This window comes from Triticum dicoccoides, chromosome 7B (genome assembly GCF_002162155.2).
Source record: "Triticum dicoccoides isolate Atlit2015 ecotype Zavitan chromosome 7B, WEW_v2.0, whole genome shotgun sequence".
Lineage (NCBI taxonomy): Eukaryota > Viridiplantae > Streptophyta > Magnoliopsida > Poales > Poaceae > Triticum > Triticum dicoccoides.
In genome coordinates, this window is record NC_041393.1 from 259,846,241 (window position 1) to 259,918,329 (window position 72,089).

Consider the following 72,089-nt stretch of genomic DNA (forward strand, 5'->3'; position numbering starts at 1 on the left):
CAACGATGGAAGGGTGATCTCTCGCTGGGTGTAGATATCCACGAGACGACACGGACTACCGGATTGGTGGATGAGGACGATCCAGTTGGCCTTCATGCCCGCCCAGTAGTGGCCGCGCATGAAGGACATGCGGACGGGTAGTGGTAACATGTTGAGGGGCACCACGGCAACCTCCGTAGGATCGTCAAGTCAGTGTTTGGGACACCTTCAAGGATCGGGCATCAGCAAGCAGGGTGTCTTGAAAAGAGCCGGCCAGTTGCAGACGAGTAGACGATACAAAGACACCGAGCATGCGGCCAAATGGACGGTGCTGAGTAGGTCCTTACGATTATAGATTTGCTCCAAGAGAACATCGGGGAGGGAATTCCAATCGCGGCTTTGTGTGTTAGTCGGTTCTGCCATTGGGGTTTTCGGTGCCTGCGAGCCAGCGGGGAAGTGGATTCGGGCGGGCGAGCGAAGAAGCTTCTCCTCGTGTGGCCGAGCAGTGAGCGGGGAGATATGGTACGCGCGAGTTACCAATGAAGATGGTGCGGGTGGGCGAGCAGTGAGAGGGGGGGGGATGGTGTGCGGCCAACGATGGGGAAGAGAGGAGGAACAAGAGTGGAAGACGGGGAAGAAAGTGCATTAAATCTCAATTCTACTAGTACTACTACCAGGATATACCGTCCTTCGGAGTGTAAATAGTTACACCGATGACATGTGGGTCTACCACAAGAGGGCCCATATGTCAGTTAATGGAGGACAGAGGTGCGTAGGCGTATTTGCGGAAGCGTGCTCTACTGGCAAACATGATGGCAGTACTGGGTAAGGCTGATTTAGTAACACCAACACGCTGGTTCAGCTTATTAATTAACTGTCCCATCTGCTCCAGCGTGTATTGTCACTTCACTGTGAAGACTAGTTGAATAGTTCTCTCTGACCGAGATGGGGAATAATGGATCGCGAAGACTTCCTTTCTATAGTATCTCTATGCCTCTACGCTCACTTCACTCATTTTGCTCCGTACATAGTCACTTGTTGAAATCTCTAGAAAGACAAATACTCCGTATTTGGGAACAGAGGGAGGCTTTTACTCCATATTTGGGAACAGAGGGAGTATCACCATATGGAGGGAACAAAGGAAGCTTGAAATATGAACATGTCAATGGGAGGGAGTAAGCCCCATGCATGCATGCAACATGCAACACTCGCACATACACATGGACGCACGCAACACTCACGCACCCATGCGGCACACAGCACACGATGCAACACACACGCTCACACTCAAGTTCTCAACCTACTCCCTACATCCGTGAAAGACTATACATTTAGAGATTTACACATTGACCAGGGCATAATTAACACCCAAAAGTAGCAGACTTATGTGTGCATGCGACCATTGAGAGAAGGAGATTAAACGAAGGTCGTTGCATGCTGTAATTAAGGATAGACATGTAGCCTATACCTAGAGCACAAGTTGGTGCATTAGTCAATCAATATCGATTTAGATTAAAGGCTAAATGCATTGGAAGTGTAGATGTACTACACTCTTTGTTTTTTAGCCGATGTACACTCTTTGTTGGAAGACCGAGGGAGTACACGTGCATGCACTCACATACACGGCCATGGTGGTTCGCGCGCATGGGTTGGACTCCTGTCGCGCCTGCGTAAAGTTTTGTTTAACTGATTTCTTTGCTCGGCCAACTAACAAGTGGGACCCAGAAACTAGGTGAAAATTTAACGAGTCAACAAAGTGCCACGTCGACTATGTGGCCGTTCAGTAGGGTGCAATATGGTGCTCTACGATGACCTAGTGATCGTATAATCATCGCAAAACTATATATAGTGACCATAAAGAGCGTATTGTTACATACGTTGATTGCCAGTGTATTTTTCTCATTTAAAATTAAGCCATATTAACCGGAAAGGACGCAATATGGACTAGTACTAGTACTACTTTGATGTGTCCCGTCAACTTGTCGAACGAGGAGAAGCTTGCTTACTACGCCTCTCCCTCGCCCATGCGCGCGGTGGCTCACAGGACGAGGAGAGGGTTTTGACTACATCACCCTCTCCCTCTCCCTCTCCCTCGCCCTCGCCCTCGCCCTCGCGGTGGACATGCAGCAGTTCAATTGGTGTCAGATTGCCAGAAGCATATTGTATTGTAGTATCATCATTGTTGGACCTTCCGAAGAGGCGAAGAGCCAAGTGCAAGGTTCACACAAGTACGAACTGTTGAACCTCCCGAAGAGGCAAATAGCCAAGCGCAAGGTTTTATAGGAGTTGTCGTCCTAGTAGGAGTGTACTACGACTATAGCGAACGATGCTACTGTATGATGCCGCCACGTCACCTATATCCAAAGTTGTGCCACCTTTTTTTCTCAAAGAGCGTGTTGGAGCCCACCAACAACCACACAAGTTGCACCTACACATAACACGTTTACTAGTAATGAATTCTAAAGGACAAATGCCAGTATGCCACACAAGTTCATCTCCAATTCATGTGATAAATTTGTGCACGACTAGTCTACATATATTCACAGCGCTACCATTCACAATTTACCGTACTCCACTTACACGTTATAGATGGGCTAAATGTCCTCCTCTAGGTTCCAGTCCCAGGTGTTCTTCATGGATGGCATGATCCATAGCGATGGGCAACGGTAATCATTGTCGTAGCTTTCTAGTCCAGTTCCACACGATGGAGACTCATCCAAGCTGAAGCGGCATAAATCAGGGATAGCATGTCCCAGCATGTCATTCATCCGGCGGTGCACACTGAACACACCATGCTTCATGAACGGCAGGCCTTCCGTGTCGTGCACGGAAGGTGGCATCCGCTTCACAATGGGGTAGCTATCCCCAATGAAAAGCGAGTACTCTCCAAGAGTGTTCCTCGGCACCCACGTGGCATCACGAGAGTCGAACTCGGCGCCATTCATCTAGTACACGCGGCATCTCAGATCTGGACACATGGTGACGTACATAGTCAAGGTCCATGCATACTAATGTTGTGCTCAAATATGGCGGTCAGTAATACTGTGCAGCAAATAGAACTACTCCGGTATAGAGGAAGTAAAATAACAAGCTTATTATATATAGCAACTCTTGGCTACATGGATGAGATAGTAAGACATGGAAAAACAAAAATGGTGGTAGCTAGTGGGTTCAAGTCTTCAAGGGCCTAGCTAGCTATACGCGCCCTCCAAGGTAAAAAGTACTCCTACTAGTACTACTAAGTAGTACAATGATGAAAGAGAAGGCGAGATGGTTAAACAATGGAATACCTGGGTAGATGGTGACGGTCCGATCGTGGTAGATTGTGTGACCATGTTGCACATCAGTGGTACCATGAGTAATGACTGCTAAGATAGTTGATCCCAATATGCCAAAGTCAGCTACAAGGTTCCAGGTTAGACCAAATCGCGGATGCAAATGCACATCCAGGATCGGCGATCCTATTTTGATCGGGGGATGACTGGTCCCTGCAAAATAATGGAGTACCGTTAAGGATGCAACTGATGGTTTGTGCATTCCATTTGTAATCTCCCGTACCGTAGGATGGCAACCAGATGAAACAAGTCCCCTGGCTTGTCACCACGAAGATGCGGCCTAGATGGCGCATGGCGCCTTCGAATGTGTAGGGGTACAAATCTGCCGCCGCCAACATGCGCCAGCCTCTGCCGTTACTGCCTCTTGCATTGATGGCAATCCTTATGTCGAACACCGCGATGAGATAGTAATCGTCGTAAATGCGTCGCTTTGTCGGCGGGTCCGCAATTGCTATCTTCTTCAATCTCATGTAGGCATCATCATACGTATTCAAGCCCAGCCAGTCCGGAAGGCCGATCCCAATGGTGGAGAACGGGTCTACGGGAACGGCCGCACTGCTGTGGATGTTGTGCAAAATGATGGTGGTATCCGGCCGGAGGTATGCAAGACAATCTTCGTTGGCACCGACCCAGACCTATATATAAGACGGTGGGCAACGGAGAAATTACGGGATGGAAATGGAATAACTAAGTACTACATGATCAAACTCCATTACTGACCTGCTCATCGGACAAAATCTGACTACCTCTCAACGTCGGCAACTCTAGCGGAGTCAACGTGCAACCATGGCCAGGGAGAGGTGGACTGTTCGAAGGATTGTCACATATTAGAACCTTCTCCTCGAGGACACATGGAAGACCAACAAGCATGGCCTTTTCCCAAGCCCGTTTAAGCACTGTCTTGAAAAAGTTGCTGCAGGAAGCACCGAGTCTTTTGTAGAGCCGATAATGGAGTGAAGTCCATGCATGCAACACCACAAGCTACAGAGTAGTAGTAGAGCACTTTACGCACAGAGCCATATTGCATAGTTCCCAATGCCCCGCCAGGCTTTTCCGGCTCCTAGGGCTTAATTGGGAGGCGCTAGTTTAAATATGCTACTAGCTGATGAGGAAGCTGCAAGCGAGGTGCGGCTAGGGCGAGCACGCAAGCCACATGATGCTGGGAAGAAAAACCTGTTCACGTGGCTAGGCTATCCAGTGCACCCAGGTTGTGGTGCCGCACGTCCATTTGACTTCAAGACTCAAACTACCCATGTAAAATATTGGCTCGCAGCAAAGTTACTATTTAAAAAAAGGCCGTCGTGCGTTCGACCGAGATCGAACCCACAAAACAAGGTATACACTCCCGCGACCACTAGTAGTACTCGTTGGAGTACAACGCAACCTACAATCGCCTTTTGTCGCTAGTAGTACATTGTTCCTTACAAGAAACCCCTAATAATGCAAGAAACCACTAATAATGCCAAGAAACTACTACCACTTGCATACGTGGTAGACTTAAGATAAGACTACCTTATCAACCATTGTACATGCCCTTACCGACCAGCCCTACCAAGAAATGACTACTCTACAAAGTGTCGTTATAGGCACGTTTTAGCCCATGGCCCTGATTGGATACATAGGTTAGAGTTAGTTTGGGTTAGTTTGGACTCAACTAACCCAAAAATATCCAAACAGGGAGGGTTAGTTTGGGTTAGATGCATCTAACCCAAGCAAAAAAACTAACCCATCCAAGAGGTGCTTATTTGGGTTAGTTCTTCTCGAGACCATTAAAAAACACATTTTTCTCTCGCTCTCCCAGTAGCAGCCTCGCCCTATCCTCCTGCTCCAACCCCGTCATTTCCCCGCAGCCCGTCCGCCCGCTGGTAAGCAGTCACGGCTCCTTGCACGGCCCGTACCCGTTGCCCTCAGCCAGCGCGTCTCCTTGCGCAGGGATGGCGGATTCGACCGGCGGGCTGCACGACAGGCCAAAGCGGCTCCTTGCCGGGCGCGTCCCGGTCTGCCTCGGACAGCGCAGCTCTCGGCCAATTGATTGAGAAAGAGCATTTGTTGTCAATCTAACCCTGCAATCCAAACACCACTTTGGTTAGAGTTAGTTCAGGGTTAGTTCAGGGTTAGAATCTAACTCTAACCTCTGACTTAGAGTATCCAAATAGGGCCCATGTCACCCATTAAGTCAACGCCTTCTATTTGACTGGGCGTTATGACTTGTGGGTGTCGGATTTCGGGTTCTGGCAGACCCTCTAGGTTCGAACTCTGGGGTGCACGCGGAGATCTACCCTTCTACTGCCTGCACCTTGTCGCCTCGCTAGGATCTAAGCAATCAAAGGAAAAACACAAGAGACACAAAGTTTATACTGGTTCAGGCCACCATTGTGGTGTAATACCCTACTCCAATGTGTGGTGTGGTGGATTGCCTCTTGGGCTGATGATGAACAATACAAGGGAGAACAACCTCGCGAGGGTCTATCCTTGGCTGGTGCGATGAACTGCTGGGGGGAGTTCAGTCGCTCTCTCTACTAGTTTCCTGGTGAGGATTCCCTTGTCCCTATCTTGTGGTGGCTAGTCCTATTTATAGGCAAAGGCCCTGGGCCTCCTCCCAAATATTGAGCGGGAAGGGCGCCAACAACTGGCCATTTTGAAGGGGAACATCTAGTACACTTATCCTGACTAAAGTTGGTCCTTGCCTGCCAAAGGCTCTGGTGGTGACGTCGGTTTGGGCTCCACGATGACCTCCATCCTGCCGTTTTGCTGGTCTTGGTCCTGTTGCACTGAAATGGATGCCTTTGCTTGATGCTCTCGCCTGCGCTTGCTCCCTTTGCACCAAAGAGGAAAGAAGGACACTGCGCGGGCTGGCGCCCGCCTGGCGCCCTTGGTCGTCATGGCTTGTGTCATGGGCACCTCGTGAGGTACCCTGCCTTGATCTCTCCGACTCTCACGAGCCAGCCTGACGAGGCCGTGCCTGAGGAAGCCTCCTGTCGTCCGCCCCGCGAGGCTTGGCCCCTCGCGAGGGTCTTGAGCTCGTGCTGATGAAGATGGGCCATGCTAGGCCGCCCCTTGAGCCACGCCGCAGGCCGCAGGCAGGCAAGTCTGGGGACCCCCGTTCCCAGAACACCGACAGTAGCCCTCGGGCCCAAGGTGCCTGGACTTGGCTGAGCAGAGAGGCGAAGGGGCAAGTCGAAGCGCCGCGGGCCCTAATAGCCTGCGGCCTCGGGCGCCGCGTGGCGGTTGATTGGACATGGGTGGCCCTGCTTCCCCACGCCTCCTCATTTTGCGCCCAGCTAGGCGGACCCGTGGTTGCACACAGTCTTTCCTCTTTTCGCCGCTCGACCGTCCCCTGCTCTTCCTCCCCTCGAGCTCCAGTCTCTGCTTCCAATCCAATCTTGAATCCCCCCTCTTCCCGTCGCCATGGCTCCGACGAAGAAGGGAAAAGGGAAGAAACCGGTGCCTCCGCCTCGCTCGCCGTCACCGGCGGCCTCCGCTGTAGATCGGTCGATCATACTCAACCGAGAAGGTTTGGGAAGGGTCAGCTCTGCTCTGGCCACCATCTTCAACAAGTGCGGGAGGACGACAGCCTGGCCCGCAGCCCGCTTCTCCATCGACAGGGTGGTCACCGAGGTCCGGTACTTTGCCGACGCCCTGTGGGCGGGATTGGTTCCCCCCTTCTCTGATTTCTTCAACGCTGTGCTTTCTCATTACCAGATACATATGATGCATTTGGGTCCTGAATCCATTACTCTTCTTGCCGTCTTTGCCTTTGTCTGTGAGGCGATGATGGGCATCCCTCCTTCGGTTGCCTTGCTGCGCCACTTCTTCTCTCTGTGCTTCGTCGATCCCACCCAATGCTCAGGGTGTGTGAGCTTCATTGCCGCACCAGAAATAGCGGCTTCAGGGATTGATTTCAGCCTTCCTCCATCCTAGCCTGAGTTCCGCGAGCGGTGGCTGTACATGGATGTAGGGGTGCCCAGCCCCCTACTTTCGAAGCCAAAGTCGCCTGCTGTCCCCAATTCAGGCTGGGGCCAGGAGACGCTCACGAGCCCCCGGCGCATCTTCGTCTGGCATCGCTTCGCGTTCTTGAGGGCGCTTGGTGTGACGCGCCTAAGGTGGTGAAGGAGTTCCTGCTATGCCGCATTGCTCCTCTCCAGCGCCACTCCTACCGGATGTGGTCCTTTAGCGGGCGTGAAGATCGCATGAGGCTCTAGGAGGAGGACCTGACGCCCGAATCACTGAGGAAGGTGCTCTTGGTCTTGACTGGGGACCCTTCCCCCGGCAGCGTCCGGCATGGGGGGGCTTTGCTGTACCTTTGCTCGAATAGGGGCGACTTCGTGAAGCAGATGCCCAGCTTCGACGAATGGGGGCTGCGCCCCGCCGGCCTCAGGGGTCCTCGCGAGAACCCAGTGATGGTGACTGCCCTCCCAATCACCCACGGCGGTCCTTCCTCGAGTGGCAGAGCAGGGAGGCATGGGCCGCCGGAGGCTTAGGGGGCCCCCGCCGGAGTGAGGACGCCAGGCGGCATTCCTGAGGTGGCAGCTCCCGAGGCCCGTACTGCCGCGGCTGGAGGTGCCGAGCCGCTGCCCACGGCGTCTGTGGTTGAGGCCCCTGGGGCCCCAGCTATCCTTCTTGGTGAGGCGACTAGCGGCGTGCATCAGGATGATGCACCAGACGCTGGGCATCTTGATGCTTCTTCCTTCTCGCAGGCTGACCCCTGCGCTCAACTCTTGGGTCGCTTCTACATGGACTTCGAGGCTCTCCGGAGGAAAAGGGAGGCCTTGGGTGACGATTACCCTTACCGCATGCTGAAGCGCCAGAAGTATTTCGCCATTGATGAGTAAGCCTTCCCCTTTCCCAGCTCTTGGTCCTCCTGTTGCTTTGGCTGATTCTTGCTCTACAGGCCCCTTCCTGCCGAGCTCGCGGAGATGGCCGAGGAGCCATCCCCCCAGGCTCCGCCCTCTCCACCGCCTTCAAGCGCTCCGAGTTCTAGCAGAGCCCTCTCGGTGAGGCCGGCCGGAGAGGTGAGCCATCCTGTGGTGCATCGCGGCCCTGCTCGCCTCGTGACCCTCCTTCGCGAGCCTCCTCGGGGCATAGCCAGCCTGCCTTGGGTTTCGAGCCTAATCATGGATGGCGATTGGCTGAGGTCAGCCCTGCGCTCTTCACTTGGGGAGGGGCCGGCCCCCGGTCGGGCTTCTGGCGAGGCGTGCCCGACCATCACGAGGGCGCCAGCCCCCAGCCCCCTGCCCAGAGGGGGAGTGCTGATTCGTGGCCCCCGGCGCTTACGTGGGGCGGATGACGACACAGAAGACGCGCTCGAGCGCGCCCGGAGGCGTCGAGTTCTTCGCCAAGGGTTTCTCCGGAGGGCGGCTGACGCGGTGAGCCAGCTTGGTGAAGAGCTTGATGATGAAGGCGCGCGCCATGAGGCTGAGGGCCTGTGCCTGGCTGAAGAGAGGCGAAGCTGGAGGCGGCCATCGCCCTTGCGCGCCACCAGCGTGACCTCGACAACGAGGAGGCCGAGGCGTTGCTGCCGGCCTCTCGGGAGGCCCGTTCCCAGGCCGTCGAGGAGGCCCGAGAGGCTGACCGACGGCGCGAGGCGTCGGAGGAGCGGGCGCGGGAACTCTTGGCCCAGTGCCACTCCCTGGAGCAGCAAGTGGAGTTGCGGGAGACGGCCCTTGCGTCGATGAAGGTGCCTTCGGTCGACCAGGCAGAGCTCCTGAGGCGTGAGGAGGCACTGACGCTGGAGGCTGCTGAGCACGCACGTGATCTTGAACGTTTGGAGACAAGAGAGCGCTTGGTGACGCAAGCGGAGGATGACGTTGCTGCGCGCGAGGCCCGAGCCATAGCAGAGGTTGATCGCAGGGTGGCGACGGCCTGCTTGGACCTTGAGCGCGAGTTTGAGGAGAGCCTGGGGTTGATCCGGGTCGAGGCTGAAGGCAGGACCGCCGCCCTGAGGGCCAAGCTGGAGGAAGTGACGCGACGGGCTGACGCTTCCCGGGCCGCCCTTGACGTAGCGCAGGAGGAGCTGACTACCTCCCGTGCCGAGGCGCTTCTTCTCCGCCAGCGGGTGGACGAGGCTGAGGCTGTTGCACGGTAGAACAAGGACGAGATACTCCAGCGGCGGATTCTGGAGCACGAGCACGGCCCCATGTTCGCCGGGCTCCGGGAGAGAGCCAACACGGCCTTGGGTAACATCTGCGAGGTGGCTGTTGCCCAGCCCCACACAGTCAACTATGCTGGCAATCTTCAGTTCTTCACCAATGTGGTGACGCAGCTAGAGGCGCGCTCAGTCGGAGCCAACAAGCTAGTGGAGGAGAGGAGCCGCGCCCTGCTCGGGCGCGCCTTCTCTCGTGTCTTCAGCCACCTTCAGAACATGTTCCCCAACTTCAACTTTGACGCCGCCATCGCTCCAATACCCCAGGCCGTCCGGGGCGATCTGGCGCGCTGGGTGGAAGACAACGTGGATGCCCTTGTCAGGGCCTTCGCTTCTGATAACGACAATGCGGTTGTGGCCGCTGATGGAGGTGACGTGGTGAACGGCCCTGGCGCCGCTTCCGACGATGCGGAGGGCGATGGCGAGGCTAGTGATGCCAGCGATGATTCAGGAGGCGCCCTTGAGGATGCATTGGGGGATTTATCCGACTAACCGCGTGTTGTCCCTGCTTCCTTACCCTTTGACCCGCGTGGGCCTCGAGTCAGCCTGCGGAGGGTTGTGGTGCCTCAAGCGTCTTCTGAACGAGCCCATAAAACTTGTAATGAAAACCTCCGGAGAGGGTGCGGCGACGGCAGTCTGGGATGCACGCAAGCTAGGCCTGGCCCGGCTCGCGATGGGCTCGCGAGGGGAGGCAGCTGAGGCGAAGCAGTAACCAGAACGCGAGAGATTGCTCGATCGAGACTAAACACCCCTTCTCCGAATACACGCAAATGCTTGAGCTCAAATTCAACTTTAAATCCAACGGGGGAAAACGGCAACCAAGGGGGGAAAAGCAACGAAAGTAGAAAAAAGGCCGCGTCCGACACCTAGTCTAGTCTTGGACGTCTTCTCACCAGTGCGGAGATAAGTGCTGCCACTGGGCGTGGGAGGGAGCCCCAGGGCCTGAGGCAGCACCCCTGAGACTCCGGGGCGTATACAGCCCCACTCATTATTACGTGAGAGTGTCATGGGGCGGCGAGCTTCACAGGCACTGGGCCTTCTTCACATGTACCGGCCTTGCTTCATATCGCCAGACGAGGGCCCCGCCTTGCGCCGCACTCTAGTGCCACCGACGACGACCGGAAACCAGGACGCCGCCGATGGGGTAGAGTGGTCGCCAGCGGTTCCCCTGACGACCACAGGTCCTCTGCCAGGGGCAGGCTCTAGGGAACCTCCCCAGCAGAGGGCCTACCTCCTGAGGATGCCTTGCTCCGAACGCCGCAGTGGTGATGTTGGATCTTGGCCCCTCTCCTGCAGCCCCCGGCGCCCTCCTCCTGAGGGGTAGGAAGCTGCGGGAGTGGGGCAGCCGCCCGTTCTCGTGACCTGCACCTCCTGCGATCCATGGTTGGCGTATGCCTGCTCCTGAGGAATTAGTGGTACCTGATACTCGTTGTTTCTAGCATAGGCGACAGGGCCTCCTTGGGGCTCCTGGAAGAGTTCAGCTTCTGGCATATCGTCCCCCCAGCTTGGGCTGAGGAGCGAGCCTTGTTCGTCCTCATGTGTGTGCCCTTGGTCCATCATGTGGGGCACGTACTCTTCTGGGGTCGCCACCCCAAAGGCCGTACCGTAGCGCTTTGCGTGCCACGCAGTTCCGCTTGATGTGCCCGCCTAGGGGTGATAGCACGGCGGCCCACCGGGGCCGCGGGTTGTGGCGAGTCCTTCTTCGATGGCCGGGGGTAGAGGCAGCACCGCTGCTGGCCCGGGGCTGACAGCCTGGCCGACGTTGGGGTGGCCTTGGAGCCTGCTTGGGGCCACACGGGAGTGCACGGAGCCCCCGGGCGGGCCACCCTGGACCTGTGGTGGGAGTTGGGTGCAGAAGGGGGGAGCCCCTGAGACGGCGAAGCCTAGGAGCTCTGCCACCCGCTCTAGCAGCACGTCGCCACCGCCTTCCAGCAGCCTGCACTGCAGCAGCTCTCGGGCAATGCTGAGCGCGGCCCTCGAGTTCGCCTGCTCCCGTCGGGTGTACGGCGCCGTGGCCGTGGCGTGGTGGGAGGCCCTCGCGCTGACCGCGTCTGCCGCATCGTGAGAGCTGTCGCTGCCTGTCCGCGCCACCCGCGGCGCACAGCGCCCTGCGGACCACGAGCTGTCCGGGGCGTGGGGTTGCCCGGAGCGAGCGGTTCTGCCTGGGCGGGCCAGTCCGCCCAGGGATCAGGGTTGCATGCCTGGTCGCCGGACATGATGATGATGATGCGACGGGATGCGAAGCGACAGAAGGTGGATTCCGGTGCACCCCTACCTGGCGCGCCAAATGTCGGATTTCGGGTTCCGGCAGACCCTCTAGGTTCAAACTTTAGGGTGCGCGCGGAGATATAGCCTTCTACTGCCTACGCCTCGCCGCCTCGCTAGGATCTAAGCAATGAAAGGAACAACACAAGAGACAAAGAGTTTATATTGGTTCAGACCACCGTTGTGGTGTAATACCCTACTCCAGTGTGTGGTGTGGTGGATTGCCTCTTGGGCTGATGATGAACAATACAAGGGAGAACAGCCTCGTGAGGGTCTATCCTTGGATGGTGCGATGAACTGCTGGGGGGGAGTTCAGTTGCTCTCTCTCTACTGGTTTCCTGGTGAGGATTTCCTTGTCCCTATCATGTGGTGGCTAGTCCTACTTATAGGCAAAGGCCCTGGGCCTCCTCCCAAATATTGAGCGGGAAGGGCGCCAACAACTAGCCATTTTGAAGGGGAACATCTAGTACACTTATCCTGACTAAAGTTGGTCCTCGCCTGCCAAAGGCTCTGGTCGTGACGTCGGTTTGGGCTCCACGATGACCTCCATCCTGCCGTTCTGCTGGTCTTGGTCTTGTTGCACCGAAATGGATGCCTTTGCTTGATGCTCTCGCCTGCGCTTGCTCCCTTTGCACCAAAGAGGAAAGAAGGACACTGCGCGGGCTGGCTCCCTTGGTCGTCATGGCTTGCATCATGGGCACCTCGTGAGGTACCCCGCCTTGATCTCTCCGCCTCCTCGCGAGCCAGCCTGACGAGGCCGTGCCTGAGGAAGCCTCCTGTCATCCGCCCCGCGAGGCTTGGCCCCTCGCGAGGGTCTTGAGCTCGTGCTGATGAAGATGGGCCATGCTGGGCCGCCCCTTGAGCCACGCCGCAGGCCGCAGGCAGGCAAGTCTGGGGACCCTTGTTCCCAGAACACCGACAGTGAGACCTACATGTCAGTCTGCACAAAAATCCCCGAGTGACCTCCTACCTCCGGCCTGTCCACCTAGTCATCCTCGGCCATGGGACGTAGCTACCGCCGCCAGCAGAAGGCGAGGTCAAAACCGCCGGCGGTGTGGAGCCCATCTTGTGGCAGCCCGGATGCCAGCTCCGTCCGGTGCTCGCGGCCGCTAGCTAGCCAAGATAGCTCCGTCCAGCTGCTTGTCTGCAAGGTTTGCTAGCTAGATTGGCACAGTGGCACGGCGGCTTGCTCGCACGTGCCGCGTTAAGGCCAGCCATCTGGCTCGAGCGAAGGCCAGCGCGGCGGCTTGCTCGCTCGTGAGTCACGCTCGGGCCAGCCTACCAACTAATGACCCACAAGTGTAGGGGACCTATCGTAGTCCTTTCGATAAGTAAGAGTGTCGAACCCAACGAGGAGCAGAAGGAAATGACAAGTGGTTTTCAGTAAGGTATTCTGTGCAAGCACCGAAATTATAGGTAACAGATAGTTTTGTGATAAGATAATTTGTAACGGGTAACAAGCAATGAAAGTAAATAAGGTGCAACAAGGTGGCCCAATCCTTTTTGTAGCAAAGGACAAGCCTAGTCAAATTCTTATTTGAGAAAAGCGCTCCTGAGGACACATGGGAATTATCGTCAAGCTAGTTTTCATCACGCTCATATGATTCACGTTCGTTACTTTGATAATTTGATATGTGGGTGGACCGGTGCTTGCGTACTGCCCTTTCTTGGACAAGCATCCCACTTATGATTAACCCCTATTGCAAGCATCCGCAACTACAAAAGAAGTATTAAGGTAAAACTAACCATAGCATGAAACATATGGATCCAAATCAGCCCCTTACGAAGCAACACATAGACTAGGGTTTAAGCTTCTGTCACTCTAGCAACCCATCATCTACTTATTACTTCCCAATGCCTTCCTCTAGGCCCAAATAATGGTGAAGTGTCATGTAGTCGATGTTCATATAACACCACTAGAGGAGAGACAACATACATCTCATCAAAATATCGAACGAATACCAAATTCACATGACTACTAATAGCAAGACTTCACCCATGTCCTCAGGAACAAAAGTAACTACTCACAAAGCATATTCATGTTCATAATCAAAGTGGTATTAATATGCATTAAGGATTTGAACATATGATCTTCCACAAAATAAACCAACTAGCATCAACTACAAGGAGTAATCAACACTAATAGAAACCCACAGGTACCAATCTGAGGTTTTGGTTCAAAGATTGGATATAAGAGATGAACTAGGGTTTGAGAGGAGATGGTGCTGGTGAAGATGTTGATGGAGATTGACCCTCTCCCGTTGAGAGGATTGTTGGTGATGATGATGGTGATGATTTCCCCCTCCCGGAGGGAAGTTTCCTCGGCAGAACAGCTCTGCCGGAGCCCTCGATTGGTTCCGCCTCGTGGCGGCGGAGTTTCGTCCCGTAAGCTTTCTTATGATTTTTTCCAGGGTAAAAGACTTCATATAGCAGAAGATGGGCACCATAGGGCTGCCAGGTGGCCCACAAGGCAGGGGGCGCGCCCAGGGGGTAGGGCGCACCCCCACCGTCGTGGATGGTGGGTGGCCCCCCTCAGGTATTTCTTCCGATGAATATTTATCATTAATTCCAAAAATGACTTTCGTGGAGTTTCAGCACTTTTGGAGCTGTGTAGAATAGGTCTCCAATATTTACTCCTTTTCCAGCCCAGAATCCCAGCTGTCGGCATTCTCCCTCTTCATGTAAACCTTGTAAAATAAGAGAGAATAGCCATAAGTATTATGACATAACGTGTAATAACAACCCATAATGCAATAAATATCGATATAAAAGCATGATGCAAAATGGATGTATCACCAACCCGTGCGGAGGCCAGCATGCGTCCGGCCCGTCCGGCGGAGCGGCGGCCAACTGGCTCATCACCGGCACCACTGACGAACACGCATCAATACTGTTTGAAGTAATGTTCGGGAAAAATAATGATTTGAGGGGGAATAACAGGATAGAAGGTCAGATGTGGGTCCCTCATGTCAACGGTCAAACAAAATGTGTTGGTTTAAGGTGCCTCGTCAGCACGGACGTGTGGGCCAACCCTGTCATAAATGGGTTTAAACGAGCCAAATCGGTACTAGGTAGTAGTTTTTGGTGTGGATTAAGAAATTTTGGGTATGTTTTTGCTATTTTTTGTACAATAGGTTCTTCCTAGGGCTGGTTGAAAGTGGTAGTTTTTTGTTAAATACTCTACATATTGTAAGTAGGAGTGAAAGTTAAGCTTTGGAAGGGAATAAGCAAGGCTAGTTACATAGTGCATATGTGTACATGATTAAAAGTAAATATCAACCATGAGTGACTAATATCTTGATGGAAAACTCGAAACTATGGAAATACTAGGATTTTTTTGCATGGTTGGAAATACTAGCAATGTTCATGTGCGTTGCAATGGATCATAATTAGAATAATACTTATTCACAAACTTGATACAAAACACTCTAATTTTGATATACATATATCACTAGAAATATATTATGTTTCAATTAGAATATATTCCTTGGGCTGTTTTGGTGAGGTCAGGGAGGGATGTGGTTGGTTTTAAGATACTAATTATGGGTTTTCTGCAAATTGGTAGACAAGTGGGATGTTGGTGAGAAAAGGCAACAACTTACCTCATAATCATTAGATGTAGATCTAATGGTCAGAAACGACGGATGGCAGACACACCATCATCACCAACTTAGTCTTCTGTAGGAGTACTAGCAAGATCCATGCATTGCACGGAACATCAATATGCATTTTTTTATAAAACACTGTGATTGACCCATGCGGGAGTAATCCCATGTGTGAAAACTATTGATATCTCAAGAAATAGGAGATAAGGTGAAGAGGAGTGGGGCGTGGTGGTGATTGGTGGTCGGACTGAGCGTAGGCATGGGGATTGACAACACCAGCAGCGGCCACCAGGCCAGTTTGTTCCAGAGGCTTCCTTTCGTAATTGCTCAATAATGAGGTTGTTGGAGATAAGGATGAACGAGGGAAGGCCTTGTCTGAAAATGTGGAGAGGGGTGCGGGTATCTTTTAGTTTAATTTCCATCTGTCAGATATAGATCGGATGGTCTATATTGCAAGATAGCATGCGTACCATCATCACCAACTCGGTTTTTTATAAGAGAAGAAATATAAGTATGGAGATACAAACATATTATCGATACTTGTTTCCGTAAACTAGCATCTACATTCTATTCAACGCCTCAGCATGTGGGGCCTTAGCACAATGACTTCTCGACTATGTAAAACAAAGGTTTTCCCGTCGCCGATAAGGAGGGGGTGACGGCGACGCGCTTTTTGGCTTGCTCTAGTCCTAGTAGTCATACTAGGTGGTCTAAGCACGTGTAGATTTATTCTTTTTCACGTCTCGTGTTCGCCGTACTGCCACGACTGTTGATGAATAGACGGTAAGTTATTCACGAGGAAACCCTTGTTGAGCATGTTTGCAAGAGAGAGAGAGAGACAGTGTGTGTGTGATATGTCTAGAGACTGAGGCAATGATGACATATTTTTTGTGTCTATGTGTGTGGAGGATAGAGAGAGACATGTACATGGGGCTTTGTGTTGTGTAACATGGAGACACATATACATAATTAGAGAGTGAGTGTGTGAGATACACATGCGGACATGGGTAGAGATGAGGATCCATATAAATGGGTGTTTGTGCATGTCTGTGTGTGTTTGTGCACGCGTTTGTGTGTGAGAGGGAATATGTGTATGTGGAGTAGAGAGACCACTAATGATGTAAACCTAGTATAAGGGAAGGGGAATGGTGTGACATGTGTAGTAGCGGGATAGCATGGGTGCGGGCGGGGGGAGAAGACTATTTGGAAGAGACATCGAGTGTGTGTGGGAGAGGGGTGTGAGAGCGAGAGCGAGAGAGAGAGAGAGAGCTAGCGATGGGGAGAGAGAGAGGGGAAGAGAGGGGTCATTTGTGTCCATAAATGGCGTATAGATAGGGAGACAATGTTGATGTTGTTCGAAATTGGCCTATGTACGGAGATGCAAGGGAAGCGAGTCATCGTGTGTGTGTGATAGGGACTTCATGAGAGATCTAGAATAGATGGTGTAGAGAACAATGTGCGAGATTGAGAACGATGATACATTAGGGAGCTATGGAAAGAGTCACGACATATATGTATACAGGGAAGGAGTTGGGGCGGGTTCGCATGTGGGATAGATAGGAAGAGGAGAGTGGTGCACAAGGAGACAAAGTGTGCTTGTTTGTAGTGGGGGTGGTGTGTGAGGTGAGTGTGCGAGAACCACATAACTAGGGAGATAGACGTTTTGGGGCGACGTTTTGTGTGTATGGGAAAGATACACTCTACATAGTGTGTGTGCTTGGGAAAGAGAGATGCCGGGAGACCTAGAGAGTGGGGGAAGAGATGTGTGCATGCCCGAGAGACAAAGTGATAGAGATCTATATTGGGGTCCAGACTTTAGAAGAGAGAGGGGTGTTAATGTGCTCGTGTGTTGGTGTTTGGGGGAGAGAACGACTTTTGTATGTGTGTGTGGGGAGGCAACGAGGGGGGGGGGGTGGCTTCAGATAAAGAGTGAGGTGTCTATATTCGAGGGACTTTAGCGTAATTGAGATATACATGGTCAATAGTGTGTGCACTCATGGTTGATTAATTTCTTTCACAGTTTGGACTATGAGATAACGATACTTTTGAACATGCGTGATATACCTTGATGTACCAGAATTGCAAACCTAAGATTGGAATTTTCGAATTAGACTCCATCATTAGCTTTTGTAATTCATTTAAACGGAGGTACATTTTTTAAACCCGGATTTCGTGATTTCAAACTCATATATCAAACCTAGAGATATACACATACGGTCATTTTCAAACTTTATAATCATCCACTTTATTCATACACCTACACATTTTTGCTTTTGTCATCATATTTAGGATAAACACATTTTGAATTTCATTTGAATTGGACTGTATGATGGTATTTGCTTGTACTAGCTCAATGATCCATATTTGAATTGAATGGACAATCTAAGTTTCGAGTTGGAGACATTGATTTTCAAAACTTGCCCTTTTTTTGCGTGCAAAACAAACAAATTCTCGGCCGTGATATCATAGTCAGCCGTACAAGAGCAGAATATAATTTCAGGCACCAAAAGCTTTCAAACTTCCCGCTCACATTGAAATATCTCGCGCCCGAAAGTTTAGCCCTGCGATATTCCTGTTTTACCCCTGCCACAAGAACGGAAAAGGGTTGCTTTGGTAACTCCACTGTTTTCCCCTCTTTGCCCCCAACATTCTTCCCCAGAGCTCCTCCCCTTCCCCTCCCCGACTCCCCCAACCACGGCAAGCCGCCGAATCTAGTTCTTCGCCACAATGGTGGACCTCACACCCCGCCGGATCTACCTTCTACACCTTGGAACCCCCAACTGCCAACTCACCACTTCATCGGAGCCACTTCAGCAACTGACTTGTCCATCGCTCTAGATCTCCTTAACCGCCATCATGGTCCACCGCACCGGATCTGCTTAACCGGCGCCCTCGTCCACCACAGTGTAGGCCCTTCACTGACTCCCTCGTCCGCCCCATCGCTGGCCCTTCATACAAGCCCTCGTCCGCCGCAACAGATCCGCCTCACCGAAAGCACTGTACAACGCGCCCACTGAAGCCTTCGTCCACTGCACCGGACCCGCTCCACGGACGCCATATTCAACTCCACTGGCCCTGCTTTACCGACTCCGCAGCCTCATCAGGTTATTTCGATTTGTACTCCTTCGGTTTTTCTCTTTATCGTGCAACTATTCACTTACCACAAATGAGCTTTCTTGTATGTCAACAGGCGCTGCAACCGTAGCACCGGAGCCGCTTCAGCGACGGTGACAACCGGCCCAAACTCAACCGCAACACGAGCACCATCGACGATCCTTAGCTATCAAGTATGACAGCGATACCCATACGCCACCGAGAATCAGGTACTATTATCCAACGGCCGACGCATACGTTCACTTTGTTAGCATAAGCACCGCACCTTTGAATTTCTTCAGGGCATCATTCAATTTTTCACGAGATGTGTTATTCTGCTTGCACCTGTAGGGCCATACTTCTGGCAGTGAACGTGTTACATGTGCTAAATTACATACCAATGCACATATAGTTAATATGCTTTAGTTTTGTCCTAAGTATTACTGTACTTTCTAGATATCACTGCCTACTATTTTACTTCTTGCATGGTATATTTATGATAATGGTGTTGTTCTGATGCCACCTGTTGGTTCCATCAGACTGCTTAATGTTCTTATGCTTAATTACACATCAGCAAACTAGCATGTGGTTCCGCTGCTTTTTGTTTGTTTTACCCTACATTTTCTGATGCTAGCTATTACATCACTGCTCCGAGCCTCTATTCATTACTTGTTTGTGTGTTCTTGATCTTCCCAAATTGCATGACTAATTTGATGCTTCTATTAATTATGGAGATGCCAACCCCATCAAGAAAAATATTTGTTCTTTTGGGGCTGGCACCTCGAACAAGCATAAAAATAGAGGGAAGCAGATATATTGTCGTGTATGCACACACCCTTCTTTCATTAGTTTAGGTGAACCATTGATGATCAATTTGGACCAGTGCATGCGATCAAAATTAATTTTACCTAAATAGAGGGTGCAAAATAAACTACAACAACCACGGGATGCTGACGATATCTTCAAAGAACATTGCAACAACATCGAGGCTTCACAGCAACATATGGTAAGCCAGTCTATTTTAGTACATGTGAAATGTAATGTGAGTGGGCTGCTTTCTTGGCTTGTGCCCTCAACCTGTAATCCTACAGAATTACAAATAGTTAAGTTGTCTGCTTTGCTGTATTGCTTGATTCGAATGCTTGTTTGTTACTTGTTACACTATACCTGAGTTGGCCAATATGTCAGCAGTGCCTGCTGTACTATCGTAAAGAAATGCATGCCTAGTTCATTTGAGTCCTTGACTTTTCCTCTGAGCTTCATCACAAGACTGTCTTCGTAGTCTATTGAGGCCACACTGTTAAGTGCTTTCTCAGATTATTTCAACTGCTTAGATGCCTTGGCAACTTAAATATAGCGGTGGTACACTCCCTTTCAACTAGGGATGTCAACTGGGTCCCATTTAATCCCGATTAAAGTCCACTAGTGGTATGATAGTTCAAAAGAGTTTTTGTGTTTTCAGGAAAATGAACTAGGGACCTAGCAAAAACTAACTAGATGGGACTGGTGGATGTCGTTTATTTTCCACTTACATCCCTAGTTTCATCTTACCATTTTAATTTCTTTTCGGCTGATGCTGCTTCGAACCATTTAAATATAGCTTGCCATGCTCGGCAATAATTTGTATGTCGTTTACCATGTAAGCTTACTGCCTGGATCATGCGATAACTATCTCTTACTTATGTCCAGCGGAAACCTTTCAAGATGTCGTTCACACATAGGACACAATGTACGACCCCAGAATCTATTTGTGGAAGCAGTGCACCATCCATGTTACCAGATGGTAGCAGTTCAGAGGCAACACCGCAGGAGAGCAGTCTGAGCTCAGATATTATAGTTCTTGAGGCTCTACTAGAGGCAGAAAGAGATGGTGTGGCTGCCATGAATGAGGTAATCTTTATCTTGAGGCTGGAAATTATGGAATTAGCAGCACGCATTATGCAAGCAACCCAAGAATTGGAGGAAGTAAGAATGTTGCATTTGATGATGGAGGAGGTCCTGTTGTTTCTGCTATCTGAAGCCCAGGGTAATCCCGGTTCTACTTTAGATACCAGTTGAATTGTCATTAGATTATTGTACTTGCATGTTGTGTCATGTCTCTGAATGGATTATGTTGTAAGACCCCCTATGTTGTCCATGTGTTGTAATGACCCAAATTTTTTAGGCAAGGTAATCCTCAGTACTTGTATGATTGACATAAGGTGAACTGTTTTTCATGTGAGCATATTGTATTGGATGAAATAACTGTTTGACTCAAAGTGTATCCAACCTACTGAATTCGAAGATCACGGCATTTCTAAATCATAATCATATATAAAGGTGGAATAAATCTTTGTTGTGGTTTTGAAGAAATAAATAACAAAATGTAGAATTATCTGTGGATATTCGTAATCGAATACAAATTGGATTTGAATTTAGTTTGCTAGGGCCCAGGGCAAACGTGAATGCTAATTCTCCCAAGTTTTGAACGAAGCGGCTAAACACCCACTATAATTTGTGGGCTGCCCGAAGCAAGTGTTTGCAAGATGGAAATTATTGTCTACCCCTGACACTTGACATCCTTATCGACCGGATTTACACTGCTGTCGATAGGGGTAGACTAGTAACTTCAATCAAACGTGACACGACAACCTCTGAGCCCATCAAGACACAGTGGGCGCCAAACATGGGCGGCAAAACACATTTGATTGAAGGTCGTCCGAAAGACATGTGTCTCTCCCTCCATTTCCCCATTCATACATGGTGGGTGGCAAAACAAACTCTCCTCGTCCGAAATTGATGTAGGCTAATATTTTAAATACGGATAGATGTGTAACTTCCCTCAAACGTGACACAACCGCCCCACCTGTCAGCCCCGTTCATACACCGTGGGCAGGAAAACACCCTCTCCTCGCCCGAAATAGTTACCGGCAAATATTTGGGAGATGCGAGATTACCGTCCTATCCCCAACCGACGTGATGTCCGATATTTTAAATGGGGGATAAGTTCATAAGTTTCCCACATTTCATAGAAGCGCGTCCCAAAGTTTGAGATCCCCCCTCCCCTCCATTTCCCCATTCATACACCCTCGGCACCACGACAACCTCCCCATTGCGGCCAGCCTCCTCCGTCCGCCACCCCTACCCCGCTGTCCACTGCAAGAGATGGACGTCTCTCATCCACGGCACTGGACCAGGATCCTTTCATCTCGTCCTCTTGCTTCATCGGCGCCGTCGTCCACCTTGCTGTTGCCGCTCCTATGACCGCCTCGTCCACGGCAACAGGATTTATCCTCCGACCCGGCTGTCTGCCGTCTAAAGTCTTCTTCCCCGCCGCCGACAACCATCACACCCGCATCACCCTCAATGTATTAGCAGAGGCCTACACGGCATCGCAAGAGAGGTTGTACTCTTCCATATGTGCTTAAGTTATTGATCTCACCCGGAAAATAGATCGTAATTTGTTTACTGTACTTTTCTTGTCTGTACCAAATCGTAGAGGCTAGTTGAAAGCAAACATTGGTTGCGAAGTAGCTTTGTCCGGTTTGCACCTTCAGATCCGCCATGGCACGGGCACTATACTCGTAAAGCTTATGGTTTCTCCCCTTTATATTCACTACCATCATCTTAGGTGCTTCATGTCGTGCTAGCACTGCTCCTCAAGACCTCAACCCAAAGCTTACATGTTGAAATACGAATATGATATGATGCTCATATCACTAAAACAGAGAACGTTTAATTGGTCACCTAATGTTCCTATATTCATTTTGAAAAGCATGTGCGCCACCCACTGTCCAGCTAGTTCCACTTTCCTGATATTACTCTTGATGCTTAGGGTTTCCCCCTTTTATCCTCTCTACTATGATTTGCGTAGGTGCTTTCTGTCGTACTAGCATTAGTCCACCCTTCAAGCTAAACACCACAACACTCAAAATTCGAAAGCTTAGTTGTTCAAATATGATTGTGATATGATACTGATATTAGTTAACACACACATTTAATTGGTTAGCTAAAGGTCCCACTTGAGTTTCCAAATGCATGTCGCGACATATAGAGAGACATCAGAATTGCATTTCTTTGTCACTTGTTAACTATACTTTCTTGTCCATACCAAATCTTAGTTGTTATTTTATACGTCCATTTTGCATCATGCTTTTATATCGATATTTATTGCATTATGGGATGTTATTACACATTATGTCACAATACTTATGGCTATTCTCTCATTTTACAAGGTTTACATGAAGAGGGAGAATGCCGACAGCTGGGATTATGGGCTGGAAAAGGAGTAAATATTGGAGACCTATTCTGCAGCTCCAAAAGTCCTGAAACTCCATGAAAGTCATTTTTGGAATTAATGATACATATTCAGTGGAAGAAATACCTGAGGGGGCCACCCACTGTCCACGAGGGTGGGGGGCGCGCCCTACCCCCCTGGCCGCGCCCCCTGCCTCATTGGACACCTGGCAGCCCTCCGGTGCCCATCTTCTGCTATATGAAGTCTTTTACCCTGGAAAAAATCATAAGCAAGCTTATGGGACGAAACTCCACTGCCACGAGGCGGAACCTTGGCGGAACCAATCTAGGGCTCCGGCGGAGCTGTTCTGCTGGGGAAACTTCCCTCCAGGAGGGGGAGATCATCACGATCGTCATCACCAACGATCCTCTCATTGGGAGGGGGTCAATCTCCATCGAAATCTTCACCAGCACCATCTCCTCTCAAACCCTAGTTCATCTCTTGTATCCAATCTTTGAACCAAACAGATTGGTACCTGTGGGTTGCTAGTAGTGTTGATTACTCCTTGTAGTTGATGCTAGTTGGTTTATTTGGTGGAAGATCATATGTTCAGGTGCTTAATACATATTAATACCCCTCTGATTATGAACATGAATATGCTTTGTGAGTAGTTACGTTTGTTCCTGAGGACATGTGTGAAGTCTTGCTATTAGTAGTCATGTGAATTTGGTATTCGTTCGATATTTTGATGGGATGTATGTTGTCTCCCCTCTAGTGGTGTTATGTGAACGTCGACTACATGACACTTCACCATTATTTGGGCCTAGAGGAAGGCATTGGGAAGTAATAAGTAGATGATGGGTTGATAGAGTGACAGAAGCTTAAACCGTAGTTTATGCGTTGCTTCGTAAGGGGCTGATTTGGATCCATATGTTTCATGCTATGGTTAGGTTTACCTTAATACTTCTTTTGTAGTTGCGGATGCTTGCACTAGGGGTTAATCATAAGTGGGATGCTTGTCCAAGAAAGGGCAGTACCCAAGCACCGGTCCACTACATATCAAATTATCAAAGTGACGAACGCGAATCATATGAGCGTGATGAAAACTAGCTTAACGATAATTCCCATGTGTCCTCGGGAGCACTTTTCTCATTATAAAATTTGTCCAGGCTCGTCCTTTGCTACAAAAAGGATTGGGCCACCTTGCTGCACCTTATTTACTTTCATTGCTTGTTACCCGTTACAAATTATCTTATCACAAAACTATCTGTTACCTATAATTTCAGTGCTTGCAAAGAATACCTTACTGAAAACCGCTTGCCATTTCCTTCTGCTCCTCGTTGCGTTCGACACTCTTACTTATCGAAAGGACTACGATAGATCCCCTACACTTGTGGGTCATCAAGACTCTTTTCTGGCGCTCATGCCGGGGAGTGAAGCACCTTTGGTGAGTGGAACTTGGTAAGGAAACATTTATATAGTGTGCTAAAATTTACTGTCACTTGTTACTATGGAAACTAATCCTTTGAGGGGCTTGTTCGGGGTATCTTCACCCCGACCAATAGAGCAAGGAGTTGCTCCTCAACCTACTAAAAATGTTTACTTTGAAATTCCTTCGGGTAGGGTAGAGAAACTGCTAGCTAATCCCTTTGTAGGAGATGGAACATTGCATCCCGATTTACACCTTATCTATGTGGATGAAGTTTGGATTATTTAAGCTTGCAGGTATGCCCGATGATGTTGTCAAGAAGAAGGTCTTCCCTTTATCTTTGAAGGGAGATGCATTGACATGGTATTGGCTATGTGATGATATGGGATCTTGGGACTATAAATGATTGAAATTGGAATTTCACCAGAAGTTTTATCCTATGCATCTTGTTCATCATGATTGTAATTATATATATAATTTTTGGCCTCACGAAGGAGAAAGCATCGCTGAAGCTTGGGGGAGGCTTAAGTCAATGTTATATTTGTGCCCGCTCTAAAGAGAAATGATTATTCAAAAAATTTATGCTCAGCTTTCTCTAAATAATCGCACCATGCTCGATACTTGTGATGGTTCTTATATGATGAAGACTATTGAATTCAAGTGGGATTTATTGGAAAGAATTAAACGCAACTCTGAAGGTTGTGATTCTGACGATGGTAAGGAGTCAGGTATGACAACTAAGTTTGATTGTGTTAAATCTTTTATGGATACCGATGCTTTTCGTGGATTTAGCACTAAATATGGACTTGACTCTGAGATAGTAGCTTCCTTTTGTGAATTATTTGCTACTCATGTTGATCTCCCTATGGAGAAGTGGTTTACATGTAATCCTCCCACTGAAGTAAAAGTAGTTGCACCTGTTACAGTTGAAGAAAAGACTATCACTTATAATGATCATATTGTTCCTACTAGTTATGTGTTGAGAAACCACATTTCCCTGTTAGGATAAATGATCATGCTAAAGCTTCAACTATGGTTCGGAAGAGTAATACTAGAACATATACACCACCTGAGCAAATTAAAGTTGAACCAAGTATTGCTATGGTTAAAGATCTCTTGGCCGATAATATTGATGGGCATGTTATTTATTTCTGTGATGAAGCTGCTAGAATTGCTAGACCTGATGCTAAGAAACACAGAACTGTTGTAGGCATGCCTGTTATTTCTGGTAAAATAGGAGATCATTGTTATCATGGCTTATGTGATATGGGTGCTAGTGCCAGTGCAATACCTTTTTCCTTATATGAAGAAATTATGCATGATATTGCACCTGCTAAGGTAGAAGAAATTGATTACAATTAAGCTTGCAAATAGAGATACCATTTCACCAATTGGGATTGTTAGAGATGTTGAAGTCTTGTGTGGCAAAGTTAAATATCCTGCTAATTTTCTTGTTCTTGGTTCCCCATAAGATAGCTTTTGTCCCATTATATTTGGTAGACCCTTCTTGAATACTGTTAATTCTAAGATTGATTGCGAAAATGATGTTTTACTATTGGCTTGGGGATATGACACATGAGTTTAATTTTGCTAAATTTCGTAGACAACCAAATGATAAAGAATTGCCTAGTAAGGATGAAATTATTGGTCTTGCTTCTATTGCCGTGCCTCCTAATGATCATTTAGAACAATATTTGCTAGACCATGAAAATGATCTGTTTATGAATGAAAGAAGGGAGATAGATGAAGTATTCTTTGAACTGGGTCCTATTTTGAAACACAACTTGCCTGTTGAAATCCTAGGGGATCCTCCTCCACCCAAGGGTGATCCCATGTTTGAGCTTAAACCTTTACCTGATACTCTTAAGTATGCTTATATTGAGGAAAAGAAGATATATCCTGTTATTATTAGTGCTAACCTTTCAGAGCAAGAAGAGGAAAGATTATTGAAAACTCTGAAGAAGCACCGTGCTGCTATTGGATATACTCTTGATGATCTTAAGGACATTAGTCCCACTTTATGCCAACACAAAATAAATTTGGAGGAAGACGCCAAACCAGTTATTGATCACCAACGACGATTAAATCCTAAGATGAAAGAAGTGGTAAGAAAGGAAATACTAAAGCTCCTTGAGGAAGGTATAATTTATCCCATTGCTGATAGTCAGTGGGTAAGTCATGTCCATTGTGTCCCTAAGAAGGGAGGTATTACTGTCGTTCCTAATGACAAAGATGAATTGATCCTGCAAAGAATTATTACAGGTTATAGGATGGTAATTTATTTCCATAAATTAAATAAAGCTACTAAGAAGGATCATTACCCTTTACCTTTTATTGATCAAGTGCTAGAAAGACTATCCAAACATACACATTTTTGCTTTTTAGATGGTTACTCTGGTTTCTCTCAAATACCTATATCAGCGGATGATCAAGAAAAGACTACTTTTACTTGCCCTTTCGGTACTTTTGCTTATAGACGCATGCCTTTTGGTTTATGTAATGCACCTGCTACCTTTCAAAGATGCATGAAGGCTATATTCTCTCACTTTTGTGAAAAGATTTGTGAGGTATTCATGGATGATTTCTCCGTTTATGGATCCTCTTCTGATGATTGTTTGAGCAACCTTGAACGAGTTTTGCAGATATGCGAATATACTAGTCTTATATTGAATTGGGAGAAGTGCCACTTTATGGTTAATGAAGACATTGTCTTGGGGCATAAAATTTCTGAAAGAGGTATTGAAGTTGATAGAGCTAAAGTTGATGCTATTGAAAAGATGTCGTGTCCCAAGGACATTAGAGGTATAAGAAGTTTCCTTGGTCATGCCGGTTTTTATAGGAGGTTCATTAAGGACTTTCCTAAAATCTCTAGGCCTCTGACTAATTTATTGCAAAAAGATATTCCTTTTGTGTTCGATGATGATTGTGTAGAAGCATTTGAAATACTTAAGAATGCTTTGATTTCCGCACCTATTGTTCAGCCACCTGATTGGAATTTACCCTTTGAAATTATGTGTGATGCTAGCGATTATGCTGTAGGTGCTGTTCTAGGACAAAGAGTTGATAAGAAACTAAATGTTATTCAATATGCTAGTAAAACTGAAAGTGCGTTACGTCAACTAGAGGGGGGGGTGAATAGGCGATTTTTATGAATTCTTCACTGAGGAGTTTCAGGATGAGGAAATTCCAAAGCGAAGAACTACTTGCAGCGGAATAAGTACTCAGGTATAAGCAAAACAGAGTAACGACATAGTCATCATGATGAAATGAAAGACAAACACAGAGTACAGAAAGCGTAAACACAGGATAAGTAGGGTGAAGACAAACTGACTGAAGAAATAGGATCGAGGAATTTGAGAAAGTCTTCAGTCAAAGTCTTCAAACAATAATGATCAGGTTCATCAACACATAACTGAGGAAATGAAAGGGTTGAGGAAATAGAACCACTTGGCTTGGTGAAGACAATGATTTGGTAGACCAGTTCCAATTGCTGTGATAGTTGTACGTCTAGTTGGAGTGGCTGAGTATTTAAACTCGAGGACACACAGTCCCGGACACACAGTCCTCACCATAGTCTCCTTGAGCTAAGATCACACAGACCTCGCCCAATAGTAGTGGTAAGTCTTCACAGGTGACTTCCAAACCTTCACAGACTTGGTCTCTCGGTAATCCACAATTCCTCTTGGATGCTCAGACCATGACGCCTAACCGTCTGTAGGATACACAGTCCTCAAAGGTAACAAGCATCGGTTCCAAATAGGAACAATCTCTTCAGTGATGCTCAATCAGTTTGGGGTTTGTAGATTTGGGTTTGGGATTTGGGTTTTCCTCACTTGATGATTTTCGCTCAAAGTCCTTGGAGGATGGGATGCTCTCAAATGACAAGTGTCAGTTTCTCTCGGAGCAGCCAACCAGCTAGTGGTTGTAGGGGATGGCTATTTATAGCCTAGGGAGCAGCCCGACATGATAAGACATAAATGCCCTTGGCTGGTATGACCGTTAGGTGGTAGGATATTTTGGGATAGCTGGCGCGCGGCTCAGCAACGGTCGGATATTTGAGGTTCGAATTCCTCAAGGCTATCATGTTCCTCACTATGTAGGCAATCCGCACGGGCGAATTCCTAACTCCTCAGTTAGAACAAATTCCTCAAAGATCAGAAGATCTTCATCTCTGTCACTGAAGAAATTGACTGAACTGATATGAAATTTGCAATGGCTTCACTCGAAGGATTGGGTAGGTGTAGGATTTTGAGATGAGCAACACTTGGAAATTAGTTTCCTTAGTATTACCTCAACCCCCTTTATAGTACGGTGTTTCCTATGACTCAAGAAGAAGAAAATGAAACTACGAAAACAAAAGTCTTCATGCTTCAAATTCCTCGCATGAATACCGAAGTCTTCAGATCACACCAATTTCTTCACTTTCAAAGTCTTTAGGAGAACCAAAGTCTTCAGCCGAAGACATTCATTTTTAGGGGTCGACTTTCATTGTAAATATCAAACTCCTCATTGACTTATAGAGCCTATGTACACTCACAAACATATTAGTCCCGTAACCTATAAGTCTTCAATACACCAAAATCACTATGGGGCACTAGATGCACTTACAATCTCCCCCTTTTTGGTGATTGATGACAATATAGGTTAAGTTTTCAACGGGGATAAACATATGAATTTAAAGTACTCAATATTGAGGAATTTGATTGCAAGATATAGAAGAACTCCCCCTGAAGATGTGCATAGTGAGGAATTTTCTTTTGAAGCAATGCACATTTGAAGAGTAGAATCATGGAGATCTCCCCCTATATCTTGTAATTCATACACGGATTTAACATATGAAATGAAGAATTTGAAATGCATGATGAAATATGGTGATTAATGTAATTCAGCATGCGTGCATACCATTAATGAGGAAATATCATGCAGAAAAATAGAGCAAAAAGTATCAGGTCACCATCGGACTTAAGTTTACAACTCAATCAACAAAAGCTTCAGAAGAGCGAGAGTTGCAACTTAACAAAAAAACGCCCATATATATAGACCCACTTGAAGACTAACTCAAATTTCTCCCCCTTTGTCATCAAATGACCAAAAGGGACGAAAAGTGAGGACTAACGCCCCTGAAGAATTTCTTCACGAAGTCGATGGAGGACCGTCGGCGTTGTTGGGGTCGTTTGTTGGAGAAGGGCCTGCCACAGTGTCGTCCAGATCTTCATTTTCATCAGTATCATGGGATGAGGAATATGAATTGGGCACCAGAGGAGGAACATCAACTTTCTTGATTTTCTTTGGTGGGGGCTTAGACCAGCCGATGTCCTGCTTGAAGCCCATTTGCTTGAGATCCTCGTCACCATAGAGATGAGACAGAATCGCCCATGTGCGATCGAAAACTTCATTGAAGTAGTAATGGTTCTTCTTCACTGAATTATAGGTGGCAGTCATGTTGTGAAGAATTGAACCGAACTGACATTTTACCCATTTGTGATTGCGATCCACCTTTTGATGAAGACTGTGGAGAAGCTCACGATCAGTCATCACCCTTGGAGCTATTGCCTGAGGACTTCTCTTTGAGGCATTAGCGGCAGAATCATGAGTAGCAGAGTCATCATTGGTGGAGTATGAAGCAGCTTTGCGAAATTGTCCATCGAATGGTCGAATGCCCTCATCAGTAACAGCAGTGGCCTTGCCCTTTTCATCAGCTGAGGAAAATGTCCGTTTGTGGACTTGAATTGGGGGCAAGTAGATGCCATGGTTGAGTGTATCAGCTTTGTAGTTGAGTGAAGACCTTGATCTGAGGAATCTCATAATCCAGGGAGCATAAGGCTTCAACTCAAATGGGGACATCACAACGTTTTCCAAAGTCCTCATGAAGAAATCATGATAGTTCACGGGAATACCGTGCATGTTGTTGAAAAGAAGATTCTTCATGATGCCAATGACTTCTTCATCATTTGAGTCGTGGCCTTTGATTGGACTCAATGTCTTCGTCAGAATCCGATAGACTATCCTTGGCACATATTGCAATTCCTTCATAAGGAGTTTGATCCTTGCGGCTTGTCCAGGCTTCAATGGCTTCATCAGCACTTGCATGAAATGATCTAACAGCTCAGTTTCAGAGTAGATGAGACGTGCACCTTCTGGGGGAGGACTGACAGGCATGGCACGAAGCAATTCAGTGGCTGGTGCCTTATAGTGTGTGTTCTCTGTCATCCAGTCCAACACCCATGAGTTCACATCTTCAGCATTGCCGGTGATGTGCAACATCACATAGAATTGAAGAATGAGTTCTTCATTCCAATCGCAAATGTCAGTGCAGAAATTGAGTAGGCCAGCATCATGAATGGCAGCGAGGACTGGCGTGAAGCAAGGCAGTGATTCCATATCCAAGTGAGGAATATGCTCATGGTCGAAGACTTATCCTTGTTGAATAGCACTAAAGAATAGAAATTAGCTTGACTAGCTGTCCAGAAGCGCTTCCTCCTCAGACGAGCAGAATCATATGGATTGTAATCAGTGAAGAATACATGCTCATTGAAGAAGGCATCAACCTTGAACTTCCGAGTTTTGGAGAATGGATTCTTCAGCTGTGGCTGAGAGTGTCAGTGGTTTGAAGAATAACTTCTGGAATGTCACTTTCTGGAGCCGCAGGCTGAGGAATATCAGCTTCTGCTTCAGTAGCAGCCTGGGCCTCCATTTCTTCAGCAGCATTTTCATCAGCACTGGTGGCTGGAATTTCTTCATGAATGGAAGGGGCAGTGTGTATTTCTTCAGAGCCCATCTGAACTTCTGTTGGTGCTGGGGACTGAGGAATTTGCTGTAGTGGAGTGAACAGAGGAGAGTTGGGGTGTTGACTATCCCAAAAATCATCGTTCATCATTGGAGTGGTGCAGCCAATGTCCACATCCTCATCCACTTCCATTTCTTCAACGCCGACCTCTTTAGCAGTAAACTGAGGCATTGGTGATGATACCCGAGGAGTTGAAGTGAAAGTCTCAACTTCAATTTCTTCATCCATCTGCTCTGTGGAAGCAGCAGAGGGATCTTCTTCAGCAGATTCTTCACGATTCTGATATTCTTCACGAATCTGATATTCTTCACCATAAGGAACAAGTTCCTTTGATGGCATGCTTGCAAGAGGAACAACATCAATGGAGTTGTCCATTGAACCTGTCAAAATCTTCGCCTTCTTGGGGCCGAAGATTCTGTGGCAGCCGATGCTTTCCTCTTCTTTAGAGCAGCACGCTCCGCAGCTTTGGTTTTCTTCACTTCTAGAGCAGAAGGAAGAACTGGGCTTGGTGTTGGTGTAGGCGGAGCAGTGGGAGTTGGATCAATTTCTTCAGGCCCAACTGATGCAGTTGGCCTGTGATAGCTCCATTTTGCATCATGCTATTATATCGATATTTATTGCATTATGGGCTGTTATTACACATTATGTCACAATACTTATGGCTATTCTCTCTTATTTTACAAGGTTTATCAAGAAGAGGGAGAATGTCGGCAACTAGGATTCTGGCTGGAAAAGGAGCAAATATTGGAAACCAATTCTGCACAGCTCCAAAAATCCTGAAACTCCACGGAAGTTACTTTTGGAATTAATAAGAATTATTGAGCGAAGAAAATACCAGAGGGGGCCCACACCCTGGCCAGGAGGGTGGGGGCATGCCCACCCCTACTGGGCGCGCCCCCTGTCTCCTGGGCCCCCTGTTGGCCCTCCGGTGCCCCTCTTCTGCTATATGAAGCCTCTTACCCTGAAAAATGATAAGCAAGCTTACGGGACGAAACTCAGCCGCCACGCGGCGGAACCTTGGCAGAACCAATCTAGGGCTCCGACGGAGCTGTTTTGCCGAGGAAACTTCCCTCTAGGAGGGAGAAATCATCACCATCGTCATCACCAACGATCCTCTCATCGGGAGGGGGTCAATCTCCATCAACATCATCACCAGCACTTGTCAGATTTCGGGTTCCGATAGACCCTCAAGGTTTGAACTCTGGGGTGCACCCGGAGATCACACCTCCTGCCTACCCACGTCTCGTCGCCTCGCAAGGATCTAAAACTACACGAAGAACAACACAAAGGACATGAGATTTATAATGGTTCAGGCCACCATTGTGGTGTAATACCCTACTCTAGTTTGTGGTGTGGTGGATTGCCTCAGGGGCTGATGATGAACAGTACAAGGAAGAACAACCTCGCGAGGGGCTGTTCTTGGCTGGTGCGATGAACTGCTTGGGTGAGTTCAGTCGCTTCTCTTTCTCTCTAGTCTACCCAAAATCTCTCTTCCCAGTCTACCTCCCAAAATCCCCTCCTTACTCTGCGGTGGCTAGCTCTATTTATAGAGGGAGGCCCTTGGCCTCTTCCCAAATATTGAGCGGGAAGGCTGCTAACAATGGCCATTTTGAAGGGGAACATCTAGTACACTTATCCTGACTAATGTCGGTCCTCGCCTGCCAAAGACCCTGACGGTGACGCCGGCTTGGGCTCCGCGATGACCTCCATCCTGCCGTCCTGCTGGTCTTGGTCTTGTTGCACCGAAATGGTTGCCTTTGCTTGACACTCCTACCTGCGCTTGCCCCCTTTGCACCAAAGAGGAAACAAGGACTCTGCAGAGGCTAGCGCCCGCCTGGCGCCCGCCTGGCCTCGGTCGTCATGGCTTGCATCATGGGCATCTCGTGAGGTAGCCCACCTTGATCTCTCTGCCTCCTCGCGAGCCAGCCTGACGAGGCTGTGCCCGAGGAAGCCTCCTGTCGTCCGCCCCGCGAGGCTTCGCCCCTCGCGAGGGTCTTGAGCATGTGTTGATGAAGATGGGCCATACTGGGCCACTCCCTGAGCCACGCCGCAGGCCGCAGGTAGGCAAGTCTGGGCACCCCCGTTCCCAGAATGCCGACAGTAGCCCCCGGGCCCAAGGCGCGCCCGGACTTGGCTTAGCAGAGAGGCGAAGGGGAAAGTGTGAAGCGCCGCAGGCCCCATCAGCCTGCGGCCTTGGACGCTGCGTGGTGGTTGATTGGACATGGGCGCCCTGGCTCCCCCATGACGCCTCGTCAACTGCACGAATTTACAAGTCCCTGCATGCAAAACGGGTCATGATTACCTGTGATCATGGAGGCCGGCGGTTGGCGTCCCCCGGCTATATGTACGGGATGGCGCGGGCCCTTCTAGTCCATCTCTTCCTGCTACTCTCCGTCTTCTTCTTTGTCCTCGCTCCACCCTATGCCAATGGCACCGATCCGTCGGTTTTCTGCCGAAGAGAAGGGAAAGGCCCCCCTGAGAGGGTCTTGTCCTGCTTCCTCCAAAGAAATGGCTCGTCTCTTGCCGCGGAGAAGGGGGTGCTTGGCAAGAGGTGTCGAGGCCGTGGTTTGAGCGGTCGCCGCCTGGATTCCCATTGCCCTTGTACACCCGGATTGAGAGTCCTGAAGGCACAGGCGCCGAGCGGCACCGCTAGAGGCGCTGTCGCCGCCGGCGGATCACGGCGGTGCGCGTCGTTCCTCCTGGAGTTCACGCTGAGGGCTCCTCTCGTGAGCTCGTGCTTCACGCCGCCATGCCTCCTCGGTCTTGGATTCGCCTCCCTCCTTCCTTCGCCTTCGAGATCCCGCTGAGGGGGCCTATCGAGCTTTGGCTGCAGCATGCTGACTGTAGTACCCCTGCGACCGGAGCGGAGGTCGAGGTCGTCGCTCCGGGCAAGGTCTACATGACCTGTGGCTGGGGCGAGATCGCCCGGGTCTGCAGGACGGGTGGCACCTTCGTAATCCACCTTGAGTACGATGGCGCCTCCCTGATGTTCTTCAAGGTCTTCGACGCGGAGGGACACTGGCTGGAGTGCTGCCCTAAGAAAGGTGGTCGGGGCCCTGCCGTGGCAAGGACTAGGCTCGCCAATCGCTCCTCCAGCGGATCCTCAGGCGACAACGGAGGTGCCAGAGGATCCAGCGACTCCGCCGAGCTCATCACGACTCCGAAGACGAGCGACGACAGCTACGAGCCCCCGAGCTTGCGTCGCTCTCGGAGCAGGGCGGGCTCGTCAGGCCGCCGTCGCCACAGATCTGTATGGGGTTGGCGCCAGTGCCTGACGACCCACTGTTGATGATGGCGTCTCTTGCGGAGGCGCGTGTGGTTAGCACTCTTTAGGATTTGCTCCTTTTGTTTCCTGTGAGGAATCGAAGAACGCACCCCATGGGGGTTTGTAAGGTGCATGCGGTTCCATTTGTTAATATGATCCTTATCGTGAAGCGGTGCGAGATGCCCACCCCGTCTTAGCTTAGTTCCTGCTTTCGAACCTCGCGAGGACTTGATGCTCTGCGCTGACAGGTCCCGGTCCCAAGGCAGGCTTCAGCCATCGCTGGTATGCAAGGTCGCGATGTCGTGGTCAAGTCCAGGAGGTGAGTGGCCCGGGGTCCAGTAAGAGCCCCTGAGTCACGATGCTCAGGAGGTCCCCTTTAGCGCTCAAGCAGCCATCGTTCGGTGAGAAAGGAGCACGACGTTGCCAAACGGGATTGGGTCAGGTGCGAGGTCGGTGCTGCGATAGCTAGTATTTCCGGAGGATGACTTATCTCGGGGGTCAGAAGCCACTCCTTGGCGCGGTGCCGGGCCCGCGCATTGGCAGCTAAGGAGTTGCTTGGCGAGGTCCCCACGTGCCTCTTCTCTCTCGCCTTTGCTCCCCTTCGTGCTCTACGTCCTCAGGTTCCGGCCCTCGAGCGAGCTCAGCCGTCGCTAGTATGCCAGGTCGCGATGCCGTGGACAAGGCCAGGAGGTGAGGGCTGGAGAGCCAGTAAGAGTCCATGAGTCGCGATGCTCAGGTACCCCCTTTAACGTGCAAGCGGTTCGCGTGGACGAGAGCGAAGGAGACGCTGCGAAGGCCTCGCCCGACGCTGCTCCTTAAAGTGATCCTGCGAGTTCATCACGAGAAAAGCAAGAGTTTGCTGTTACAATTGCCGGCCAGCTGTTGGTTGCTCTGGGAGGGTGACGAGGCACTGAAGGCTTGGTGGGGTGGCGCCTTGCGGGGTTGCCGCGGCCACAGCTCAGCCATTCAGGTTTGTCGACGTTGCAGGGACAAACCCATGCGCAAGCATCGTGCCGTTAGGGAGCAGCTCCATCAGTTGGTGTTAATCGAGCAGGTGATTAAGTCAAGCACATTAATCATGAAGGAGCGAATCCATTTAGATAGGCGTAGAAAAAGGCGAACACCGTTGGGTCGGGCCCGAGCAACTTGGGGATGACGCAGCCCGAGGGGCGCCCCCAGTAAAGTAAGCTAAAACATGAACCAAAGGAATACATGCCACAGGGACGGACCCACGCGGCCTGGGAATGGTGCAGCCCTGGGGGGCGCTCCCAGCTGAAAATGAAACTCGAAGGATGTCACCTAATGATGTTGAAGATGGAGGGATGCTGAAGTAGCGGACGGCGTGCACTGCGGAAGCCGATCTTCACGAGCCCCCGGGCCCAGGAGCCTCGGGAGACTCCGGAGGCGCTGGCAGCTCCTCGCGGACCATCTCCATCTCCGCCAGGACTATGGAATGCCTGGCCGCTTGAGCCTCCAAGATGCTCCTCATGAGGCGCTGAAGCACAACAGCCACGTTCTGCAGGTCGTAAGTCATGCAAGCTGTGGAGTGGACCTTCGCAGCGTCCCACGCGTGAGGGCCATAGGCGCTCCTGAGAGGCGGCTCGGTTGAGTCCTGGTATGTCGATGCAGACATGCAGCCCACCATCCTTGCCTGGATGGGGAGCTACGGCGGGTAAGCGACGGCTGCCACTCATGACTCTTGACTCCTGCAGCTCCTGAATGATCTCGCTAATGAACTCCCGAGGGTTTGGCCCTCCTTGCCTTGCCCCTTCCTGAGGGAAACGTGCGTTGAAGCACGCCTCCAAGTGGTGCCCGAGCGCCTCCCTCGTGATCCTAGCAAAGTCGATGGCCCTCCAGGAGAGAGCACCCGAGCCTTGATCGAAGAGGGCGCCGGGCGTGCCTTCCTATGCGACAGAAGGAGGCTCCCCCTGAACAGGCGCGGACCCTAAGGGGCCTGCCTCCTGAGGGGTCGGACCAGGCGATGTCTTCTTCTTCTTAGGGGCAGCCTCGGGAAGCCTCCCGCTCCTATGATCCGGGTCTTCAATTGACGCGGCTTGGAAAGCACGTTCCAGAGAACACACAATGTCTCTCTCTTCACAAGGCACCGTGATGACTCCACCGCTTCCTGGCATCTCGAGGACATTGTAGCCGTGATGAGTCATGACCATGAACTTGGCCAGGGCTGGGTACCCGAGGATGGCATTGTACGGCAGGCGAATGTGAGCGACGTCGAAGTCAATGAGCTCGGTGCGGTAGTTGTAGCGCTTCCCGAAGGTAACAGGAAGGCGGACCTGCCCCATCGGAACCGTGGAACCATCAGTGACTCCTGAGAAAGGCTTGGTTAGCTGCAGCTGATTGTAGGGCACTTGGAGATTGTTGAACGTCTCGACGGATAGGACATTGAGCCCTGCTCCACCATCGATGAGGGTCCTGGTGACTTGCACATTGCTGATGATTGGGGAACAAAGCATCTGGAGGACTCCGGCTGTGGCTGCGCACTTGAGCTGATCCGCTGAGCTGAACGTGATAGCGCATGCTGACCACCTGAGAGGGCGTGTGGCCTCAAGCTTGGGGAGGACTGCATTCACTTCGCGATCAAACTGCTTGAAGATGCACTGAGAGGCCGGGGCTTGAGCGCTGCCCAAGATGCAAGTGATTGCGCGCGGCTCCTAGAGGCCTCCAGCCCCCTCGTCCTGATGATGGTCTTCATTTCTCCTCGGCTGTGGTGGCAGTGGAGGGAGGCCCGCGTTGCCTTGTGGGCGATCCTCACGAGGCTGATCCCTCCAACCTCCCTCACGAGGCGGGCCCCTCCAACCTCCCTCACGAGGCTGGTCCTGCCGGCGGTCCTCGTGAGGTCGGTCACGCCACCCTTGGCGAGGGCCACGTTCTTCCCATCGTCCTCCACCTCTTCCTCCTCCTCGGCCATAGCCCCAGTCGCTGCGCTTGGGGCGTCGGCCAGCACGCACGTCCCGCACGGCCCTAAGCTCTTGGCATTCTTTGGTGTTGCGGGTGTGGAGGTCGTGGTACACGCAGTACCGGCTGCCCTTGGATGACTCGGGCTGATCCCTGCCTCGCTTGGTGTCCGGCTCTGCCGCAAGCATGGCAGCCCCCTTGCGCTTCACGTCCTTGACCTTGGGCTTCCTCTCTTCTTGGTCGGCAGCTGGCAGCTCAAGGAGGGAAAGGCGCCCTTCCTCAGCCCTAGTGCACTTGGTCGCCAAATTGAACAGCTCCAGGGAGGTGCACAGGTCCTCATGAATCGCAAGCTCCTCCTTCATCTTGACGTCACACACGCTATTGGAGAAGACTGAGATGATGGCCTCCTCAGACACCCTGGGGATCTTCAGGCGAGCGCTGTTGAAACGCTGGATGAACTCCTGCAGGGTCTCTCCCGGTTGCTGCTTGATGTGGCGCAAGTTGCTCATCGCCGGGGGCCGGTCGCGTGTGCCTTGGAAGTTGGTGATGAATTGGGTGAGCATCTCATCCCAGGAGGAGATGGTGCTAGGAGCCAGGTTCAGGAGCCAGGTGCGGGCACCGTCCTTGAGCGCCATGGGGAACCAGTTCGCCATGACCTTCTCGTCCCCATTGGCGGCTTCAATGCCCAGCTCATAGAGCTGGAGGAACTCCGCGGGGTCAGTCGTGCCATCGTAGCGCGGGGGCAGATCTGGCTTGAACTTGCCCGGCCAGGCCACGCTGCGCATCTCGGCGGTGAAGGCACGGCAGCCTGCAGTGGCCGCGGGAGGCCTTTGGTCATGGAGAGCTTGATCTTGGAAGTCTCTATGAGCTGCCGCCAAGAGCAGCACGGGGTCTTGACGTGCTAGAGCAGGAGCGTGTTCGTGCCGGGCCGGTGCGGGGAGCACGCGGGCAGCTTCTTGGGGGCGAGGGATCTCTAGGCAACTCTTCTCTTGCTGTGCTGGCGCCAGACGGAGTGGGTTCCGCCCAGGGGCCACGCGCCTTGGGGCCAAGGCGCTTTCTTGAGGGGGAGGCGGCTGAGGTGCCCTCGGAGCTTCATTGCCCGCGCAGGGCGGGGCGCGGTGCAGTGAGAGGGATGGCGCAGGGGAGCCCCCAACAGCGCTGACGAGCTCGGTGATGCGGGCGAGCCACTCATCATAGAGGTCATCGACGGGACGGTAGTGCAGGAGCTCCCGTGCCAGGAGCAGCGCGGCGTGCGTGTCCGCAGGACCGCGACGGGCATGGGACGAGGAACCGTCTAGAGTCAGCGATGGGGTGGCGGTGCGGCCTTCTCACCGCACCGAAGGGTGCAGGGACGACGCCTGTTGCTTGTTCCCCGCCGGGCCGGTGGCGGCATTGACGGCAGGCGACAGGGAACGGTGGGGGCGCCTGCCGACGGGGGCCGTCTGGGTGACGCGAGTGGCGAGAGCGGCCCGGCGCTCGGCGCGGGCTCGACGAGCGTCTGACATGGATGCGATAGGCGGCAAAAGACGAGGCGACGGAAGGCGGATTCCGGCGCACCCCTACCTGGCACGCCAAATGTCGGATTTCGGGTTCCGGCAGACCCTCAAGGTTTGAACTCTGGGGTGCATGCGGAGATCATACCTCCTGCCTACCCACGTCTCGTCGCCTCGCAAGGATCTAAAACTACAGAAGAACATCACAAGGGACACGAGATTTATACTGGTTCAGGCCACCATTGTGGTGTAATACCCTACTCCAGTTTGTGGTGTGGTGGATTGCCTCAGGGGCTGATGATGAACAGTACAAGGAAGAACAGCCTCACGAGGGGCTGTTCTTGGCTGGTGCGATGAACTGCTTGGGTGAGGTCAGTCGCTTCTCTTTCTCTCTAGTCTACCCGAAATCTCTGTTCCCAGTCTACCTCCCAAAATCCCCTCCTTACTCTGCGGTGGCTAGCTCTATTTATAGAGGGAGGCCCTGGGCCTCTTACCAAATATTGAGCGGGAAGGGCGCCAACAATTGGCCATTTTGAAGGGGGACATCTAGTACACTTATCCTGACTAAAGTCGGTCCTGGCCTGCCAAAGACCTTGACGGTGATGCCGGCTTGGGCTCCACGATGACCTCCATCCTGCCGTCCTGCTGGTCTTGGTCTTGTTGCACCGAAATGGTTGCCTTTGCTTGACACTCCTGCCTGCGATTGCCCCCTTTGCACCAAAGAGGAAACAAGGACTCTATGCAGGCTAGCGCCCGTCTGGCGCCCGCCTGGCCTCGGTTGTCATGGCTTGCGTCATGGGCACCTTGTGAGGTACCCCGCCTTGATCTCTCCGCCTCCTCGCGAGCCAGCTTGACGAGGCTGTGCCCGAGGAAGCCTCCTGTCATCCACCCCACGAGGCTTGGCCCCTCGTGAGGGTCTTGATCATGTGTTGATGAAGATGGGCCGTATTGGGCCACTCCCTGAGCCACGCCACAGGCCGCAAGCAGGAAAGTCTGGGCACCCCCATTCCCAGAACGCCGACAGCACCATCTCCTCTCAAAATGCTAGTTCATCTCTTGTATCCAATCTTGTATCAAAACCACAAATTGGTACCTGTGGGTTGCTAGTAGTTTTGATTACTCCTTGTAGTTGATGCTAATTGGTTTACTTGGTGGAATATCATATGTTCAGATCCTTAATGCATATTAATACCCCTCTACTTATGAACATGAATATGCTTTGTGAGTAGTTACGTTTGTTCCTGAGGACATGGGTGAAGTCTTGCTATTAATAGTCATGTGAATTTGGTATTCGTTCGATATTTTGATGAGACGCATGTTGTCTCTCCTCTAGTGGTGTTATGTGAACATCGACTACATGGCACTTCACCATTATTTGGGCCTAGAGGAAGGCATTGGGAAGTAATAAGTAGATGATGGGTTGCTAGAGTGACAGAAGCTTAAACCCTAGTTTATGCGTTGCTTTGTAAGGGGCTGATTTGGATCCATATGTTTCATGCTATGGTTAGGTTTACCTTAATACTTCTTTTGTAGTTGCGGATGCTTGCAATAGGGGTTAATCATAAGTGGGATTCTTGTCCAATAAAGGGCAGTACCCAAGCACCGGTCCACGCACATATCAAATTATCAAAGTACCGAACGCGAATCATTTGAGCGTGATGAAAACTAGCTTGACGATAATTCCCATGTGCCCTCGGGAGCGCTTTTCTCATTATAAAAAATTGTCCAGGCTTGTCCTTTGCTACAAATAGGATTGGGCCACCTTGCTGCACTTTGTTTACTTTCATTGCTTGTCACCCATTACAAATTATCTTATCACAAAACTATCTATTACCTACAATTTCAGTGCTTGCAAAGAATACCTTACTGGAAACCGCTTGTCATTTCCTTCTGCTCCTCATTGGGTTCGACACTCTTACTTATCGAAAGGACTACGATAGATCCCCTATACTTGTGGGTCATCAAGACTCTTTTCTGGCGCCGTTGCCGGGGAGTGAAGCGCCTTTGGTGAGTGGAACTTGGTAAGAAAACATTTATATAGTGTGCTGAAATTTTCTGTCACTTGTTACTATGGAAACTAATCCTTTGAGGGGCTTGTTTGGGGTATCTTCGCCCCGACCAGTAGCAAAGAGTTGCTCCTCAACCTACTGAACCTACTGAAAATGTTTACTTTGAGATTCCTTTGGGTATGATAGAGAAACTGCTAGCTAATCCCATTGCGGGAGATGGAACATTGCATCCCTATTTACACCTTATCTTTGTGGATTATTTAAGCTTGCAGGTATTCCCGATGATGTTGTCAAAAGGAAGGTCTTCCCTTTATCTTTTAAGGGAGATTCATTGACATGGTATAGGCTATGTGATGATACGGGATCTTGGAACTATAAATGATTGAAGTTGGAATTTCACCAGAAGTTCTATCCTATGCATCTTGTTCATCATGATCGTAATTACATATATAATTTCTGGCCTCACGAAGGAGAAAACATATCTCAAGCTTGGGGAGGCTTAAGTCAATGTTATATTCTAGCCCCAGTCATGAGCTCTCAAGAGAAATGATTATTCAAAAAAAATATGCTTGGCTTTCTTTGAATGATCGCACCATGCTTGATACTTCCTGTGTTGGTTCTTATATGTTGAAGACTACTGAATTCAAGTGGGGCTTATTGGAAAGAATTAAACGCAACTCTGAAGATTGGGGTTCCGACGATGGTAAGGAGTCAGGTATTACACCTAAGTTTGATTGTGTTAAATCTTTTATGGATAGTGATGCTTTTCGTGGATTTAGCGCTAAATATGGACTTGACTCTGAGATAGTAGCTGCTTTTTGTGAATCTTTTGCTACTCACATTGATATCCCTAAGGAGAAGTGGTTTAAATATAATCCTCCCACTGAAGTAAAAGTAGTTGCACCTATTACAGTTGAAGAAAAGACTATCACTTATAATGATCCTATTGTTCCTACTACTTATGTTGTGAAACCACCTTTTCCTGTTAGGATAAAGGATCATGCTAAAACTTCAACTGTTGTTCGTAAGAGTAATACTAGAACTTATACACCCCCTAAGCAAATTAAAGTCGAACCTAGTATTGCTATGTTTAAAGATCTCTTGGATGATAATTTAGATGGGCATGTTATTTATTTCTGTGGTGAAACTGCTAATATTGCTAAACCAGATGCTAAGATACATAGACCTGTCGTAGACAACTCCGTGATAAAGAATCGCATAGTAAGGATGAGATTATTGGTATTGCTTCTATTGTCGTGCCTCCTACTGATCCGTTAGAACAATATTTGCTAGACCATGAAAATGATATGTTTATGAATGAAAGAAGGTAAATAGATGAAGTATTCCTTCAACAGGGTCCTATTGTGAAACACAACTTACCTGTTGAAATCCTAGGGGATCCCGCTCAACCCAAGGGTGATCCCGTGTTTGAGCTCAAACCTTTACCTGATAATCTTAAATATGCTTATCTTGATGAAAATAAGATATATCATGTTATTATTAGTGCTAACCTTTCAGAGAAAGAAGAGGAAAGATTATTGACAACTCTAAAGTAGCACCGTGCTGCTATTGGATATACTCTGGATGATCTTAAGGGCATTAGTCCCACTCTATGCCAACACAAAATAAATGTGGAGAAAGACGCCAAACCAGTTAGAGATCCTCAACGACGGTTAAATCCTAAGATGAAAGAAGTGGTAAGAAAGGAGATACTAAAGCTCCTTGAGGCAGGTATAATTTATCCCGTTGTTGATAGTGATTGGGTAAGTCCTGTCCATTGCATTCCTAAGAAGGGAGGTATTATTATCGTTCCTAACGATAAAGATGAAGTGATCCTGCAAAGAATTATTACATGTTATAGGATGGTAATTGATTTCTGTAAATTAAATAAAGCTACTAAGAAAGATCATTACCCTTTACCTTTTATTGATCAAGTGCTAGAAAGACTATCGAAACATACACATTTCTACTTTCTAGATGGTTATTCTGGTTTCTCTCAAATACCTGTGTTAGCGGAGGATCAATCAAAAACTACTTTTACTTGCCCTTTCGGTACTTTTGCTTATAGATGTATGCCTTTTGGTTTATGTAATGCACCTCCTACCTTTCAAAGATGCATGATGGCTTTATTCTCTGACTTTTGTGAAATGATTTGTGAGGTATTCATGGATGATTTCTCCGTTTATGGATCCTCTTTTGATGATTGCTTGAGAAACCTTGACCGAGTTTTGCAGAGATGTGAAGACACTAGTCTCGTCTTGAATTGGGAAAAGTGCCACTTTATGGTTAATGAAGGTATTGTCTTGGGGCATAAGTTTTCTGCGAAAGGTATTGAAGTTGATAGAGCTAAAGTTGATGCTATTGAAAAGATGCCATGTCCCAAGGACATAAAAGGCATAAGAAGTTTCCTTGGTCATGCCGGTTTTTATAGGAGGTTCATTAAGGACTTTTCTAAAATCTCTAGGCCTCTGGCTAATTATTGCAAAAAGATATTCCTTTTGTCTTTGATGATGATTGTGTAGAAGCATTTGAAATACTTAAGAAAGCTTTGATCACTTCACCTATTGTTCAGCCTCCTGATTGGAATTTACCTTTTGAAATTATGTGTGATGCTATCGATTATGCTGTAGGTGCTGTTCTAGGGCAAAGAGTTGATAAGAAATTAAATGTTATCCAGTATCCTAGTAAAACTCTTGATACTGCCCAGAGAAATTATGCTACTACTGAAAAAGAGTTCTTAGCCGTTGTGTTTGCATGTGATAAGTTTAGACCTTATATTGTTGGTTCTAAAGTTACTATTCACACTGATCATGCTGCTATTAAATATCTTATGGAAAATAAAGATGCTAAGCTTAGACTTATTAGATGGGTTCTCTTGCTACAATAATTTGATTTGCATATTATTGATAGAAAGGGAGCTGAGAACCCCGTTGCAGACAACTTGTCTAGGTTAGAGAATGTTATTGATGACCCACTACCTATTGATAATAGCTTTCCTGATGAACAATTAGCGGTCGTTAATGCTTCTTGTACTGCTCCATGGTATGCTGATTATGCTAATTACATTGTTGCTAAATTTATACCACCTAGTTTCACATACCAGCAAAAGAAAAAGTTTTTCTATGATTTAAGACATTACTTCTGGGATGACCCACACATTTATAAAGAAGGAGTAGATGGTGTTATTAGACGTTGTGTACCTGAGCATGAACATGAACAGATCCTATGCAAGTGTCACTCCGAACCATATGGAGGAAACCACGCTGGAGATAGAACTGCACATAAGGTATTGCAATCCGGTTTTTATTGGCCTACTCTCTTCAAAGATGCTCGTAAGTTTGTCTTGTCTTGTGATGAATGTCAAAGAATTGGTAATATTAGTAGACGTCAAGAAATGCCTATGAATTATTCTCTTGTTATTGAACCATTTGATGTTTGGGGCTTTGATTATATGGGACCTTTTCCTGCCTCTAATGGATATACACATATTTTAGTTGTTGGTGATTACGTTACTAAGTGGGTAGAAGCTATTCAAACTAGTAGTGCTGATCATAACACCTCTATTAAGATGCTTAAAGATGTTATTTTTCCGAGGTTTGGAGTCCCTAGATATCTCATGACTGATGGTGGTTCACATTTTATTCATGGTGTTTTTCGTAAAATGCTTGCTAAGTATGATGTTAATCATAGAATTGCATCTCCATATCACCCACAGTCTAGTGGTCAGGTAGAATTGAGTAATAGAGAGCTCAAATTAATTTTGCAAAAGACTGTTAATAGATCTAGAAATAATTGGTCCAAGAAACTTGATGATGCATTATGGGCTTATAGAAATGCATATAAAAATCCTATGGGTATGTCTCCATATAAGATGGTTTATGGAAAAGCATGTCACTTACCTTTCGAACTAGAACATAAGGCATATTGGGCTATTAAAGAGCTCAATTATGATTTCAAACTTGCCGGTGAGAAGAGGTTATTTGATATTAGCTCACTTGATGAATGGAGAACCCAAGCATATGTGAATGCCAAGTTGTTTAAAGAAAAAGTTAAAAGATGGCATGACAAAAGGATACAAAAGCGTGAGTTTAACATAGGTGATTATGTGTTGCTATTCAACTCTCGTTTAAGATTTTTTGCAGGAAAACTTCTCTCTAAATGGGAAGGCCCTTACGTTATCGAGGAGGTCTATCATTCCGATGCCATAAAAATCAACAACTTCGAAGGCACAAATCTGAAGGTGGTGAATAGTCAAAGAATCAAACATTTCTCAGGTAACCCTATAAATGTTGAAAGTAATGTTATTGAAACCGTAAACCCGGAGGAATACATAAGGGACACTTTCCAGAATGTTTCAGACTCCGAAAAGGAATAGGTATGGGGTACGGTAAGTAAACCGACTCCAAAACAATTCTAATAGCAATTTTCCTCCATTTTGGAATATTTAAGAAAATAGGAAAATAAGAAGTAGTCCAGGAAGGACACGAGGCATCCACGAGGGTGGAGGGCGCACCCTACCCTACTGGGTGCCCCCTGGCTCATGGGTACCACGTGTGCTCTCTGGACTCCGTTTTCTTGCACGATACTTCTTTTGGTCGGTAAAAATTCATTATATAATCTCCCAAAGGTTTTGACCACCGTATCAGGCAAATATCTTCTGTCTTTGCTTCGAGCTGTTTTTCTGACAGATCTAGAGCACCATGACATCTTCAAGCGCCCCCAAAGAGAAGTTTTTCGAGAGAGTCATGAACCCCTACCTCGCGGAGGTGCTACATCACCCTCAAACCATTGAGATGCATGAGGGGGTGCTGCACATCCGCTGTGTGGAGGGACCAAGGAGTACCGGAAGCGTGGAGGCAAAGCTCGAAGCAATGGAACAACAAGTTTTCAAGTGCCAAGGGATGGTGGAGCACGGGCTCAACGCCAACTAGATGATGATCGTGGAGTTCACCAACAACCACAAGCTGGACGCCAAGAACATTGGAGAGACCATCTTCAAGCTTCATGAGAAAATCGAGCACCTTCAAGCCCAGATCTATGACCTGCAAAACCAAAACTGTGAGTATGAATATAGATTCAAGAGGATGAGTTTGGCTGCAGATTTGAGGATCCCGGAGACTCGATCATCCTTCTATGATGGTGAGCCTATGCCTTGAAAGACGGACGACAAGTCTACATCATCAACAACTCCATCATCACCACCTCCGAGGACATAATCACATGGGTATGGGCACTCCCCTTGGCAACTGCCAAGCTTGGGGGAGGTGCCCCGGTATCATATCACCATGACACTCCTATCTTTACCGTTTTTCTTAGTTCGATCCTTTTGGTAATATCTAGCTCTAGTAGAATAAACTTTTGGTATGAATTAGTTTTGAGTTTTGCCTTATCATCCCTCTATGTAATCGAGTCCTTGAGCTATATATAATAAAGATTAGTGTTGAGTCAAGGGCTTTGCTGTTGCTATGATCTTGAGAAAATAGAAAGAATAAAAAGAAATCAAGAGACCATATTGATCTTATGGATAGTAATGACTTCACACATAAAGAGCATGAGGCATAAAAGTTGTTGAGAGTTGGCAAACACAGTTTTGGTCATCGTTGCAATTAATACAAAGTAATAAACAAAGCGAGGTTCTCACATATAAATATACTATCTTGGACATCTTTTATGATTGTGAGCACTCATTAAAGTATGACATGCTAAAGAGTTGATGTTGGACAAGGAAGACAACATAATGGGTTATGTTTTCTCACATCTCCGTTAAAGTATAAATCCATGGATCGTCCAACATGTTGAGCTTGCCTTTCCCCCTCATGCTAGCCAAATTCCTTGCACCAAGTAGAGATACTACTTGTGCTTCCAAACATCCTTAAACCCAGTTTTGCCATGAGAGTCCACTATATCTACCTATGGATTTAGTAAGATCCTTCAAGTAAGTTGTCATGTTCCAAGCAATAAAATTGCTCTCTAAATATGTATGACTTATTAGTGCGGAGAAAATAAGCTTTATACGATCTTGTGATATGGAAGTAATAAAAGCGACAGACTGCATAATAAAGGTTCATATCATAAGTGGCAATATAAAGTGACGTTCTTTTGCATTAAGATCTCATGCATCCAACCCTAAAAGCACATGACAACCTCTGCTTCCCTCTGCGAAGGGCCTATCTTTTAGTTATGCAAGAGTCAAGGTGATCTTCACCTTTCCCTTTTTCATTTTATCTTTTGGCAAGCACCTCGTGTTGGAAAGATCCTGATATATATATATCCAATTAGATGTAAGTTAGCATGAACTATTATTGTTGACATTACCCTTGAGGTAAAACATTGGGAGGCAACACTATAAGCCCATATCTTTCTTTGTGTCCGATTAAAACTCCATAACCATAAGTATTGTGTGAGTGTTAGCAATTGTGAAAGACTAAATGATAGTTGAGTATGTGGACTTGCTCAAAAGCTCTTATGTTGACTCTTTCGTATGTTATGATAAATTGCAATTGCTTCAATGACTGAGATTATAGTTTGTTAGTTCTCAATGAAGTTTATGATTCATACTTGACATTGTGAATAGATTGTTACTTAAGCACAAGAAAGCATATGACAAAATATATATATCTTGTTGTTATAAGAATGATCATGATGCCCTTGTGTCCGTATTTTATTTTTATCGACACCTCTATCTATAAAAATGTGGACATATTTTTCGATATCAGCTTCCGCTTGAGGACAAGCGAGGTCTAAGCTTGGGGGAGTTGATACGTCCATTTTGCATCGTGCTTTTATATCGATATTTATTGCATTATGGGCTGTTATTACACGTTATGTCACAATACTTATGGCTATTCTCTCTTATTTTACAAGGTTTACATGAAGAGGGAGAATGCCGGCAGCTGGGATTCTGGGCTGGAAAAGGAGTAAATATTGGAGACCTATTCTGCACAGCTCCAAAAGTCCTGAAACTCCACAAAAGTCATTTTTGAATTAATGATAAATATTCAGCGGAAGAAATACCTGAGGGGGGCCACCCACCGACCATGAGGGTGGGGGCGTGCCCTACCCCCCTGGGCGCGCCCCCTGCCTCGTGGGCACCTGGAGCCCTCCGGTGCCCATCTTCTGCTATATGAAGTATTTTACCCTGGAAAAAATCATAAGCAACTTACGGGAGGAAACTCCGACGCCACGAGGCGGAACCTTGGCGGAACCAATCTAGGGCTCCGGCGGAGCTGTTCTGCTAGGGAAACTTCCCTCCGGGAGGGGGAAATCATCACCATCGTCATCACCAACGATCCTCTCATCAGGAGGGGGTCAATCTCCATCAACATATTCACCAGCACCATCTCCTCTCAAACCCTAGTTCATCTCCTGAATCCAATCTTTGAACCAAAACTTCAGATTGGTACCTGTGGGTTGCTAGTAGTGTTGATTACTCCTTGTAGTTGATGCTAGTTGGTTTATTAGGTGGAAGATCATATGTTCAGATCCTTAATGCATATTAATACCCCTCTACTTATGAACATGAATATGCTTTCTGAGTAGTTACGTTTGTTCCTGAGGACATGGGTGAAGTCTTGCTATTAATAGTCATGTGAATTTGGTATTCGTTCGATATTTTGATGAGATGTATGTTATCTCTCCTCTAGTGGTGTTATGTGAACGTCGACTACATGACACTTCACCATTATTTGGGCCTAGAGGAAGGCATTGGGAAGTAATAAGTAGATGATGGGTTGCTAGAGTGACAGAAGCTTAAACCCTAGTTTATGCGTTGCTTTGTAAGGGGCTGATTTGGATCCATATGTTTCATGCTATGGTTAGGTTTACCTTAATAATTCTTTTGTAGTTGCGGATGCTTGCAATAGGGGTTAATCATAAGTGGGATTCTTGTCCAAGAAAGGGCAGTACCCAAGCACCGGTCCACCCACATATCAAATTATCAAAGTGACGAACGCGAATCATATGAGCGTGATGAAAACTAGCTTGACGATAATTCCCATGTGTCCTTGGGAGCGCTTTTCTCATTATAAGAATTTGTCCAGGCTTGTCCTTTGCTACAAAAAGGATTGGGCCACCTTGCTGCACCTTATTTACTTTCATTGCTTGTTACCCGTTACAAATTATCTCATCACAAAACTATATGTTACCTATAATTTCAGTGCTTGCAGAGAATACCTTACTGAAATCCGCTTATCATTTCCTTCTGCTCCTCGTTGGGTTCGACACTCTTACTTATCAAAAGGACTACGATAGATCCCCTACACTTGTGGGTTATCATTATTTCAAAGCAAACATCGGTTGCTAACTACCCTTTGCGAGGTTTGCAGCTTCAGATCTGCCATCCCACTGCCACGGTCAACACTATACTCATCATGCTTACGGTTTCCCCATTTTATGATGACCACGATTAGCCTACGTGGTTCGTGTCGTAATAGCACCGCTCCACCCATCGAGCTAAACAAGCTTAGTTGTACAAATTCATATCTGATATTATGCTGATATTAGTAAAACTGAGAGATGTTTAATTGGTCAGCTAAATGTTCCTACTTTAGTTTCGAAATGCATGTGAGCCACATATGGTGAGACCGGAAAGAATAGTATTTCTCTGTGCGCTCTGGTTCATCCACTACAAAAAAATACACTTCCGTGATGATACGTGTTTGTCACAGTAGGTCGCATTTTTCGTCATGCATGTACATCCATGACAAAAATTTATGACAGAATCAAGATAGTCATACCTGTGCTGTCATAGAAGTGTTCCATGACATTACCAAAATTATCATCACGGAAGTGTCCACTTCCATGACAATAAATCGCGCGTCATAGAAGTGCTTTCGTCAAGGGTGACCGACACGTGGCATCCAGCATAACGGAACGCCGTTAAGCTATCGGGTCGGGTTTTGAATCCGATAACCCGTTAACAGCCCCGACCAATGGGGATTTTCAACGTGTAAAATCATCATTGGCTGGAGGAAACACGTGTCGGCTCATCGTTGGGACAGATGTCATCCACTCATTGGATGGAAGGCGCCTATGATACGTCGACACGTGGCACGGACCAATAGAGGCCCATTCCTGTGAAAAGGCCGGCCCAGTAAAAATTAGTAGGCCAGCCCATATAAGGCCTACTTGTGTCAGGTCCATTTTAGCCCACGGCCCATACGAGATGTGCCAATTCGGCCCATCAACGGCCCATTAAAGATTTGACACCATTGTAGCCCATCATCAGTTCGAGCCCGTTAACAGCCCACTATATATTTGGGCTCAATATCGGCCCGATGAGATTTCGGCCTGTTAATGGCCCATTTAATGGACGGGCCAATTTTCAGGATGTACATCTTTCGGCCTTTTAGCGACCCATTTAAATGTTGGGCTAATTTCCGGCACGGTGTGTCTTTCAGCCCAGTAACCGCCCATAAATCTGATGGGACATTTGTTGTCGGACCTGAGTTTCGGCCTTTTAGCGGCCCATTTAAGTGTTGGGCCAATTTCTGGCCTGGTGTCACTTTCAGCCTGTTGACGGCCCATAAATCAGTTGTGCCATTTGTAGTCGGACCTGAGTTTTGGCCTTTTAGCGACCCATTTAAGTGTTGGGCCAATTCCTGGCCCTGTGTGCCTTTCGGCCTGTTAACGGACCATAAATGAGTTGGGCCATTTGTAGTTGGACCTTAGTTTTGGCCTTTTAACAGCCCATGCCCTTCATGGTCCAATACCAGCCCGGTTTCTCTTTCGGCCGGCTAAAGGCCCACAACACAGTTGGGCCATTTACAATATCACCTGACTTTCGGCCTCTTAGCGGCCCATGGTCTTCATGGTCCAGCACAAGCCCGCTGTCTCTTTCGGCCTGCTAAAGGCCTACAGTATAGTTGGGCCATATGTAGCCCAAACTTAGTAACAGCCTGTTAACGGCTCATGAAATAAATTGGGGCCACCTGTTGCCCGCTTCGATGTCGGCCTGTTAACGACCCGGGAGGTAAGAGGGCCGACCATTAACTTTCGGCCTAGTAACGACCCATTAACTTAATGGGCCCACTAAAGTTCGTACATGTCTTTAGGCCAAATTAGATAATTTGAGCCCATTACGACGAGCAATTATGCACAGGACCAAAACCGATCAAGCAAAGGTACGGCATACAGGGAATAACGTTGCACATCCAGCATATATTACAGGAAATTACATCCACTGGGCAATCAAAGATTGATGCCAGTGCAAATAAATGAGAAGAACCTAACCATCTACAACGTCACAATCTACAACCTCAGCACAGATGACGCCCATAAGCATGTGGGCAAGTTCTTTCTGCTTTGCTACACTGTCTCTGAAAACATTGATCAGTTGTTGTGTCGCACGACTCTGCACCTCTGATTCATCCACCATTTCCATCATTGCTTCAGCCATAATTGGTTCACAAACATACATTTATTCCTTTGCATTCGAGATAGAGGATACTGAACAGGTTCAGATGGCGATTTTGGCAGGCTTGTATTATTGATAGTGGAGAGTGTTTCGACCATTGCATCATAACATAAATTAGGACGGGAACCAAACAAATTAATCATGAGTTATTGCCAAATTACCTGACCTAGATTTACTGGAAAGAAACAATGGGGTTGCCTTGCTATTTTCAGAGTTTGTCTTCTTATCTTCAGCAGCCTGCACAAAATTAACACACTAGCATTGCTATCATTGGCCAAGTCAGATAATAGGAAAGCAACAATGACACAATGAACGTTTGGGAAACTAGCCTACACCAAATTAACACAATATGGCACAGCTATAATCAGCCAGGTAAGGTAGTACGAAAGCAACATTGACACAATGAATGAATGGGCAACCAGAGAAGCACTTCAATTCAGTAATGTGCGTGATATGAGATAGTACATTCATGCATCTCAGTATGCAAAACTACCAGGCAGTTTTCCTTACAAAAATCAACATTGGCGCCTTTAACATTTTGCTACAACTAATTTTAGATCAGATAAAGGTTAGATTCACGCCTATTAACAAAATACATGTTGATGTAAAAATATAGTGATATACAACAGGTACTTACATCAGCATTGGAGCACAGAGAATTCCGGCAAGATATTTTCCTTGAATACGATCCCAATGGAGGAAGTCTTCTATCGTTTAACCTTATTTTCTAAAAGATAGATGGGTAAGAAACATGTAGAAAATATGATCAGAATGCTATAAAATTTCATGATGCAAGGATACGCACATGCTTCTTAGAATGGAGTTGGCATTCTTTTGCTGGACTAGAGCGGACTAGTTCTTTGGCCACCGGAATCTGCTTATTATCAGTGGGAGTTGGGTTTCTCTGTGCTGGAGCAGTATCTATGAAAAATGGAGTTGGTTTATTATCTCCTGGCGTTTGGATCTTTTGCAAAGACCTGATTTGTAACCCTTCAGATTCTAACATAGCCGTCTTCCCCTTGCATGCCTTATATAGAAGAATGGTGATTCAGTTATAAAACATGCTACAACAGAGATGGAATAGGTACTGAAGAATAGAAAGGCATGACATATTGACATGTATTCCCTCCATCCGGAAATAAATGGACGGGTCTAGGCGTATTTCAGTTCTAGATACATCCAGTTTTATCCATTTCTGCGACATTTAATCTGGACGGAGGGAGTATGATGTAAGAGCTAGGGATACGACAGGACAACACAGTAAAAAAACAATGAAAAACCCACTGTAGAACCAAAGTATTCAAACCCACTGATATGAGATAGTACACTCATGCAGCTCGGGATGCAAAACTACCAGGAAGTTTTCCTTACAAAAATCAACACTGTGGCCTTTAATCATACATTTTGCTACAACTAAATTTAGATCAGATAAAGGTTGGATTCACGCCGATTAACAAAATACATGATGATGTAAAAATATAGTGATATACAACAGGTACTTACATCTACATTGGAGCATAGAGAATTCCTGCAAGAATCTTTCCTCATAAACGATACCATTGCAGAAATTCTTCTATCTGTTAAGCTTATTTTCTAAAAGAGAGATGGGTAAGAAACATGTAGAAAATATGATCAGCATGCTATAAAATTTCATGATGCAAGGATACACACACGCTTCTTATAATTGAGTTGACATATTTTTGCTGGACTGGAGCAGACTAGTTGTTTGGCCACTGGAATCTGCTTATTATTAGTAGGAGTTTGGTTTCTCTGTGCTGGAGCAGTATCTATAAAAACTAGAGTTGGTTTATTATCTCCTAGCATTTGGATCCTCTGCAAAGGCCTTGTTTGTAACCCTTCAGATTCTAACATAGTCGTATTCCCCTTGCATGCCTTGTATAGAAGAATGGTGCTTTAATTATAAAACATGAGACAACAGAGAGATGGAATACGTACTGAAGAATAGAAAGGCATGACATATTAACATGTATTCCCTCCATCCGTAAAAAAATGGATGGGTCTAGGCGTATTTCAGTTCTAGATACATCCTTTTTATCCATTTCGGAAACATGTAATCCGGACGGAGGGAGTATGGTGTAAGAGCTAGGGATACGACAGGACAACGCAGCAAAAAAACACTAGTTGAATGTAAAACTATATGCTAGCGGAATACGTACAGAAATAACTAAGGCAACATACACGTGTATGATTGGGAAAATAAGATGGCATTGCAACAAAGCATTAGAACAACACTTCAATGTAAAAAAAACATGGTATGGCAGACAGATGAAGTACATACTGATGAATAACAATGCATATGATATTCAGAAGCATGATGTCCAAATTAAGCAAATGGCATTGCGATAGAGTAGAATGATAGTACTTGAATTTGGAAACATGTTATCATGAATGGAATAGGTACTGAAAAACAGGAAGGCATGACATATTTACATGCATGATCAGCATGCTAAGCACATGGCGTTGCAACAGAGTAGATACACTCCAGGACATTATATGCATGTTGTACCCATATCACAAACCAAGTTAGAGCAAGGACCTTGTGGGGTGAAGAAGATTCATCATCTTTCCGCAAGTCTTCTGAAGAACCGCCTTTACATGTTCCATCATATTGGGTATCATTGACATCAAGTTTATTGGCCTTTACATTGCTTCGTGATGTTCTTGTGGATATATCTGTGTGTGCAATTATATCTGACATGCATGGAAGACAACTAGTAGTTAGATTTATTTAAATAAGTGCCTGTAGGAGACGACATAAATAGTAGGACTGGGGTTAACTAGCAACAACAGGTCTCATAAACTAAAGGGAGAACACAGATGAAAGCTACATAATATGTATCGTTTGTACTTGAGATTAACTAGATGGCACACAAAAGTATTAAAGAACAACATAGGTAATACTAGAAGTGGTATAATACTATAATCACCAGCCTGTGGGATAGCATTGGCTGATGGTTGATAACTATGGAATAGCGTTACCTAAAGAACAAGTATCTTAGCTGAACTATGGAACAGCGTGAACTCCTGAACAAGACCCGTAAGAGATCAGCATGAATATACAGTGAAATGTGATGATCTATTTTCCGTGCTTAGATGAATAACAAAGCCATAAATGTTGCACACAAGTAAGATGAGGGTACAACCTATCTGGCTGCCATCCATAGGAGTGAGCATCATGTGCTGACTTGTCAATGGCCCTGAAGTTGTTGTGGCTGTCCATGTCGGGCACATGCATTCGATGCAGGGAACTGTTGACTGGGGACTGTAGCTCCCTTCTGGTGTATGCTTCCCTTGTTGGAGCAGCTGCGGTGAGTCGGAAGACGGTGTGTCTGAAGATGCAGATAACGCATAATGTTAAGAACGACATATCTCTTTGATCTGAAGAAATACACTAAGAGATCAACAGCAAGGTACGAGAGAGGTCACACGTCTGTTGACTGAAGACTAAATTGGGATCACATGATTTTATTTTATTTTGGTACTGTCTGATCTACGCCAGATGGCTTGATGGCCGTCTTGTGCCTCCCGACTGACACTGTTCAGAATCTTCCCCGAAGAGCTAGCGACCAAAGGCAGAGCAGCCTGCCTCCGCCATCCGTGGCCTCGATCAAAACCCCGCTCCCCGCCCCACCGCACTGTTGTGGTTGCGCCGCCCCCGGGCCTATCCACAAAGACTCCCCGTCATCCAGATCCGGCGGTGGCAAAACCTTCAACCCACGCGACTCTGAAAGATAGCCATCTAAGCGCTGCTTCCGCGGCGAACTTGCGGCCCAGCACCCTTACGTTAGACACCAGCCAACCGGCAGCCTAGGAGCTCCGCCGCCTCGAGGGGTGCTGCTTCCCATTGGGAATCGATTGGCCCAGAATAAAAATTCAGACAACTGAAAATAAAGTGATTTGAGATGAGGGTGCGACCTATCTGGCGGCATAGTGAAGTAGGCAGGTCCAGCTGCCGAGTCGGTGAGGCCGGCACGGTTGCGGTGGCGACTGGCGGCAGGGAAAGAGCGATGTCACGACGGTCGATGGCTACGTGGAAGCTGTTGGGGAACGTTGCCGAAAATTAAAATTTTTCCTACGGTTTCACCAAGATCCATCTATGAGTTCATCTAAGCAACGAGTCATGGGAGAGAGATTGCATCTACATACCACTTGTAGATCGCGTGCGGAAGCATTCAAGAGAACGGTGATGATGGAGTCGTACTCGCCGTGATCCAAATCACCGATGACCAAGTGCCGAACAGACAGCACCTCCCCATTCAACACACGTACGGAGCGGATGATGTCTCCTCCTTCTTGATCCAACAAGGGGGAAGGAGAGGTTGATGATGATCCAGCAGCAGAACGGCGTGGTGGTGGATGCAACAGAACTCCGGCAGGGCTTCGCCAAGCTGCTGTGGGAGGAGGACGAGGTGTAGCAGGGGGAGGGAGGCGCCAAGACACAGGGTCCGGCTGCCCTCCCCCTGCCCTCCTTTATATAGGCCCACAGGGGGGCGCCAGCCCTGGGAGATCCAATCTCCCAAGGGGGCGGCGGCCAGGGGGGGTGGAGTGCCCCCCAAGGCAAGTGGGGTGCCCCCCCCCACCTAGGGTTTCCAACCCTAGGCGCAGAGGGGGGCCAGGGGGGCGCACCAGCCCACTAGGGGCTGGTTCCCCTCCCACTTCAGCCCGCGGGGCCCTCCTGGATAGGTGGCCCCACCCGGTGGACCGCCGGGACCCTTCTGGTGGTCCCGGTACAATACCGGGTGACCCCGAAACTTTCCCGATGGCCGAAACAGCACTTCCTATATATAATTCTTTACCTCCGGACCATTCTGGAACTCCTCGTGACGTCCGGGATCTCATCCGGGACTCCGAACAACATTCGGTTTGCTGCATACTCATATTCATACAACCCTAGCGTCACCGAACCTTAAGTGTGTAGACCCTACGGGTTCGGGAGACATGCAGACATGACCGAGATGGCTCTCCGGTCAATAACCAACAGCGGGATCTGGATACCCATGTTGGCTCCCACATACTCCTCGATGATCTCATCGGATGAACCACGATGTCGAGGATTCAAGCAACCCCATATACTATTCCCTTTGTCAGACGGTATGTTACTTGCTCGAGATTCGATCGTCGGTATCCCAATACCTCATTCAATCTCGTTACCGGCAAGTCACTTTAATCGTACCGTAATGCATGATCCCGTGACCAGACACTTGGTCACTTTGAGCTCATTATGATGATGCACTACCGAGTGGGCCTAGTGATACCTCTCCGTTATATGGAGTGACAAATCCCAGTTTGATCCGTGTCAACCCAATAGACACTTTCGGAGATACCTGTAGTGCACCTTTATAGTCACCCAGTTACGTTGTGACGTTTGGTACACCCAAAGCACTCCTACGGTATCCGGGAGTTACATGATCTCATGGTCTAAGGAAGAGATACTTGACATTGGAAAAGCTCTAGCAAAACAAACTACACGATCTTGTGCTATGCTTAGGATTGGGTCTTGTCCATCACATCATTCTCCTAATGATGTGATCCCATTGTCAACGACATCTAATGTCCATAGTCAGGAAACCATGACTATCTGTTAACCAACGAGCAGGTCAACTAGAGGCTTACTAGGGACGTATTGTGGTCTATGTATTCACACGTGTATTATGATTTCCGAATAATACAATTATAGCATGAATAAAAGACAATTATCATGAACAAGGAAATATAATAATAATCCTTTTATTATTGCCTCTAGGGCATATTTCTAATAGTCTCCCACTTGCACTAGAGTCAATAATCTAGTTACATTGTGATGAATCGAACACCCATAGAGTTCTGGTGTTGATCATGTTTTGCTCGCGGAAGAGGTTTAGTCAATGGATCTGCGACATTCAGATCCATATGTACTTTGCAAATATCTATGTCTCCATCTTGAACATTTTCACGGATGGAGTTGAAACGACGCTTGATGTGCCTGGTCTTCTTGTGAAACCTGGGCTCCTTGGCAAGGGCAATAGCTCCAGTGTTGTCACAGAAGAGTTTGATCGGCCCTGACGCATTGGGTATGACTCCTAGGTCGGTGATGAACTCCTTCACCCAAATCGCTTCATGCGCTGCCTCCGAGGCTGCCATGTACTCCGCTTCACATGTAGATCCCGCCACGACGCTCTGCTTGCAGCTGCACCAGCTTACTGCTCCACCATTCAACATATACACGTATCCGGTTTGTGACTTAGAGTCATCCAGATCTGTGTCGAAGCTAGCGTCGACGTAACCCTTTACGACGAGCTCTTCGTCACCTCCATAAACGAGAAACATGTCCTTTGTCCTTTTCAGGCACTTCAGGATATTCTTGACCACTGTCCAGTGTTCCTTGCCGGGATTACTTCGGTACCTTCCTACCAAACTTATAGCAAGGTTTACATCAGGTCTGGTACACAGCATGGCATGCATAATAGATCCTATGGCTGAGGCATAGGGGATGACGCTCATCTCTTCTTTATCTTTTGCCGTGGTCGGGCATTGAGCCGAGGTCAATCTCATACCTTGCAATACAGGCAAGAACCCTTTCTTCGACTGATCCATTCTGAACTTCTTCAAAATCTTATCAAGGTATGTGCTTTGTGAAAGACCTATGAGGCGTCTCGATCTATCCCTATAGATCTTGATGCCTAATATGTATGCAGCTTCTCCAAGGTCCTTCATTGAAAAACACTTATTCAAGTAGGCCTTAATGCTGTCCAAGAATTCTATATCATTTCCCATCAAAAGTATGTCATCTACATATAATATGAGAAATGCTACAGAGCTCCCACTCACTTTCTTGTAAACGCATGCTTCTCCATAAGTCTGCATAAACCCAAACGCTTTGATCATCTCATCAAAGCGAATGTTCCAACTCCGAGATGCTTGCACCAGCCAATAAATGGATCACTGGAGCTTGCATACTTTGTTAGCATTCTTAGGATCGACAAAATCTTCCGGCTGCATTATATACATCTCTTCCTTAAGATAACCGTTAAGGAATGTCGTTTTGACGTCCATCTGCCATATCTCATAATCATAGTATGCGGCAATTGCTAACATGATTCGGACGGACTTAAGCTTCGCTACGGGAGAGAAAGTCTCATCGTAGTCAATCCCTTGAACTTGCCGATAACCCTTAGCGACAAGTCGAGCTTTATAGATGGTGACATTACCATCCGCGTCCGTCTTCTTCTTAAAGATCCATTTGTTTTCTATCGCTCGCCGATCATCGGGCAAGTCAGTCAAAGTCCATACTTTGTTTTCATACATGGATTCTATCTCAGATTGCATGGCTTCTAGCCATTTGTTGGAATCTGGGCCCGCCATCACTTCTTCATAGTTCGAAGGTTCACCGTTGTCTAACAACATGATTTTCAGGACAGGGTTGCCATACCACTCTGGTGTGGAACGTGTCCTTGTGGACCTACGAAGTTCAGTAGCAACTTGATCCGAAGTACCTTGATCATCATCATTAATTTCCTCTCCAGTCAGTGTAGGCACCACATGAACATTTTCCTGAGCTGCACTACTTTCCGGTTCAAGAGGTAGTACTTCATCGAGTTCTAATTTCCTCCCACTTACTCCTTTCGAGAGAAACTCTTTTTCCAGAAAGGATCCATTCTTGGCAACAAAGATCTTGCCTTCGGATCTAAGGTATAAGGTATACCCAATGGTTTCCTTAGGGTATCCTATGAAGACGCATTTTTCCGACTTGGGTTCGAGCTTTTCAGGTTGAAGTTTCTTGACATAAGCATCGCATCCCCAAACTTTTAGAAACGACAGCTTAGGTTTCTTCCCAAACCATAATTCATACGGTGTCGTCTCAACAGATTTAGACGGTGCCCTATTTAAAGTGAATGTAGCTGTCTCTAGAGCGTATCCCCAAAATTATAGCGGTAAATCGGTAAGAGACATCATAGATCACACCATATCCAATAGAGTGCGATTATGATGTTCGGACACACCATTACACTAAGGTGTTCCAGGCGGCGTGAGTTGTGAAATGATTCCACATTTCCTTAAGTGTGTACCAAACTCGTGACTTAAATATTCTCCTCCACGATCTGATCATAGGAATTTTATCTTTCGGTCACGTTGAGTCTCTACCTCATTCTGAAATTTGTTGAACTTTTCAAAGGTCTCAGACTTGTGTTTCATCAAGTAGACATACCCATATCTACTTAAGTCATCAGTGAGAGTGAGAACATAACGATATCCTCCACGAGCCTCAATGCTCATTGGACCACACACATCAGTATGTATGATTTCCAATAAGTTGGTTGCTCGCTCCATTGTTCTGGAGAATGCAGTCTTGGTCATTTTGCCCATGAGGCATGGTTCGCATGTGTCAAATGATTCATAATCGAGAGACTCTAAAAGTCCATCAGCATGGAGCTTCTTCATGCGCTTGACACCAATGTGACCAAGGCGGCAGTGCCACAAGTATGTGGGACTATCGTTATCAACTTTACATCTTTTGGTATTCACACTATGAATATGTGTAACATTACGTTCGAGATTCATTAAGAATAAACCATTGACCATCGGGGCATGACCATAAAACATATCTCTCATATAAATAGAACAACCATTATTCTCGGATTTAAATGAGTATCCATCTCGCATCAAACGAGATCCAGATACAATGTTCATGCTCAAACTTGGCACTAAATAACAATTATTGAGGTTTAAAACTAATCCCGTAGGTAAATGTAGAGGTAGCGTGCCGACGGTGATCACATCGACCTTGGAACCATTCCCGACGCGCATCGTCACCTCGTCCTTCGCTAGTCTCCGCTTATTCCGCAGCTCCTGCTGCGAGTTACAAATATTAGCAATGGCACCGGTATCAAATACCCAGGAGTTACTACGAGTGCTGGTAAGGTACACATCAATTACATGTATACCAAATATACCTTTAGTGTTTCCGGCCTTCTTGTCCGCTAAGTATTTGGGGCAGTTCCGCTTCCAGTGAACCTTCCCTTTGCAATAAAAGCACTCGATCTCAGGCTTGGGTCCATTCTTTGACTTCTTCCCGGCAACTGGCTTACCGAGCGCGGCAACATCTTTGCCGTCTTTCTTGAAGTTCTTCTTACCCTTGCCCTTCTTGAACTTAGTGGTCTTATTGGCCATCAACACTTGATGTTCTTTCTTGATTTCAACCTCTGCTGACTTCAGCATTGAAAATACTTCAGGAATGGTCTTCACCATCCCCTGCATATTGTAGTTCAACACAAAGCTCTTGTAGCTCGGTGGGAGCGACTGAAGGATTCTGTCAATGATCGCCTCGTCCAGGAGGTTGATCTCCAGCTGGGACAGGCGGTTGTGCAACCCAGACATTTTGAGTATGTGCTCACTGGCAGAACTGTTTTCCTCCATCTTACAACTATAGTACTTGTCGGAGACTTCATATCTCTCGACCCGGGCATGAGCTTGAAACACCATTTTCAGCTCCTCGAACATCTCATATGCTCCGTGCCGCTCAAAACGCTTTTGGAGCCCCGGTTCTAAGCTGTAAAGCATGCCGCACTGAACGAGGGAGTAATCATCAACACATGACTGCCAAGTGTTCATAACATCTTGGTTCTCTGGGATGGGTGCTTCACCTAGCGGTGCTTCTAGGACATAATCTTTCTTGGCTGCTATGAGGATGATCCTCAGGTTCCGGACCCAGTCCGAATAGTTGCTGCCATCATCTTTCAGCTTGGTTTTCTCTAGGAACGCGTTGAAGTTCATGTTGACATGAGCGTTGGCCATTTGATCTACAAGACATATTTTGCAAATGTTTTAGACTAAGTTCATGATAATTAAGTTCATCTAATCAAATTATTTAATGAACACCCACTTAGATTGACATCCCTCTAGTCATCTAAGTGTTACACGATCCGAGTCGACTAGGCCGTGTCTGATCATCACGTGAGACGGACTAGTCATCATCGGTGAACATCTCCATGTTGATCGTATCTTCCATACGGCTCATGTTCAACCTTTTGGTCTCTTGTGTTCCGAGGCCATGTCTGTACATGCTAGGCTAGTCAAGTTAACCCTAAGTGTTCATGCATGTGTAAAACTGTCTTACACCCATTGTATGTGAACGTAAGGATCTATCGCACCCGATCATCACGTGGTGCTTCGAAACGACGAACTTTAGCAATGGCGCATAGTTAGGGGGAACACTTTCTTGAGATTATTATAAGGGATCATCTTATTTACTACCGTCGTTCTAAGTAAACAAGACGCATAAACATAATAAACATCACATGCAATTATATAATAGTGACATGATATGGCCAATATCATATAGCTCCTTTGATCTCCATCTTCGGGGCTCCATGATCATCTTCTTCACCGGCATGACACCATGATCTCCATCATCATGATCTCCATCATCGTGTCTTCATGAAGTTGTCACGCCAACGACTACTTCTACTTCTATGGCTAACGCGTTTAGCAATAAAGTAAAGTAATTTACATGGCGTTCTTCAATGACACGCATGTCATACAAAAAATAAAGACAACTCCTATGGCTCCTACCGGTTGTCATACTCATTGACATGCAAGTCGTGATTCCTGTTACAAGAACATGATCTCATACATCACAATATATCATTCATCATTCATCACAACTTCTGGCCATATTACATCACATGACAATTGCTGCAAAAACAAGTTAGACATCCTCTAATTGTTGTTGCATCTTTTACGTGGCTGCAATTGGGTTCTAGCAAGAACGTTTTCTTACCTACGAATAACCACAACGTGATTTTGTCAACTTCTATTTACCCTTCATAAGGACCCTTTTCATCTAATCCGCTCCAACTAAAGTAGGAGAGACAGACACCCGCTAGCCACCTTATGCAACTAGTGCATGTCAGTCGGTGGAACCTGTCTCACGTAAGCGTACATGTAAGGTCGGTCCGGGCCGCTTCATCCCACAATACCGCTGAAGCAAGAAAAGACTAGTAGCGGCAAGCAAGTTGACAAGATCTATGCCCACAACAAAATTGTGTTCTACTCGTGCAATAGAGAACTACACATAGACCTAGCTCATGATGCCACTGTTGGGGAACGTTGCAGAAAAATAAAAATTTTCTTACGGTTTCACCAAGATCCATCTATGAGTTCATCTAAGCAACGAGTCATGCGAGAGATATTGCATCTACATACCACTTGTAGATCGCATGCGGAAGCGTTCAAGAGAACGGTGATGATGGAGTCGTACTCGCCGTGATCCAAATCACCGATGACCAAGTGCTGAACGGACAGCACCTCCGCGTTCAACACACGTACGGAGCGGATGACGTCTCCTCCTTCTTGATCCAGCAAGGGGGAAGCAGAGGTTGATGATGATCCAGCAGCACAAAGGCGTGGTGGTGGATGTAGAAGAACTCCGGCAGGGCTTCGCCAAGCTGCTGCGGGAGGAGGACGAGGTGTAGCAGGGGGAGGGAGGCGCCAAGACACAGGGTCCGGCTACCCTCCCCTCTGCCCTCCTTTATATAGGCCCCCAGGGGGGCGCCGGCCCTGGGAGATCCAATCTCCCAAGGGGCGGCGGCCGGGGGGGGGGGGGGTGGAGTGCCCCCCAAGGCAAGTGGGGCGCCCCCCCCCCACCTAGGATTTCCAACCCTAGGCACAGGGGGGGCCAGGGGGGGCGCACCAGCCCACTAGGGGCTGGTTCCCCTCCCACTTCAGCCCACGGGGCCCTCCGGGATAGGTGGCCCCACCCGGTGGACCCCCGGGACCCTTCCGGTGGTCCCGGTACAATACCGGGTGACCCCGAAACTTTCCCAATGGCCGAAATAGCATTTCCTATATATAATTCTTTACCTCTGGACCATTTTGGAACTCCTCGTGACGTCCAGGATCTCATCCGGGACTCCGAACAACATTCGGTTTGCTGCATACTCATATTCATACAACCCTAGCGTCACTGAACCTTAAGTGTGTAGACCCTACGGGTTCGGGAGACATGCAGACATGACCGAGACGGCTCTCCGGTCAATAACCAACAGTGGGATCTGGATACCCATGTTGGCTCCCACATAATCCTCGATGATCTCATCGGATGAACCACGATGTCAAGGATTCAAGCAACCCCGTATACTATTCCCTTTGTTAGACGGTATGTTACTTGCCCAAGATTCGATCATCGGTATCCCAATACCTCGTTCAATCTCGTTACCGGCAAGTCACTTTACTTGTACCGTAATGCATGATCCCGTGACCAGACACTTGGTCACTTTGAGCTCATTATGATGATGCACTACCGAGTGGCCTAGTGATACCTCTCCGTTATACGGAGTGACAAATCCCAGTCTTGATCCGTGTCAACCCAACATACACTTTCGGAGATACCTGTAGTGCACCTTTATAGTCACCTAGTTACGTTCTGACGTTTGGTGCACCCAAAGCACTCCTACGGTATCCGGGAGTTACACGATCTCATGGTCTAAGGAAGAGATACTTGACATTGGAAAAGCTCTATCAAAACGAACTACACGATCTTGTGCTATGCTTTGGGTCTTGTCCATCACATCATTCTCCTAATGATGTGATCCCGTTGTCAACGACATCTAATGTCCATAGTCAGGAAACCATGACTATCTGTTGACCAACGAGCTAGTCAACTAGAGGCTTACTAGGGACGTATTGTGGTCTATGTATTCACACGTGTATTACGATTTCCGGATAATACAATTATAGCATGAATAAAAGAAAATTATCATGAACAAGGAAATATAATAATAATCCTTTTATTATTGCCTCTAGGGCATATTTCCAACAGAAGCAGTGCCAGGACTCTGGACGGATCCGAAGTTGGAGCCGCTCCGGCGCCGTGAACTACGGCGGGGGTGAGTCGGCTCCGGTACGGTTCACGCGGCCATAGTCGAGGCAGCACCAGTAGCACGGAGTAAGAGGCACATGGCCCAGTGCACGACGGCAATTGGACAGTGTCTCCGGCATTAGGGAGGAGGGCGGCTGTGAAATTGGTGCAGTGGGGGCGCCATGGAGGTGGGGCTAAGGTTTCGCGGCTCGGGAGAAGGGAGCTCCCCGGGGAGAAGGTGATTTGGCGCCCACGAGGTATGAATGGGGGCGGGCGGGGGGGGGGAATTGGGAGGGGAGTGGAACCATGTCTTACGGACACATTTGTCTGAAATGTGAGTGGGAGTTACAATTCTACCCTTGCCTATAGGCTTCTCGGCTTGGGTCTGTGTACTGAGGGTCGGGGATAGTAGAGTAACTTTGCTTCTCCCCAAATAGTGGGCAGGAGTGATTTCGGGCGAGGAGGGCATGTTTTGAACTATAGTGGGCGCGAGCGATTTCAGGCGAGGAGAGCGTGTTTTGAAATAGTGGGCGCGGGCTATTTCGGGTGAGGAGAGCGTGTTTTGCCGACCATGGTTTATGAATTATTCGGCACATGTAATTTCGGCCGAGGAGAAGGCGCGCTTGGATGAAGTTACGAACCTACCCTCGATGTACAACGGGCCAATTGATGTGTGTCCCACATAGGACGGTAATTTCGCATCCCCCATTTATTTGCTCGGGCGAATTCCACCGAGCAGAGAGGATGTTTAACGGTTCGTTCAAATTTTGGGAGAACGAGCATCCACATCTACCTTACCAAGTCGATTCGAATCAAATTTTGAAATATTAGCTTGCCACTTCTTTTTTAGATGGAGAGACGATGCTCGGGAGTAATGTGTTTTTACATGCTCGTTGCTAGCGATTTACTATATGACAAATAGTTGACCCACTCAAAAACGCGAATCAAACCCAAAATGAAATATCTCGATTCAATGAACTAGCTCGTTTAGTAGGTCAAAATAGTGAACTAAATCCAAAATTGAACACCTCAATCGAGTAGCATGTTGTACAGTATTATAGTACTCCATGAACATGTTGAAAGTCAAATTAATGAACTTGTTTGATATACGCACAATTTCGTTCATGTGTGGATTGCAAACAACATGTTCTCCAATTTAAATATTTGAATGCAAGTTTATATCGAAACATGGTTTATATCATTCTTTGATGCATAGAATGCAACCCCCCTCTCTCGGACTCCTGTTCTCTCTCTCTCTCTCTCACTCTCTCTCTCTCACTCTCTCGCCGACAATCTTCAATTCCGTTGCACGGATCCGACACAAAAACCTTGTTGGTCCCTCTCCCTTTCTCTCCATCTCTCTCACTCTCTCTCTCTCTCTCTCTCTCTCTCTCTCTCTCTTTGTGTGTGTGTGGGGGGGTCTTTCTAGTTCGCATTCATATATATACCATCTATAGGTCTCTCTCGCACACTATGTATGATACTCTAGCTAGTCCAAGCTACATATCTTGGGTGCACTCATCGTACGCACACAAATTCCTTGGCTCTTTGCCCGTAACTCTCTCACGCACCACTATGTCGTCTCGGAGCTCTTCCCCCCTCTCTCAAACTCTCTATCCACCTGGGTCACACATACACATGCATATCTCACTTGCACTCGATAGGCCCATCTAAAACTCTATCTCTCTCCCTCATTCTCTCTCCATCTCACACGCACACACACACACAATCTCATGCCCAGCTAGCCAAGTATGATGGTCTCTCACTCAATTGTAGGCACACGCAGTCCCCCTTATATGTATATGACTAGCTAATCTTAGTCTCCATCACAAACATGTGCATGGTCTATCTCGATTTCTCTCGGGGCATCTTTCTATCGCGCACGCGCTCCCTCGATCTCCCACCCATATAGTACCCTCACGATCTCGAGGGGATCTCTCTATCACAAACACACCCTCTCTCCCTCCCCATGCGTCCATGCCATCCATGTGTCCCTCTCGACCTTTTTTCCTTGTTGGCCAGACCTCTATTGGACATGTGCTACAGGGGTGTCCCTCTCCGTTGCAAACAATCACACACTAGCTATCTTTGTGTATCTCCTCGCCTCGGTTTTCCATCTCGGAGATGCATGCGTGATATGTTTGCATAAGAAACGAAAAAACACTCTCTCTCTCTCTAATTTATCAATTGTTGTCACTTTCTCTTTCACACACATACTCTTTTTGCACACTTACTCATTATCCTTCACACGCACTTGATCGGTCTCGACTGAGGCACTCTCCTCCGTCCATAGCATATAGATTTATTGAAAAGTCAAACATCACAAAGTTTGACCATGTACGTGGAGAAAAACAATTACATCTAGTACGGCAAACATATACCATTCGATTCACCATGAGATGTAGTTTTGTATGATGTATCTTTGGTATTGTAGATATAAATAACATTTGCGTCAACCTGATGAAAGTTTCCAAAGTTTGACTTCTAAAAAATTTACATGCACTGCATTATCGAGCGGATGGAATATCTCTTTCCCCCTCTCAGCTATCTGACGCACCACTCAGCCTTATCGGGGCTCCTCAATCTGTCTCAAACTTTATTGGTCAGTTTGGTTCGTGACCTGACCCTCATGCCTTGATGGCCGGTACTGCCTGGTGTGGACGTGAGATGTAAAATATTTCTGCGTGTCTAGGCTTGTGTGGTGCTGAAGCGTTTGGTTCATGCCTGGTCTAGGCAAAGCATCAACGTCCCATCAATCAATCCATGCATCAATTATTTAATGCTAATATCCATCCATGTTGCTATTAGCCTCGTGGCCTCACGACCAGGCATGGCCAGGCGTTCGAAATCGGTCGCTTGGGCCAAGCTACTTGCAGTGTCTAGAGTTCAGCCACGCTAATTAAAGTGCAAGGGAACCCAGTGCAGGCGGGCTTTCTTTTTCATAGGGTAGCAACCAAACAAGCGTGCATGAAATCCAGCCACAACCCCAGGCCACGCAAAAGATGCTCACGACGCAAGCCAAACTGGCCTTATATCTCCCTGGTTCACACATACACATGTCTCGCTCGCGCTATACATATAGACCCATCCAACACTCCCCGCCCTTGTTCTCTCTCCATGTGACACGCACCCCCCTAAGTACCATAATCCCTCACTCCATCATAGGCTCTGTTTGGATCCATGGGTTAGAGTTAGTTTGGGTTAGTTTGGAGTCAATTAACCCAAAAAGATCCAAACAGGAGGGTTAGTTTAGGTTAGATGCATATAACCCATCCAAAAAACTAACCCATCCAAGAGGTGCCTATTTGGGTTAGTTCTTCTCGGGACCATTAATAAACACTTGTTTCTCTCGCTCTGCCCGCAGTAGATCCCTCCCCACTTCCTCGAAGCTTCTCGTCCTCTCCCTCCCTCCCTCTCGCACCACCCGTGAAGGTGCCTCGCCGTATCTGCGCTCCATCTAACCCTGCCATCCAAACACCTCTTTACTTAGAGTTAGTTCATGGTATGAATCTAACTCTAACCTCTAACTGAATTAGAGTATCCAAACAGGGCCATAGGCGCAAGCACTCCCCCCTCCTAAGTATGATTATCTCTTACTAGCCATCAGGAACACACATATTGTCTCCTTCCATCCATACGTGTATCTCGATATCTCTCGGGGCATCTTCTATCACTTACACACCTTTTCACTCGATCTCCCAACCATGTATTCCCATCACGATCTCCAGGGGATCTCTCTATGACAAACATACACTCTCTCCTCCCCATGTCTGCATTTTCTCCGTACGTCTCTCTTGACCTCTCTCCCTTGTTTGTCAGACCCCTCTTGGCCACGTGCTAGGGGTCTTCCTCTCTCGGTTCCAAACAACCACACACTATCTCCTCACCTTGCCTCCGTTGTCGAAGATGCATGTGTGATATGTTTGCATAAGACACGCACGCTTTTTCTCTACTTTTATCGTGTGTTATCCATGTCTCTTTCACACATGCACACACACACTTTTTTCACTCTCTCTCTCTCTCTCTCTCTCGTTAGGGACTCTGTCATGTCCATAAGCATATGGATGTTTTGAAAAGTCAAACCTCAGAAAAGTTTGACCAGGTATATGTGGAGAAAACATTTACTCTGGAACAATCATTAGATTCATCACAACATGTACTTACTTCATACTATCATTTATCTTTGGTATTGTAGATATAAGTAATTTCTTTATAAACTTGGTCAAAGTTTCAAAAGTTTGACATAAAAAAATGTTGTAACTACATTATCAAACGGAGGGAGTAGCTCTTTCTCTCTCTGCTATATCTCACGGGCCTCCCCTCTCACTCGAACTCTCTATACCGATGGATTATACGCTCACTGTGTCAGTGTATAGCTCTGTATATTGTTTAGTTGATCGGTCAACCAATCCACATGCTGTGTTGTTAGCTCGTGTTCTGTATCTTGGTGTGCTGGCCCATGTGGAAGTGGGTGAAAATAAGTAAACTAGAGGCCCATCTGACACGCGGTGAAGTAAACAAAGTTGAAACCACTCGGGGTAGCACCCCGCACGCTAGTAAATTGAGGGCGCATTGAGGACAAAATTCTTGCGCGTGAAGGACGCACTCGCGCACAATTCACCACTACGCGGCGGCATGCACAGAAGGGCGCACTCGCTCACACCCAGCACACAACACACACCAGCACACGTGTACACCGGCGTCGCCGCCAGTTGAGATGGACGGCGAGGCAGCCAACAAGCGGAGGCGGCTCGAGCCAAAACCGCATCCGGCGAACCTGGACTTCATCAGCAGCCTCCCCGACGACATGCTGCTCGTCATCATCGGCCTTCTCCCCACAAATCTACCGTGTGGACCGCCCTGCTCTCTCGGCGGTGGCGCCCCCTTTGGCGCTGTGTCCCCCTCAACCTCACCGTCGATAGCTGCCTCTGCGATGGGGATTGCAAACGCATGGCCGCAGTCTCCAAGATCCTTTCATCGCACCCTGGGCCAGCCAGACGCCTTGACATCCGCATGTTCAGTACCAACTGCAAGGTCCAACCCAAGTTCGACGAGTGGTTCTTATCCCCCGCCCTAGATCAGCTCGAGGAGCTCAGCTTTGAATCTGGACGATGTCGCTCTCTGCCGCCGTCCACGCTCCGCCTCATGCCAATGCTGCGCCGCGCCAGCTTCAGCTCCTGCTATTTTCCCCAGATTAATGCCGCGCCCGCCCTTCTTCTCCCTCAACTCAAGCGGCTCGAACTCTTCGATGTTGTCATCTCGAAGAAGGCTATGGAGCACCTGCTCCGCAGCTATACTACGCTCGAGTACCTTCGTCTTGAGCAGATCCTCGGGTTCATTAGTCTCCACATCGCCTCGAGAATCTCCGATGGATTTATGTGTCTTGCTGGCCCCGCAACAAGACATCAATTGGGAAGAGATCATTCCAGCTGTTCCATGTTATGGTCATTGAGCATGCGCCTTTCCTTGAGAGATTGCTTGTATCGGATCTAGAAGGTCCAACAAAAATCAGGGTCATTGATGCACCAAAATTGACAGCGTTGGTGTACTCGTCTACCAAATTCTCTGAACTCTTTATTGGATCCGTAATCGTTCAGGTACAACACTCATCTTATTCTCTGTCTTCTTGAAATTCACATTTTTAAATTTCTTCTTGATGTATTGGCTACCGTCTTCCAGAAAATGATTCCCACAAGCTTGACCCAGTCCATGCGCACAGTGAAGATCTTAGCACTAAAATCTATCGGCCCCAACCTGGATCAAGTTGTTGGATTCCTTACATGCTTTCCATGCACGGAAAAGCTACTCATCAAGGTGAAACTTCTTTCCTATAAGTAAACGGTAATCACAACGTAGCTCAATTTTTTTCGTAATTTTCCCAAATTACGATGACAAGTGTAGTGTTCAAAACTGCATCTGCGCACTGCACCGAAAGAAATGTTTTTAGTATTTTTTCTCACGTGATCACCTGCATCGTTTTTATGCTGTACTACTATAGTAGCCTAGGCTAGTCATAGTGGAAAGTAACTTAGACTACTCCAGTAACTCTATGGTTACCCTAAGAGCAAGTACTACCTCTGCCCTGGTTTACTCTTCCAATTTTGTAGTATCAAAATTTGACCATAGATTTAACTGACAAAATATTAATGCATGTCACTAAGAACTATATCGTTGGATTCATATTTGAACATAATTTCAAATGGTGTAATTTTTAGTGACATGCATTGGCATTTTCTTAGGTAAATCTATGATCAAAATTTTATACTAAATACGAGGTAGTATTCCCTCTGTCCCAAAATTCTTGTCTTACATTTGTTTAGATACGGATGTATCTAACACTAAAATGTAACTAGATACATCCGTATTTATACAAATTTAAGACAAGAATTTTGGGACGGAGGGAGTACAAAAGTGGGCTATGTAGGCCAAAACGTGTGCCAAATTCACTTGTGATGCATTTGGCATTGATGCCCCTCCATTGCTCACCTGGTGCCCCAATCTGGATCACCTACTTTGCTCCGGTGCCAAATTAACTCACGCAATGAAAAGACACTGCATGGGAGAGAGAGAGAGGATTGAGACAATAAAAAAACACTTGTTTGGGAGAGTGAGAGGCTGGTGTAGTTGGTTTGATTGATTTGTTTATGCATGTGGGTCTGTGTGCATAGTGGTGCCAACTCTCTCACATCGCGAGAGCGGTGCCAAAATCTTTTGATTTGACATCGATGCGTATTATGTGGCATACTTTTGCGAAATATGGCATCGGCCTCATAGTGGAAGGCAACAAATGCCCAAGCTCTTCATGTGCTCCTAGTTAAATGAGAGGAAACAGAGAGAGAGAGAGTGAAAAAATATCACTAGCCAGCCAACCCTATCATATGAGAAAATGATATTGGTACCTCTTGATGACACATCAATCTTATGCAGCCAGCTGCTCTAATATGTTCTCTTCTTTTGCAGATAAAAAAAGACCCGAAAGTGAAAAATGTGCTGCACTATAACAATCTCATCGAATGCCTTGATCTCCATCTTACAGAAATTGATTTGATCGACTACCAAGGTGTGCTCAAGGTAATGAGGTTTGGCGTTCTCTGGCGCTACAATGAATGGCGTGCTGATCACCACAAGCGTCTAAGCCTAAATGACAAAGTCTCCGCAGAAGCTGAATTTGTTTTTGAAACATCAAGTGGCCAGAGACTCGAAAACTTATTTGCCCATTAGTAACTTGTTAGGGCGGTGGGTTTTAGTTTGTATGATAATGCTGCATCCACCTAAAGTAATGAAAGTTATTACGTAAACTTCCTAGTAATTCCCTCTTCCTAGGTGCAGCATTACTCCTAACATTTGTAATATCAGTTTGAAACTTGTAATATTGCCGTGTCCTATTCCTGCATTTTCAAAATCCTACGAATCAAACAGGTCCTGAGTTGGTGATGATGTTGTGCCTCCCATCTTTCACCAATAGCCGTCGGATCTAGTTCTGACACATACAAACCAAGCTTCTCCATTTTTGCAAAAAGATGCCCACACTTGTTCTCTATTTACAAACAACTCCTTGTCTCTCACAATCACCCTTATCTCCTCCCCACCACATCTAGAAGGCCGTGGAAAAATCTGGCGCGATGGCCGCTGCCGGAGCCGTCCACCTCCAATCTTGGTGTTCCGTGCAATGCACGGGCATCTACACACGGGAAATTATGTCGAACAGAGCTAGTTGTAAGCATGATAGCTCTACAGACATGATGATAGTAACTGCAAACGGTGAGGCTGACTATGGTATGCCGAACACGACGCCTATACTCAGGTGTCATCTCCGGCGCAGGGTCTTGTCACTTCACTGTGAGGAGCAACACATAATAATTTGACCAACGGGTAGTACAGTGCTAGTACTCCTACTACTACATTGGTAGTACTACTACTACTAGTACTAGTAGCACCACCGTCTTGATTTAGGAGTACTACCACGTCCATCTGGATTTTAGTATTTGAGTAGCAATATCTAGTAATGCATGTCACAAAAAATGTACTACTCCCTCTGTAAATAAATACATGGTGTTTTATTCCTATCGGCGAGAGAACTTAATGTTTTTTGCTAACTACTAATAGGATTACATGCAATGAACTAAACACTACATGTCATGTTTGATAGTCTCAAGTCATTGAAAGCATGCACGGCCCACATCTCTCATTGGTTGATATGTCACGAAATAAGAAAAAAGGAGGGAGTTAATGCACCGTGCCTAAGGCTAGCCATACTGGGGGTAACATAAGTAGTATCATGCACTTGG